Here is a 72,089-nt window from a genome sequence, read left to right as displayed (position 1 = left end):
TCATGATGAATGAGAGGGAACATAACTCACCAAGGTGTGAATTATATAGCTTTTTTGCTCCCAAGGACCTGTTGGGAGTAATAAAGGACTTCCTCCGATCTGAACCAGAATGATTGTCATCAAAATTTCTCCTCAAAATTACAATACAAATACCCTGTTCTGGTTAATTATACAAGTGCAATCTTGTGTTTTTTCAAGTAGTTACTCTATTATAATTGAAAACAGAATTTCTCCCATTTAGAGAATCTGAATGTTTCAAACTCTGATCAGTTTTTAATGCTTAGTGGTATATTTTTAACAATTGAGCAGGGTTCTAATGACTTGGCTTAAATGTCATGATCATTGTGTACAGTAATATTCTTGTGTACGAAAGAGGTGATGTTTCTCTGAAAAGCACAGGCAGACTGCCATGTTTATCTCCTTTACAACATACACGAAAACCTGCAGAAATCCAGTTTTAAGGATGGAATTCTCCACTTCCATCTAATGGTTTTCTATAGGATATTACGGCCATATGGCCCAAATTAAACTTTGACTACATTTTCATATTCATATTCATCGTCTTTTCTCTGTATCAAATACTTTCACAGTTTCTGTTTCATGCAAGTTTTTCATGTAGTTTTACATGCAGTAATAAACTAGTATGGTCCTCATTGAAAAGGAAAAATGGAACTCAACATATGTCCTGAATGAAGAGTTCTCATAACCAGAACTTCATTTTGGAGAATTTATTTGTGGAACTGATGAGAAAGGAGAATAAAGAGTGCTTACCTTGTGATGAAAAATGAATTCTTTCTGAAAGTGTTCAAATGTCATTAAACTCAATAGCAAAGCTCCATGAATTTCAGTCAGTGCTCTAGAACTATAGAGCTTTTGGTGAGACACTTTTAATTAGTTTTTGTGGAATTATAATTACTAGACCTGGTATAAGAGCATAAAACCAGAACAGTTCATATGACCCACAGTCCTAGGCAGTATTTTGAAATCTCAAATTTGGCAGTGGTTTTGAAAAGGCAGAGAGGTCCACATGCAGTAATTTTTGCTTTTTCCCTATATGCCCAGCCAGACAAAAAGATGAGGATAACTGCAATGGGATTCTTGATGTCACAGTAACTTTAAAGCCTGAAAAACTATAAAAACTATATGTGTATGCATATAAAACACAGAAATGAATACTATTGCTACTTATGTTTAGAGTTAAAAATATTTTCACATGTATAGTTTTGGTTTGCTAGTACATATCCAAGATTTATATTACTTAGCTAAATGAACAAGAATGATTTTCTGTATATTTCATGTTTTCAAGTGTAACAGCATTTTTATTGTAGTATCCAATTATTAGAAAGTAATGTCCCAGCATTAGAATACTTTGAAAACAGCCATCTTGAAGTGTTAAAAAAGGAAAACATTAGGATAACAGTATTCTGCCATTATTTTTACCAGTCCAATATGCAAAGGAAATTTCTGTAAAACTAAAATGATTGTGATGTTTCCTATATATCTTATGTTGTACAGGATAACTTGTGGTAAGAAAGAAATTAAAGATAATTATTTAACTTGAAACTTTATTACAGTGTACATTCCCAAAGTGGCGGAGGTTAAGCAGTATAATCAAATTTTACCTATTTTCCTTCTTTTGAATAGTGCACTGAGACTTGCAAGGTTAGTTATATAAATCTTAAACTAATCTATCTGATACTACTGTACCAGCCGTGAGCACCTGCAACAATTGCTGAATGACATTCATTTTGTTAAGTTTGCCCAACTCTGCCTACTATGAGGACTTGTTTTCATTTGTTCCTAATTTTATCAAGCTTTAATCATCTTCATTCAAATATTTCATGCTCATGGTATTTATCATTCTGCTATAATTTATTCATTTATTTATCTCCATTTACAGCAAAATAATGCCTATTTCTCAAAATATAGCAAGGAGAAACATGTCCTGGTCCAGTACACAAAATGCTTGGTGATATTTCATCTGAAAGCCTCTAATACAATTAGAGGTGAGAGTTGCCATATGGGTCCTGAACTTGGACTGTCTTGGACTACGGCAGGCATCTGTGGCAGCTTCAATTTTCTGGTTACCCACTTTTCCTTGGCTTTTAATAAATTCCCTCATCAAAGCTGAAAGTATTTGCACATCTTGCAGAATTCTTCAACACCAAATCTATCCCAGAGGTATTTCTGAATTAATTTTAATAGATTTTTGTGCTGGAGAACTCATTCTGCATTTCAGCACTCACCATCAAATGACAATGTTGCGTACAGCTTTTTTAATATTCTCCCCAGGTATACCCCTGTGGCTGCTACGGCTTCTCGCTCTACAACTGTTCCTGCTGGGGAAAAGGTGTTGCTGTAGCCGCAGGCTAATAGTAACTGCCAAGCCTGATTTGATGCCATTTAGTCTACATCTACACAGATTCAAAAGAACCTGTCTTTTTGTCTCCCCTTAACATCTTTGGGGCTAATCACTTTTGCTCATCACTACAAAATTGTAGTTTTTTGCCTGTTGGAGTAGAAATACAGAAATTCCCTGCTCAAATTCAGAAGTTCACAGCTAAACATTATGTCAGTGAAGACATTCAGATTTATAATTCATACTTAAGGAAAAGAAAAGCACAACAGTATACAGAGTTTCAAACTGTCTAATTAATCCCTAATTAATCTAATTATGAAATTGTGAATGTGGTGTTTGAAACACCACATAGTTTTTAAAGCTAAGCGAGAGGAAAGCTAATGTATGTTACTTTCAAAACTTTATGAAATATTTATTCATTCTGCAGTTTAGAATAATTTGACCACTGACTGCTGAAAGTAGGATCAGATCTTTCAGCACTAAGCCAAATCACAATAAACATGCCTGAGCCTTACATGTAATATTGTCCTATCTATTTTCTTTTTCCCTCAGTCTTCGCCTAAGCTCCATGCTTTTTATATGCTGAAACTAAGAAGCAGAAATAGATACTGTCTTTTTTGTCAGGATTATTTAATAGCTCAATGCAAATTACTGATTTTTTCAACCGCTGACTGTTGTACAGGCTGCCCTTAAGCCCTTTCCTATCAATATTTTTTCTGCCGTAGCAATGTTTACTGCACTCTCTTTTCTTCTGTTAAGAAAGCTGTTCTTTTTACCTCAGGACAACTAACATCAGCTATCACGAAGTGCAAAACAGTCAAGAGGAAAGACTTTAGTTTTCTGGGAGGTAAGATCACTAAAGGTCAAGGCTGTACTACCACCTGCGCTTCAGCCCAGAAAGTGCACTTTACCTTACGAACTTTTCTTCAGTGTGGGGATTTTTTGGTTGGTTTGTGTATTTTTCCTCATCTCTGTATATTTTGTTTGTTTGTTTGTGGTTTCTCAACTGTGAATTGCTGATGCACCTGATTATGCTTCAATTAAAATCATAGCTTCACCAGGAATGAAGTCCTGAAAAGTTGTAAAGCTGTGACTCAGGCCACCCGTGGCTTGGTAAGAAGGCTCAGCTGTCCACATCACTGGTGCTGCCAGTGTTAGAAAACTATGCCAAAGGATCAAAGTAACTTTTTGTGCGTATATCAATTTGCTTAATCCTATATTATTTTATATTTATATTCAATTTTTATTAAGTAAGTCTTTTCAAAAGACTGGCTTCATTTTGAAGGCCGTGTGAAAACATGTCTGTATATCCATTAAAGGAGTCACCCTAGGCCAAGTGGAGATTCAAATTAAATTGATATTGAAGATGTTGGTAAAATTTCCATTCCTCTCCTGCCTTATATGTAATGCAGAATATTGTATAGAATGTAATATGTTAAAGTTACTGTGTGTTTCTCTGATGCAATCAGGTTAAATGTAATTTTTACATTTAAGAAGTTTCATCCAAGATGACAAGATATCTGATTTGGGATATGGACCATGGTATCATGATCTCCAAGCTATTATTTCTGCACAGGTCAGCACAGAGTCATACAGAAAGATTTCTTTGACTCGGTAAGCAGGTTATTAGTCAGGATGCAGCAATCCTGTTTCTACTGTTAGTCCTAGCTCATAGACAACCAGTTTCAAAATCTTTGCAACATGCTCCATTTGCCATTTCAGCTCCAGAACTAGCTCACACAGAACAGGCTTAGGAGTTTCTGAACATACAGAATAGACAGGCTTTAAGTAATGTTATTTGACACCAAAGATAACAGGGTGTAAAATTAACTCCCAGATTTGAAAGAACCACATTCCCTGAAGTACTCAGAATGACCCAAAGATTTAATGCATGGCTTTTTTGTTGGTTTTTTTTTTCCCTTATATTTAAATTGCTCCCTTGATCAACTGATCCACTGCCTGGTATTTAGGTAAGAGAGAAAAAAACAAAGTTCTTTCTTCTTAAGCAATTTTTGTGTCGACATTGCCTTGAAAGGAATTTGAATTAAATAAAGGTAGAAAAATATACAGAAGTGGACAGTAGGTCACAGGTGTGAAAGTGTGGAGAAGTCACCTGTATGCACTTTGAAAGTAGCCACAGATGCAACACAGTCCTATAAAAACATTTTTTAATAAGCATTATATCCTTCCTTGTTATTCACTACTATGTGATGCTCTTTTTTAAAGAGTGAAATCTTTATTTAAATATTGCTAATAAAAATATGAACTAACTCTAAATATTCTCAGAAAGAGATTCTGTTTCAGAAATGCGAGGATCTCAACCAAAGAACTGAAAAAACAAGAAATGAGGAATAAGACGAATTAAAACTGCTGATGTGCCAAAATGGGCATTAAAAAAACAATCAATCTTTTTTACATTGGTGCTTTATACCTACTAAGTAAAAATGTTACAAAATATTAAAATGTACAGGTAGAAATAAGGGTAAGGTAATACAGGGAGTAAAGAAAGAATGCACGGATGGGCTACCACAGTTCAAGAGTTAGGGGAAAATCTAAATTCTAAAACAGTAGAATGATTCCAGTATTAGCTCTCTTCTACTCTCCAGGAGAACTGGGGAGGAAGATGTATAGAACAGTGCACAAAGCAATCTTGTAAACATGTGTAGATGGCTAGTGATAAAAAAAACAGGTTGAATTCATAGATAAAGCCTGAATAATTACTAATTTGTAGTTAATTTGTTTCACAAATACATTACATTCTTATCTAAAATTTCTTAGGAAGAAGCAATAAAAATATTTAGAAATTGCAAAAGGATATTTCACCTTTGTTGCCAAATATTTACTTTAAAAGTGCAGCTGATGGTAGCTGCTATAGAAGACACATGCAGGAAGAATAATTAAATTGTAATAACATCACATCATCATCTCATAGATGTCTGTGAGCTTATGAATGTTGCTAAATAAAACACCTTAAGTATGATTTAAGTTTCATATAGTAGAAAATAAAGATAGTACAAGCATTTAAAATAGCTGATGTATCAGACATGGTGACATAAAATCATCAGCAAGACTCTGAATTAATAAAAACTACACTGAAGTTATTGGCAGACGAGCATATATCTTGCTGCATACATTAAAGGAAAAATGAGAGCTAGCTTAGATTACAAAATAAACTAGGTGTGGAGGTGGGTTTGGAAGCACTCAGGGTAAAAATGAATATTTATAAATTGTTTTTTCTCACATATTTTTTCTCTTCATTACAATGAATACAAATGTACAAATGTAAGAATAAAATATAGAAGTCATATTGAAATGGATATTTTTCATTTTTCTAAAAATTCAGAACATTCACTTTGCCACTGACTTCCTAGAGGCAAGACAATCTTTCCATATATTTGAAACTTTTAAAATGCCTTTTGTACTTTGAATGGATTTGAGTCTCTGTTTTGTCACTTAGCTTTTTTAGAAGGGTGATAATACAAGCCACAGGATATTGATTTTTGTTTTCTAGTGGTGAATATCAGGTTTCAAGAATTCAGCAGGTTTATTTGATTTTTTTTTCTCGAAAGAAGAAGTATTTTCCTCTTTTCTTTGAGGTAAACAAAAATTATATAATTTTATAAACAGCATGAACTATAGAACATATTATAGTTATTCCTGCATGACATTAACATTATAATTTATAGACATTCAATACATTATCATGTATGTTATACTAAAACAGTCAACTACCCTTTGATATCTCAAGATTCTATTAGTATCTGGCCTGTTATTTAAGCCAAAATGGTCTGTCTGTCTGTCTTTCTATCTTTCATTAGAACGTTGATTAAGAATTTAAAACCCTTCCCCCCTCCCCCAAATAATGCCAAATATGATCCACACTCATCAACATAAAAGCTAGAAGTGTAAGCAGTACTAAGCAAGCAGTATGTACCATAAAACTACCCAAGGACTCTTTTACCATGGGTTCTATAAAAGGCTGGCACTTGTTTTACAAATGATAGCACACACTTCTGCATCTTACTCTTTCTACCAAGCCTGAAATGCTAACTTTGATTATTTTTCTTCTTTTAATTGACTGGAAATAATATGGATGCAAGGAGCAGCATTGCTGAACGTTACACTAATATTCACCGTTCAAAATACAAACATTATCAGAATGCATATTTGGGACCAGAATTAAGAATCCTCTGACAATGTTATAAAGCTGCAACTAAACCGAATTTTTCAATTAAATGATTGCAGAAAAGACAACTGAAATGAGAAGATAACATCTCATCAGGGAATGAAAGAGGTTATTCAGCCTGTCCAAGTTCATCCATTCTTAGTACTTCACTCCCCTGTGGAAGGCATCTCATTTTTCTCATATGACCCTTGTGTTTTTGCCTGAACAACTTTGCCTGACAGCCTGTTTCACACATTTATCTTTCTCTACATGAAAAAGTGGTCCTGACACCTATTTTGAATGTGATTTTCCTCTCTTAAATTATCACTGTGTATTTCTGTTTTTCTTTTCTATATTCTGAAAATAATAAGCCAAGTATTATCAAAGTTATTTAAATTTTACATCCTTTAAACTTTTCTTAGCTATTCAGTTTTCAACCTAATGTAGAGATTCCTAATTTTAGCTGATCCTTGATTATCTGTATTTTATTGCTGGACTTAATTATCAAGGTGATATCTTTCCCTAATCCTACAGTATGAGTTTCCTACTCATACTGTATAATATATTATATTATATTATAATATATATATATATAATAATATATAATATAATATAATATACTCATATAATTCTTGAAATATTTTAGCCTAACATTCTTATCTGATATAAGAAATGCATACAGAGCTGCTGAAACCTTTGATGGCAAGACATAAAGGTGCAATTTCACAGCTAATGTGAACTGACAGAATTTCATAAATTTCAGCAATGATGATTTATACTAGTTGCGGTCCTGTCCCAAAATCTGTGGAAATGCAGTAAGCCTTTTTCTCATGTATATGCTTGCACATAATTTGTATAGTTTGAAATATTTCTGAAAAAGTTGCATTGATTTCATAGATCTCTTCCTCTTTTGCTCCAATTTTGTAGCTGTTTTCCTAATATATTTCCCTTCTCCTGGATGTTTCAGCTTTATATTCCTGTGTCTTATTTAAGACCTTGTTTTGAATGGTCATTGAATGCTGTCTACCTATTTAAGCTAAAATTTTATTTACGCATGATTATGCCTTTCCAAATGGCTGATCAACATGTAAAATTATTTATTATAGGCTGGAAAATGCTGTAAACTATTTCCTTATTATAACAAAGAGAAAACAAAAAGTGAACAAAGCTCCTCCAAGACTTGATTTCCGACCAGTATTGCTTTCAAGACGGTATCCTCTGTATGAGACAGAGAGCAAAAGCATAAATTACCCTTTTGGTAAAATGTATCCGTGGATTTTTCCATTCAGATAATAAAAATTCCCAGATGTTTGAATGAATTGGCTATTGATCACTGCCTACTAGAACCATTTTTTAATAATCATAAAGTAATATCACTCATGCTTTGATTTCTTTTACATTTCCTGTAGAAGGAATGTTCTTTCTGCTGTGTACAACATAATATATGCTGTGATGTCTGTTTTATAAATTTTCTGAGAGCTGACACTTGACAAATCTACTTTACCATAACAGATCAGTTTGTAACTGCTTTGTGCGATATTATATATATGAATTACATATTCAAAGATGAGCTAGTAATTTTAAAGTGCAAATGTAGCACTTTGTAGTTTCACAGCTCACCCGCCTGATGAAAAGCCAGTGGAACTTCTGGAGTAGCTAAAGTGATGAAGAAGTTTGACATTCTTGCGCTGTTGGTACATATTTATACCAGAGAAGGGAGTTACAAAGCCTTGAGTCCACTGAATTAAATTCCAGGCCCTAGAACAGGGACAGGTGTTCAGTCTTTCCAGTTTTAAAATTCTCCTCAAGTCTCAGAAGAAGCACTTTTAAGTGTTAACTTGGGAAAACATTAGAAAACCTTTTGAAGCAGAGAAAATCCTCTTCCCTCTATTTTTCTGAGGATTGACTCTTGTTGAAAAAGAACTTCAAATTTACCCCAATGGACCTTAGAGAAAGACTAAAACCTGTTTTTTTTTAAACCCACCACTGTTTACTGTTTTTTATCCTCCGTTTCAATAATTCCCATGGATGCTCACATACATTCTTTAATATTTCAGAAACATTTTCAAGGGCAACTATCCAGTGCTAACAGATTCTGCATTGCAGCCACTTCTCTGACAGGTTGGCTGGTTAGGTTAAGGGTCCTCTTATTTACATTTGCTCTTGAGCTTTACTACCTCAGATATTCTGCTTCCACAGCTAGCTTCACTAAATCTAATGCATAGGACATTCCAGCAATGTGTTTTAACTCAAATTCTCATTTAGCTCATAAAAATCACATTTGTAAAACTGTCTTTGGTAGAATATGAACTGAACAAAAATGAAAAAAATCACAAACTACTATTAAAATCTTATATTAAAGGTAAGTCACAACAGAGTGCAATCTACTGTGACTAACTGTAATTCACCTAACTTTCTCATATCTTCCTTACTCACTTATTTCCTCATTTATTAAAATTAAATAGACTATAAGAAACCTTTACAGGAAAATGAAAAAAATGATTAAATTTTAAGGAAAAAATAAACAACTCCAAAAATTCATACGCAATTCTTTCTTAAATTTAAAATATTCATATTGCTGTAAGATAACCAATTCTTAGTAACCTATTAAAGGTTGGATCTGCCAAATACTAACAAAACTATGAAGCCTGTAGGTAGCAAAGGCAAGGTGACTGACCCACAGAAAAACGGACCCAGAATTAAGGAGGTCATTGCTATCTTTTCTTTCTCTCTACCATCAGTCTGAGTGAAGTCTTTCCTTGCAGGCTGAGGGGGAATTAAAAAAGAAAGCATTGGTGATCACTCCAAGAAGCAGGAATAACACAACTGAATAGGACCCATTCACTCCTCACACCACTGGCAAAGTAAGTATCTTACTATTGGACATAATTCAATAGAAATTTCTTGATATAATACTTGAAATGGAGGTTCCTGACAACACCTTACTAACATCAGCAGTAACCCGGTCAGAGTCACTGGTGAAGCTGACCTGTCAGCTGAAAAAGTGGAAAGAATTTTTGGGGCAGAAGATGCCACTTTTCTGCTCCCTATTCTCTGCCAACCACATAGATGTTTTCTGTCAATATCAGCATTCACCATTTCACTGGATCTGCTGGTAGAGGAACATAGTCTTTCAGCCAGCCCCGACTGCCCGTAAAGATCAACCCTGTGATTTCCGAGACTGGCAGAACTTTGCTCTGGCTCAGCAGATGTTTTCTCATTTTGACCTGTACCCTTTGCTTCAGTATTTTTTAGCACTCCTTTCCTAGATTCTTGAGTATACAAAAAAATCCACCTCATTTGCTCTTTCTCTGCAAATCACAAGATTTAGAACCATAGAAAGATTTGGGTTTTCTTTGATCCTTTCAGTTATCTTTTCTCAGCTCTTAGAAAGCTATTATCAAACATAAAAAATTACGTATTGTTTCAATCCTGGGAAGAAGAAAAATACAGTATGTAATTCACTTGTTCCTGCACCTCACAAGCAGCATTTTTGACCTCTTATCAGGTTCTCTTCAACTGAAATATATTTTACAAAAGAGCTTGCATTCGCTCCGCTACTACGATTACAGTATGATTGGCATGTGATAGCTTTTCCTGTGTGTTAGCATTCAGTTCAAGGTTTCACAGCTTCCTGGGCATGAAAGATTGAACTACTGCTGACTTTGGTCAATTCACACACCTGTAAGTGTTACAATCCACCTAATATGAATCATTAAGGAGAACTGAGAGCATCAGCAGATTCTGTTGCCCTCTAAGTTCAATAAGGCTCTTACAGAATGTGAAAGCTTGGTCTAGTGTTGTATATATTGAATCATAGTCTGAGACAGTATGAATTTATGGATCTTTCTCATTTATCTCATGTCAGCATCTGGCTCTTTTCCTGCCTCAAAGTTATCTTTGCCTTCTTCTTTCCTGATACATGAAACTATAACACAGACTGAAAATTAGTTTTTCCTATGATTAGTTATCATATCTTATGTCTAAATAAAATAGGGGGGAGAGAGAGAGAATTTAGGCTGTAGAAGACAGCTCTCTAGGAAAAAAATTGCAGATTGATCAGCTGTAAAAGAAAAAAAAAGCAAAGAACTCAACAACAGCACAGTTGTTAGGTGTTGAAACCACAGAATCACAAGAACCCAGAGTAATGAAGCACTTTTACACTAACCAGCTTTATTTTCAGTTTAAGCAATGGCCTTACTGATCCTGTGTTTCCTATGTACAGGGAAGTAAATCTTAACTGTGCTCATTCATCCCTAATTTTCATTTTCTGCTTCTCTTCTGCTTTCTGACTGTTGATCAGATTCTTTGCACTGCTCACATATACTTCTTTACAGATTCATTTGAAAAAGCTTTTGACTGCCTTCAGATGTGTAACATTTTCATCTTTGTGCCCTCACAAGGAGAAAAATACAACAAAAAAAGCAAGAAGTAAAGCACAGAATGCCTGCTATCAGGGATTTGTGTATTTCATGAACATCCCCTGAACTTGAAGCTTTAATTGTTGCTGTAACAATTAGGGAAGAAATATAAACTCATAACAATACATAAAATCTGCATTTATTAAAAATGCATCTCTTTTGGCATCTTTTTCAGATGAGTTAATTAAAATACTTTGTGGAAACCGGATCATTTAAACAGAGAATTGCTGTTAATATACGTGATAAATAAAAAAGTTTACAATTAGTGAAACTATATATAGACCTTCACTGGAACTGTTTAAGCTCTTTAAAACAATACTTGGTGGGTGTGGAAGGCTAACCTTCACTGATGTTTTGCATTTATCAGGGCCATGTTGCAAATGAAGTTTCATTGATAGTCTATGTATTGTCTTATGTAACAGATACTGGATTTTGAAGATTTAGACTACTCTAATATTGGTTCTGTACAGTGTGTATTGTAGTTCCTTTACCTGAAATATACTCTGCAAGCACATGTAGAATCGTGTGTGTGTATGTGTGTGTATTAACTTTTATAGCAGATTCAATAGTTAGCACATCAAAACCAGACTAAATTTTAATTGAGATTTTATTTTTCATAACTGTGCTATTTTGTTTCTGTTTAGGGGGGGAAAAAAGGAAGAATTTAAACTCTATACTTAAATTCCTTTATGGAAAGTTTAGGCAGATCTCACCCTGAAAGTAGAGGTAGCTGGTGAAGAGTGTTAAGATCTGGTCCAGAAATGGTCAAAATTAAAATGAAACACTCCTAAACTGTTTTTTAATTTAATTTGGGAAAAAATACACCTTCTCTCCTTCTTCATCTCCCCCTTCAGGTACTGTGGAGGGGATTGGTTGGTTGGCTGCTTGCTTGCTTTGGTTTGGTTTTGATTTGGTTGTTTATTTCTTGCTTTAGTACTAACCCACAGACAGTCACACAACTGAATAGCCAGGTTGCTGCCTATGGTGGGAATATTCTGTAGAAACCCAAAGCGTTCATCTGCTTGGCAGACCTCCTGGCAAGTTCATGCAGATTGGGGAAACAAGAAGCCCAAGCCTCCAACAGAATTAAGTTTCCAAATTTTTATTATGACTTTGCTTCTGAAAAATCTATCTTTCTGACAAAAATTGAAGAAGTAAAAACATTCCAAAGCTTCAATTCAAATGTGACATTTATAAATTCCAGACATCATTTGATATTTAGAATATTATGAACCTATGAATTCTGTCTGGATGATAACATCTTTTGCAACTAAAATCAAACTGCTGTAGTTTACAGTGGTTTTATGTCACTTGTTTGTTGTCTCCACTGCTGTACTCATATCTAAATAATGAAATGAATGTAAGCAGATGGGTTTGTCATTTATGTTTTATTTATATATTTTTGTTTCACTCAGATGAGAATTATGGCCATGACAGTTTTGAGTAACTCTGTTGAATAACAATTTTGAATAACTGTGTATCTGTGGTTTTCTGTGGGCTTCTTCAAACTCTCCATTCCAGAAACAGAACTAAATATTCCAATTAGAATTCATTTTTTGAATTTGCAGTGCTTCATATTTCCAGCTGTACCAGAAGTATCACAGAACATTCCCATATTACATTTTGGTACTGCTTGATATAAAACTGGTTTGACTGGGACCTACTAACTTTATAGTTATTGTACCTTTTAAAGAGTGTACCTTCTTTGGTATTACAGTAGATGGAATTAGAGATGCATGCAGGTTAATGGAGAAAAATACTGTCAAATGTTCATCATGTTATAATCTTGAAAGTCAGGAGAGCATCCACAACTTGATACTCTAACACTAACTGGAATTTAAAAAATGTCACTAAAAGTTTAATCATTTCCAGTCTGGAAAAGAGGCAACTAAAAAGGAGTATGCTAGAAGTCTACAAGATCACGAAAAGGTGGATAAGTAACAACTATTCACTATATTTTCCAAAACAAGAACTCAGGAGCATCAAATAAAATGAAAAGGTACCAGCCTAGAGATAAATACAGAATATTTTTGGATGCATCTTCGCACAAAATATAGTTCAGCTGCAGAACTCCCTTCAACACGACATTGTGGATGCTAAAAGTTTTACATATGCTTTATTAAACTACCTATTGAAATAATATTAGGTGTACTAATCGTTTGATGCATATACACGAGGCTACAGTGCTTTCTGTTAGGAAATACCTATATGTAAAAAAAAGGCTTCTTAGTTCAACTGTGTAGTTTCTGTTAAGGAGTGATCCCTTTCCAGTTACTCATCGTCTATAGGTGACATTTACCTGTGATTTGAAATAAAGAAATCCCAAGTCTTTCATCTAAATATTAAGGTGCTTATATAACAGAGAATCTGTCTTTGATAGATCCATCTAAGAATAGCCATTTCCTGCTGCTAAGCATTTACAAGTATTTGTGACAACTGAAGATACTGTAATATCAGGTAAGGTGTCTTTCCGTCAGACTATTCAAGAGTTATCACCTTTCTCCTTTTCTAAGCTTAATCCTTTACAGTTCTATGAATATGTTTTGAAAACTTTTTATTTGGCTTCTGTGCAAAAGGAAAAAAAAGAATCTGAAATCTCCAAAATTCAAATAGCACGAGAAAATATGTTTTCTTCCCAGGGCTCTGTTGGCTACTGCCATTCAGTAGAGACACGAGTTGCTGAAGTTCTTGTCAGCAGAAACATGGCTTTTTAGTAAAGCAGTATCAGCTTCTTCCTTTTAAATTAGAATGCGTTTGGTTCAGCCAACAGGGTTGCTATTATATAAGTAAAAGATTTTATGATTTATGGAGTATTACACTAATTTATGTCACTTGTAATTGCAGCAAAAAATTACAAAAATCTGTAATTTTTTCCTTTACAAAGGAATAGTCTTAATCTAAATATAGTCTTAAATGAATAGCCAAATTGAAATAAATAGTGTAACTCTCATTAAACAGTTTGCATTGGACAAAGACTGTAACAATCATTCTCAAACTCTGCATACATCATTTACTTCTAAAAATTCATCTCCACTGTGAGATATTGATTTAACTATATTCATTTGAAATGTCAATACAAATAACAGAGATTTTTGGATGAATATAGAGGATAGTTTGTCTAAATTCACAGTTTGTGAAGATAAATCCTAGCATCTCAGAAAGATAGCAGTCTTCATCTTAGTTTTCACTAACAAGTATACTTTCCTTTTGTTGTTGGACTCTGCAGTTTTCTCCTTGAAATTCCCCCTACTGTACAAGAATGTAAACAATAATAGGAGCTTATTAGAATGATATTCTCTTCCCTCACAACGGTTGCTCTCTACGTGAATTTAATTGACTGAATGACAGAGGCAAGGAACACTAGCATCAGTGAAGGTGGGACATTTCAGCTGGTATGACAGTCAAACAATGCAGCTAAAATTGTTTTAATCCTCTCATTTTAAAAGAGTCTCACCACCTTACTATTCTCTAGATAAAACGGCAACTTTGTAATTCACAGCACTTTTGAAAAGTCTTCTAGTGAAATACTATGGTATATTACTTAGCCAGAGGTGAAAGCACCCAGAGAATAAAACAAATTTATAGAAAATAGGTAGAAATGTGCTAATTATTCTGCAAACCAGAAAATCTAAATTTTCAAGAAAGGGTAGAATTTATCCATTAAAATAAATTTTCCTTTTCTTTTTATGGACACTGCCTTCTCTGGAATAGGAATGCCTATGTGTGTGAGGGGAGGTGGGATCCACAGAAATGCTTGACGGGTAGGACTACAGTGCTATCAGCGGAGGGCATGAGTTTCCTTTCAGCCTCCCGCATGCGTATTCCTTTGCTTGCTCTTGGACACTGGGACTCTGAACAAATGGCAGATGCAATTTGAAAACTCGTAAGGCTCTTCTAGTTTATGTGACTGAATCTCTGACCCAGACAGGCTGTGCTGCAACACTTTGTTTTTCCCACAGCTGTTTGCATATATGCGTGAGCTAGAAGTCTCGTATAATGGTATATGAGAGTACTTTAGGTCTTTAATTATTTGGCATTATTATCAGCTAGCACAGAAGCATGATGTCATGGGGTAAAGCCTACACAAAAGTAGCACTGAATTACATGAGACATTAGCTACATCCACCCAGCTCATGCTGACAAAACTAATCTCGTATGAGCTGGAAAAACATTTAAGCAATAGATGAACTTTGTTATGTAACTGTTACTAAGTCTTTTGTGACACATTCAGGGTGGGAAACCCCAATGACAACAATTTATTGGCCTTACATACAGAGAATGTCAAAGAGATTGGCCTGGGGCTACATGATTAGGCAAGCCATTGCCAGCTTTCGCTAACAGTCTAGTTCAGAAAGCAATAAACAATTTTTAAAATCACTTTCCATGGGGGAACACAAACACAAATGTCCGAGATGCTGTAGAAGGCTTGGCCAGAGGTGCAAGCGCCACGTGCGGGGGCCAGCCCACCAGCCAGGACTCAGACACAGTGGGTGGCAACGGTGACTGCCCTGTTTCCCTGGGCCCATGGCACTGGTCAAAACTGGACCGGGGGGCTAGGGCCACGGTCTGCGGGAGAGCGCAGTGTGCGAGTGGCACAGAATAGAAGGCTTAGAACAGAAATCTCTATCCACCTGCTCTATCCACCTTGCTTAGTAAATAAATTTTAAATTATATATCATTGAGTGGTGTGCTTCTGTTCTTGCGCCCACTCCCCCACCATCCTCACATACCATGCATATAATTACTCTTATCTTCTTTGAGATTTTAGAAGTTCAGATCTGCAAAGTGATAAGACAATACGAGATTGAAGAAAAGATCACAGTAAGAGACTGAGGGAGGCAGAGATTTTCTATAATTAGACTAGGTAAGAACAGCAACAAAATAAAACTAGTGAGTCAGTTTTGCTTAAGGAATTATCACTCAGCCAAGCACAGAAGGAAGTTATACATTCACCTCAGATTCTTACATCTTCCCTATCACTCCTTCGCAGTTCAGTTTTGTTAGAATGTATAACAAGTTTATTTTATCATTTTATCAAATTTGTTTTTAACAAGCTGGTGCAACTACAAGCTAATTTCTGAGCTGGACATCTTAAAAGTCTGAAAAAAAGATAATACAAATTCAAATTCAGATAAGTCAGCCCTTGAAAATCAAAGATATCCTTAGGCTGAGCTTAGCAAGATTACCTTCCATCTCTAATTAAATGCACTTTAGTATTACAAAGTGCTCTTTAGGAAATCGTAGCCAGCTGAATATGACCATGCATAACTAAAGAACATATAGAGAAGACACCATATAAGAAAGCTGAACGTAGTAATTATTACAGTCAGTTAACTGGTAAAAATTAAATGCTTTAATTATCTACCTAAATTTTCTTTATTCTATTAGCCATCAGATACTTCAAATTAGAAGACAGTTGGCAAAATGCACAGCATTCTGTGTCTCTTTTCATGGAAGTCAAGCATGCCATGACTCTAAGGCGAAAAGTTAACTTTCTGGGGAGTACTTAAAGCGGGTAATTCTGCTTAACAAATTATCTGATTTACTAACATAAAATTTTTTGGTCAAGGTTTTAGGATAAAAGCATACCTTAAAATAAGGAAAATATTTACTATTATTCTTTCTCTGTTTGATGCTACGGCTGATTTAATTCTCAATATAAAGTTGATTCGCACACTCTAAGTACTCGGTTCTTGAAAAATTTTACATCAATTACTTCTTAGGTATCCTTTCTATTTCTTATCTATTACTTACTTCCCATTATCTCCCCACCCCAGTAATACTAACCATTATCAGAAGATAAAAGGTAATGGGATAAACTGTAACTTTTAAAATTTGTTCTTTTCTAGTTTTGACAAAGAATAATCCAACATAGCTATTATTTATTTTTAATAGCTATAGTGCTAAAGGACCCGCCAAGAATTGGAACTCATTTTTTAAGCACTACAGAAAATTCATAGTCCTTAAAGAGCTTATACTCTTCTTATATTTTTAAGTGGTGTTTTTATACTTTTATCACTTACTGATTTCTCATACTCTCTGGAATACTTTCTGCTTCTGGTGTAATTGCAAAAGCTTGAATTAATATTTATTCCTTCTGCCTCATTGTACTTTTATATATAACTTACCAGCATTTGAACATTACTTTTTCTTTTGAAGTCTACATTCTTACATCTAACAGTGTTTTTCATCATGGTATCTAATCCTGGTATTTGCTCACTGTTTTTGTTATTTCAGATTTAGCTGTTATTATATTCTATTTAATACAGAGCATATCCATAATATCTATGTTATTGAATATTTATTATATCTAAATTATGTTTATAATACATCTGTAATATAAATTTGGGCATACATATAATATATTATTATATATAAATAATAATAATATATACATATTATTATTATATTGTATGGCATGCATAAATCATAAATTATTTTAAATAGTAATTTTGTTTCTATCTATATTTTAAAACTGACATTTATTTTAAAATCTAATAACATGCTTGCAAACAATCACTGTGACACTTGCAAATATTTTGTGCTTGTACCTGCTCCTTAATTCTTTTTAAGTAATTTTTTTCATTTTTATGTAGTTTGACTTGTTAAAATTAGGTATTCTTTAACTCTATAAAAATGTTTAATTCAAGTACATTGCCACCGCTAAAATAGTATTCAGTAATAGTACTTGAACTCTAAAGTGCCACTGAATGACCTCAGCTTATATTAACTTCAGTGGACAATAAATGTATATGACACTTACGCAAGACAGGATCCTAAACCATTTATAAGACAGTTGTGCTTCATATCTACATGCTCAATAACCTCTTCTTAATCATATAGACCAGGATTGATTAAGTAGCATCAGTTAAAACTGACCTTCTATGGTAGATACAGTTTCCATAATTATTGTTACATTTTTGCTGAGGTAGGTAGACATAATTAAAACTCTAATTCACTGCAACAGCTGACAGAAAATAGCCACTCATTTCATGGAAGAGTACCAGGCACAGGGTGAAGGAGAATAACAATGATTATGAGACAAAAATAATCTTATATAAAAGGAAACTGAAAAATTTATTTTTACCTTAGAAAGGAGAAGAGTGAGAAGACATGAGAAACTAAGAAAGTACATTACAGAAATGATAGCATGCAGAACATTCTATTCATATCTCCTAAGAGAGAAAGACAGAGAAAAACACTGAAGGAAATTAAAGCAATCCTCCCTAATAATATGTAATTACACCATAAACCTTGCCAATATAGTTAAGATATGAACATAAAAAGATTCAGAAAGGGACTGGACATGAAGAGTCAAAAAATATAATTTAATATATGGAAAAAGTTGTAGAAGAAACATGGAAAAATTATTCCAGTCTTATGCCAGCTCTTAGCTACCACAACTCAAGTTAGGATCTAAATAAGGTTAATTTACTCCAGATATTTACATCACTAGATATTTTAGAAATTCCTGTATACTTCCATGAATCTCTTAACAGTAGTCAATATCTGAATTAGGATATTGGACTACAAGGACTACTGGACTTCTAGGATGGCAATTCTCATGCAACTAGAATTCTAATTCAAATTTTTAATAAAATATGTTGCAAAGGTTGTTCTTACCAGAACAGAAAGGCATAAAATATCTGGAAAAAATATGTGCATATTTTAAAGCTATAAGTATTGTTTTTCATATAAGTGTATATATGGTTTATATAGCTATTTAAGATATTTAACATGGGAACATGGGTTAATGCAGGTTGGAAGGGACCACAGGCAGTCTCTAGTCCAAAGGCCTGCTCAAAGCAGGGCCAGCTATGAGGTAAGATGAGGTTGCTCAGGGCTTCATCCAGTTGGGACTTGAAAGGACACCACAGGATGGAGTCTGCTCAACCTCTCTGGGCAGCCTGCTCTACAGCTTGCCTGTCCTTATGGGGGAAAACTTTTTCTCTATGTCCCGTTGGACCCTCTCTTGTTTCCATTTATGCCTGTTGACTCTCATCCTCCCACCATGCACCTCTGTGGGGGCCTGGCTCCATCTTCTTGGTGTACTCCCATGTAAGTACTGGGGGCTGCTCTTAGGTCCCCCTCAAAGCCATCTTTTCTCCTGCCTGAACAAAAGCCCCTCTCCTTGAGTGTCCCAGCCCCAACCAGCTTGGCAGCCCTTGGCTATACTAACTATTATAAACACTTCAGTTTACCAACACCTGTCGCGTATTGGGGGTCCAAAACTAGATGCAGTGCTCCAGATGCAGCCTAAAAAGTGCTGAGGACAGGGGGATAATCACTCCCCTCGACCTCCTGGCCGTGCTCCTGTTAGCACAGCCCAGCAGGCTCTCAGCCTTCCTTGCTGCCAGGGCACACTGCTGGCTCATGCCCAGCTTGCCATCCACTAACACCCCCAGGGCCTCCTCAGCAGAGCTACTGCCCAGCCAGCCAGGCACCAGCCTGTGTCATTGCAGGGGGTTCTTTCCTCCCAGGACCAGGACTTGGCATTTATCCTGGTTGAGTTCCATAAGGTTCCTGGTGGGCCATTCTTCCAGCATATCCAGGTCCTTCTGGATGGCTGCCCTGCTCTCAAGAGTGCTGACTGGTGCCTCCAGTTTGGTGTCATCTGCAGACTTGATAAGAGCGCAGCTCTTAATAAGAATGCAATCTGTTGCCTCCTGGTAAAGAGACAGACCCTTGCAGTACTCTACTTGTTACTGACCTCCATGTAGATATAATACGACCCATTCTGATTTTATTATTTTTGCTCTCAAAGTAAAATGATTAAAATCACTGCCTTAAGTGTGGGGCTCTATCATCCAACCATTCTTTTTTTTACCAATCTAGTTATACATGTTATTTTATAAATTCTATTATTTCATAAATGCACAGAATAGTGATCTGAGGCTAGGGAAGATCTGTAAAATATGAAACAGATGTGAGATGGGTGTAGGAAGCCATGTATCATGAAAAACAAGAAGTAGAGAGTGACTAGAACCTGCCTTGATTTTCAGATGTATTGAAGACTCGCCAGCCATTTATAAAGATACTTAAGGTTTAAGAAGAACTGAGTGTCAAATTCAAAACTTCAGAACTCAGTTTTGCACAAATAACTATTTTAAACAAGGAGTATCTGCTTCAGTGTCATGCCCTAATGCATGACAATAACTCATGACTCATTGGAGTAGGTCAGGAAGAGACCAGGCTTACAACATAGTTACAGACTTACCAGAAAGCCTGAACTATAAATGCAAATGTAACCTGACCATAAGACACCATACTAGTATTTCTGAATTAGTTTAAGAGAGTTCCAGAAAAAGATACTCAATATTTATATTTGCCAAATCTTTTCTTCACCTCCTCAAATTATTTTTTCTAAGCAGTTCTATATTGGAGATACTTCTGGTACCCATTTTATAAAATGCTGCCCATTATGAAGAGAATGGCTAACAAATGGTAATTACCAAATTTAGCTTTACAAATCGCATATGCTTATGAAAGATCATATGAATATTTGAGCATTTCAGATCATTTTAATAAATAAAGATGTAGACACATTAAAGGCAGTGAATTCAATCTTTTTACTCCAAGAAAAAAAAATTAAGAAAATCAGAAGTTATATGAGCTTTAGAGGACATACTAATGCAGTGGAGTTTCATAGGGTATTTACTTAGGTTATGAAGCCCCTTCACGCTATGGAAAAGAAAGCGTGGAAAAGAAATCTGTGAGTTATTAATCCATTAGTTTTTAAATACAAAGACATCTGGCTTAGGAAGTCACTGAACTCCAAACTGTGGGAAACTAGGAAAGAATGTAGGAAAAATATCACTATAAAGTTTGTGCTATTCTTATATTCTTGTCTAAGAAGCCAGATGCTGGGCTAGAGAGACATTTAGTCTAAACCAGTATGACCATTCAAATGTTTCCATGTTATATTCCTATGATGTCCACTTCTTTGCCCCGGCAGTTGTAAGTCATCCATTTGCTGAATTATATTTTCTCTGGTGATTAAGATCATCAGATAAGAATTTATTTGATGGACTAGCTGTTCAAATAGTTCTTGGTCAAAACTTTTATTCTAGCATATATGTTGCACTTTGAGCTACTAGGAATTCAGACTGTCAGGGAGCTGCGTGAGTTAGGTGATCTTTAAGGGATGGGGAGCTGAGAGTGATCCCATGGCCGGCAGGGCCGAGGCCTTGCCAGCCAGGGCCTGTCCCACAGTACCCCAGCAAGGCGAGCAGGGCAGATCCAGAGATCATAGCCAGGTTTGACCAAGAGTCCAAATCATCAGGCAAGTCTGTGGTGATGAAGCAGGTACAAGGCCAACCTGGGAAGTGAGTCCACAGGTTAAGGTATGGATTAACAGTGTCCATGGCCTGGCACAGGCATGGCTGTGGCAGAGCTCAAGACTGGCACTGCTATGGCATTGTGAGGCCCCAGGCTGAGCTTAAAGGGGGTCTTAGACCTTGGACAAGGTTTGGGGAACACCCCAGGGGGGCTGAACAGGGCCAGTAAGGCCTGGCAGTGCCCTCAGGGCCTTGACATGGAGTAAAAAAGACGGAGTCAGACTTTTCTCAGGGGTGTCCAGTGAAAAGAAAGGAGGCAATAGGCACATGTTGAAATACAGGAAATTCCATTTAAATGTAAGAAGAAACTTCCGTATTATAAGGGTGATGAAACACTGGAACAGGTTGTCTGGAGAGGTTTTGAGATCTCCTTTATTTTAGAAATATTCAAAATTCGGCTGGACAAAGGTCCTTAAGCAACCTGCTCCAGTCGACCCTGCTTTGAGCAAGGAGGTAGGACTAGATGATCTCCAGAGGCCACTTCCAATCTCAACCACTCATGATTTTATGATATGAAGGGAATGTTAAATCTCACTGACAATTATGGAACCTAAAGAACATTATGTCACAGATGAAAACTAGTACAACTAATTTCTATCACCTCCTGTAATATAAACTTCCTAATATCTTTCATGACATCTATCTAACATCACATCTAAGATCTGACATAATGTGATTTACCTTCTTTTACTTTGAATGAATGTGCTTAGCCTTCTGCACAGCTAATTAGAGTTTATATACATAGATATATCTACACATGTAATTACCAAAATAATAAGCATCAAGACTTATAAAATATGTATTTTTTGCATATTTTTGAAATCATCAGCAGTTTAAAAATCATCAGCAGTTATTTACCAAGGTAGATCCTGATACCATAATTCTGCTGTTGAAATAAAACTCTGCATGTTGACTGAGTCTTCTTAACTCAGTGGAACACCACATGACTTCCGAATACTGCAGCACTAGTGCACTGATTGTATAATTTTCCATTCAGATAAACTACCTCAAGATTTTTTGTATACATATAACAGGAACACGCAGTGATTTAGTGAACTGTGATATCCTTATGTTAGAAAAGTATTATGGGATTATTTTAGCTTGCGGAAATTTTATCTTTAATTAATATTCATTCTGTTTGCCTGAAGATAACCTTGACCTTTTTATTCGCAATTATATTTTTTTCTGATTTGTTCTGCAGCTACTTTTTTTTCCTTTTATCAAAGACTTTTTTTTAAACCAGTCTTTAGGGATTTTGCTTGTATTTATGGTTATATGATAGTATGAAATTGTAAAGAGTAACTATCTTTGGGGATTAACATGCTTTTTCATCAGTGTGACTGGTTTTTGCAAGAAAATTGGCTAGAAAAACTTGGGAGCTGGTTATAAATATTCTGATTAAATGCCACTTAATCTTTGCACTTAACACAAGTCTGGTCAAACACTGCAAGCAACAGAGAGTTATTTATAAATGAACTTCAAAAACAGTTATTTCTTATCCTTTGATTCTTTTCTTTCTACTTGTTCCTGTTACCTTTGTGTACATATTCTAAGAATTAAGACACACGAACTCTGGATACAATTACGAAATGTACTTAATGATGAGTCAAATTCAGATTATGTTCATCTACACAGTTGAATATACATATACAAATATACCAATGCAATAACCATCCATATTACACAACCACAGCCCTAGTAAAAGGAAAAGGCGATCAGTGTAAGAAGATGATCTAAGGAATTGTCCCGGATGAGCAGAGAAATGCACCTTGCTCATAGGAAAGAAGCAGCACTATGTATTATTGAGGTAGGATAGTGACTTAAAGTGCAATCATAAATAAGACAATGATTTAACAAGATTCAATGCAATGTTCTCAGTTATTTACTGCGTGGAAGAAAGGGTCAGACGAAAGTGTCAGGGAGACCCTCCTGTTGAGTCACAAGGTTCAGAAAGGACCCCCTTGCTTTCCGACCTCCTTCAGAGAGGAGTCTGGGTACAGCTGGATCCAATCCTAGTCCCAGACTTGGTCAACAGTTCATGCCTAAAGGAGCATGTGCAAAGGAGACCCTCCCATTGAGTTACAAGGTTCAGAAAAGACCTCCTTGCTTTCCAAACTCCTTCAGAAAGGAGCCTGTGCATCTAAAGGATTATGTGCAGAACCGATCATAGATTTAACTCAGTAAAGTTTTGTGAAGTTTTGCAAAGTTTCAACATGCTTACCAAGGATCTGTCACCTTCCTTACCCGTGGGTAAGGAATCTCTCAACCTCGAGGAGTAACCGTGAGAGGCGTCCCTGATCAAGAGGAGGTCCTGCAGTGCAGCCCACTGCTGTGCAGGAGAGCTCAGTGGGCTCTGGGCTGCCCCCTATTTATGGGAGGGGGAGGTGATTGACTCATGGTCATATCTGCATGTTAGACAGGCCTTAGTTGGTGCATGCTCAATTAGCCCCTGTCTACATGTTTTTTACGGAGAGGTCAAGTTGAAGGGGAGAGAGTACATCGGGGCAGGCGGGGGGATAAAGGAGCACACCATCACAGGAATACATAGGTAAATTTGTTTTTAAAATATTTTTTATCAGTCACTTCTTACACTAAAATTTCATATTTCATATCTGGAGTATACGTGAGTGGATCTAGAAAAAGAATGGACATGGGTGAGTTAATCAAACTTGTCCCACACATATATATATATATATACACACATAGAAAGAGTCTTGCATTTTGATGAATAGTCTCTAAACAGATGAAGCCATACATACCTAAAACACTTTCACATACAAACACATACAAACACACGCATGTACTCAATATGAATACACAGGGCATGTTAGAATGAGACTGAAAGTCAACAGAACCTACTATTTCATACTGTTTGCTTTGTTTAAATTTCACAAAACTTTGCTTAAAGTTTGCACCTCTCATATGAGGAAAGGCTGAGAGAGATGGGACTGTTCAGCCTGCAGAAGAGAAGACTGAGGGGGGATTTTATCAATGTGTACAAATATCTGAAGGGAGGGTGTAAGGAGAAAAAGAACAATGAAGCAAAGTATTTGATAAATGATTTCATGTCATTTCTTCATCGAGCTCAATACTGGGGTGGCGAAAAGTAACTAAATCAAAAGGGGAAGGGAAGAGGACAAAAAAAAAAAAATCCTACAATGCTTCTGTAGGTATGTTTCTGCTCCCTCAAGGTATTATGACAGCATTCGAGTGCTCCCGAACACCTACGAAAAGAAACTACTGACTAGCTGATGTTGTAGCAATGATTGACAGCCATTTAACAATAATACCTAAATTTGCACTGGTGTTTAAACTTTGGAGGTCTTGAAGTTTTTTCAGAAACATATCTAGATCAGTAACAGCAACCTCACAATTTGTGAAGATCCGTTTCTGAGCTGAAAGAATGGCATTAGAAGCCCTTTAGCTAAACAGGAAAGAAAAAAACTTTGAAGTTGTAGTATTTTCATTATTTACAATCCCTGTATAAAAAAGAAAGGTCATAAAGTTTACTATAGCTCTGCACACTGGTCCTAGTATGCCTTCATTTTTCTAGCTGTGTTTGACAAGTGTTTATGTTTGCATTTTTCTTGTAATATTTTCAAGATGTTATACAAAAATTACCTACTTAATCTTCACAACACTTTTTGAAGTGTTTAAATCGGAGAAAGTAAGGTTGAGGATAAAATAACTTCTTGACTAGTGAATTAAAGATTTAATCATCACAAAATTTGGGTTTTTTCCAGCTTCTAATGTTATGCAAAGATCCCTTGAGCCCTATGCCAACCAATATTAAGAGCATCATGACCATTCCGTGTTTTGCTCAGTCTTTACTTCCCATAATCTTTGCAATGAACACTGCAGCTATATGCATTACATTTGCATACTATAGACCTCTCTTATGAAGAAAATCTCATATCTGAATCCCTTTATATGCTCACAACTATTTTGTTCACAGATGTTAAAATACAAAGACAGATATAACACTTGTATTATAGAGATTTAATATGTAAAGCATGCTTTAAGATATATTTATCGGTATATGAAAGATTACAAAGGGAGTTTAAATCATGTCCCATTCAGTTTCATAATCGCTTGAAACTCACAGACCTCTCCTCTACTTTCCCACCTCAGGCTTCCAGTGTTTCAAGCAATAAAAAACACCTTAATAATTCGGAATTAAATCCTGCAATTTTGTATGGAGAACAAACAACTTCAACTTCCCTAAGCTTTCCACAGGTGTTAGATTATTCCTAGATGTTCCCCTGATAAACACTCCAGTGTTCAAAGCATTTGCTTTTCCATTTCTATTACAGAAACAGAAACAAACAAACAAAAAAACCTCCTTCATCTCTGCCAAGCTTTAAGTTAGATACAGCATAGCTTGTAAATGGACATCAGAATTGTAGCATTGCTTAAGCTTATTAACAAAGTGTTATCTCTCCTGTTACTTAATTCTGCAATCAGTCTTAACTGTAGAGATGAAAACAGATAATGCAATAAATCTGAATGGTCAAGTATGTACAGCATTGGCATGAGTCTTATATGGCCAGAACCCTAAATTCTGTAACATCCTAAGCTGTCCTGCTCTTGAGCACTTGACTTCTTGCAGTCTTTGGAACTTCAACTGAACAAGGAAAATTTATTTTCCAGAAACCTGAGTACAGAATCAAAGATTTTCTAAATAAGACAAATATATAAATCAGACAGAAAAATTGCAAGAGTATCATTAGCATGATCCAATAACCAAACTACAAAAAAATCAGAAGAGATGCACTACTCACGTAGTGGATGTATGACTGCATTTCACAAGTTAATTTGACTCATATTGTGTATGTTTTCTACAAACAGGAAGCTAGAACACAAAGAGTTCTGCTGTTCAGATAATCATGCAGACATATTGCAGCCTATTTTGGGAAGCCATCATCAGCATATAATTATTTTGTTTCCAATGTCTTATTTATAGAAAAATATATAAAAATATTACCCTGGAAGGGGTATGTGACATATAAAGTTGATAAATGTGACCAAATTAAAATATCACACAGGCAAGTTACAAAGAAAATGAAACTGTTTTTCCAAATGCCTAAAGGGAGCAACAGATTTTTTTGATTCATATAAATCGAGGCTAGATCACTTTCTGGAAGGCATTTTTCTTCAAGACTACTGGGCTTGGTGATGAAATCCTGCGGCATATGCTGCCTTGGCAGTCAAATTAGATGATCTACCAGTTTCTAGTTATCTGTGCATCTGTCAGTTATATTTAAATGAGTACTTTCTTCATATCATCATTCTGTAATCGAATGTGGTTGAGGGTTGCCTTAGAACACCCCAAGAGCAAGACTAGGTTATATTTAAATGAATTCTTTCTTTATATGATACTTGTATAATTAAATTTGGTTGAGACTTGCCTTAGACTGCACCCACAGCAAAACTAGGATATATAACAGTGCATGTTAAGACCTTTATGGAAATGATAAAGATTTCAAAAACTCTGTCTTTCTAGCCTTCTGTTGAAGAATAAAAACAACAGAGCTAAGCATATACTGCTCCAGCTTCATGAGAGAAGCTGTGGTTATGATGATGGCAGATGTCAGAAGGGCAGCTATAACAGCATGAGTTACAGTCAATTTATTATCTTTATTATAGGAAATAGATTGTTGACTTTTAAATGGCTCAGAATAAAAACAGCATGTTACTTCTTCCATTAAATAAAGGAAGAAGTGGCTAAGCAAACAGAAGAGGAGAGGGGAAAATGGCAAGAGAATTGAATCCTCCCAAATACCACAATTTACAGACATAAATCAAGTAGACCTCTAAGACATTTCTGAATAACAGGAAATACTTAAAAGATGATAAAATTGCAGAAAAGTGCTTACTGTTGGGAGACAGGTCTCCTATTCAGAGCAAACTATACCTTTTTCTGTGAGCAGTCCCATTAAAGTCATGAACTACCCCAAGAGATGAGGATTTTGGTTTACTATGCTGAAATAAGGCCATATTTATTATTTTATTTTAACTGAAATATGTAGATTTTATTACTGATGCAAGTTCAATTGACCATGTGTATCAGGATGAAGTTCATAGTTTTGTTTCTCAGTCATCAGCTTCACATTTATATAATTAGCCAGTGAAAGAATGACTGTAAAAATGTATGTTTTGTTAGAGGTAATACCAATCTCTCTCTAAAATGTTCACATCCAGAAGGAAACAATTTGCTGAGAGACTCTTTTTTCCTTTATCTTTCAAATAATTTAAGAAAAAATAGTTTCCATCACATAGCCTTTGCTGTTTTAATGTATTAATCACAGCATAGATAAACCATATATATATAGGTCTCCTCCCTAGATTAGTAGTAAACTGATCCTTGTAAAAGACATTTGACACTTCAACTTCACTAATTCTTTGCTTACAGCCTAGACCCTGGAAGTATTATACTTTGACACTGATGTATTATATGGTCTTCATTGCTCAAAATACGGCACAATGTATCTCCTACTAAAATAATATTGCTCATGAACAGGGATTTTGCGTGATATTATTAAAATGTCTGAGATAAGTGAAAAATGGAAAGTAAAGCAGCAATCTAAGAGCAAAATTCATTAACACCTTTAGTGTTAGAACTCAATAGGATATACCATACAACAGTACTATGTAGTTATATAACCAAAGATCAGAATTAATTCAAGCTGCTCTTGTTGACAATAGACAGCATGAGAAAATACTTTACATCCTACTGTGTTTTTTAGAGTACTGTTATAGGAAGAACTGAGCTTCAGGATTTTTATTTTACAAAAAATCTCTTTCAGTGTCTCCATTTTCCTATATGAAGATACATCCATCCACAGGGTCTATGAATTTTGATATCTGAATGTTCTACCTTTTGATTTAAATGAATGCAAAAGGAGCATGATTTTAACATTTAGTTAAAACTAAGGATCTAGCTCTGTTAATTAGTTGTCTTCAACTTGCACCTAAAATGGATTCATCTCACCCAACTTAATCCATTTTAAAATCAGGTCTTTAGTCTAAGCTAGTGTTCTAGACTCACCTTGCAGTTAATGAAGACAAATAAGTATCTACTGAGGTCTGTATACCTGCACACCTAATAGAACTATTTAAGAGAGATGGGATAAATCTCCCTTTCTAGGTCCTCCATTGCTTATAAAGGGAGCCTAGATAAATACCTTAATCTGGTATTTATCTAGGAGGCCTGATATGAGGATCACCTGCATGATTTAACCATGCAGACCTGATATTTAGGTAGCTAAAGTTAGGTGGGATGAATCATCTGCTCATGTGGAAGACCCATATACTGTCACAAGCAAGACACCTTAGCTATACAAAAAAGACAGCAAACTATGTTTCAGTGCTAATCTACAGAAGATACAGATTTACAAACATAAGAAGACCGTAAGGAAATCCCTGCACACCTACATTCACACCTGTTCACCACTCATGCAATTCACACCTACACACCATTCACATCTGCTTGTTGCATGTCATGGAAGAGGCTGCCTAATCCTTTCCACCCAAAAATAATATGGCTTCCTTGAGGCTTAGGAAAAAAAAGAAAAAGAAATAGGATAAAATGAAAGATGTTTAATACAAGAAATTAAAGTTATCATATTTTTCAAACAGCAAAGTCAAACAGACTAGATCTGTCACACAGATTTCCATGAGGACCACAAGCCAACATGCCTCATACTCACACTGTGCAGAAGCCACAGAATAACCAAAATAGAAAGCTTGAGTCCGCCTTGCCATTCAACACACCCCAGAACATACATTAACCCAAGTTATGGGCTCCGCCCTGTCCTAGAATATTTACCCGCATGACAAGCCTTACTGCCTCTAGTAAGACTAATTTCCAAGACGACTGATGGATTTTATAGAAGAGGTAGTTTTAAACTAGTTTTATATTTTTTTTTCACACTTCATGGAAGCCTTTGTTTTACTTTGTTTTGTTTAATTTATGGATATTTATAAAGATGGAGACAATTCTTTAACAGAATTAATATAAATTCAGAATTAAGCAATAGTGCTGGACAGCAACATTTATAGACTTATTCAATATTTATGGATTGTGGGGGGGTGCTTGTAGCTTTAAACTTCCTCTTAAAGTTCATTTAATCTAATCCACTCAGTAGTCTCAAGAGATACAGTTCCTGACTTAGTGTCATGACAAGGCTTACTCAAGCCTTTGCAGTATCATTGTTTTTGACACACTGCTGAGATTAGAACCTTTTGTTATGGAGGCTGCCAAGTGGAAACATGAAACTGAAATGATTATTCAAATTATTTAAATAAAAGAATGAAGTTAATGGTCTTCCCTGAAAGAGATGGGATTTTTTTTTTCTTCAGCTAAATGGCTAACATCATAATGTAATGTCTTGTCAAATGTAAGCAAAAATACTATTGGCAATGTAATGTCTTGTCAAATGTAAGCAAAAATACTATTGGCAATGTACTCTTACCATTTTATTAGAAATCTTAACAGATAATTATATAGACAATTATACAATCAAACCTGTGCAGTATCACAAATAAATGTGATTTTTTGCAGCCTTTTGAAATAGGTAGCTCAGGGATAAGTTTTTTTGGTTCTATATTTGTGCAGACTCTAACACAATAAATTCTGGTTTATGACTAGAATACTTATGCATTACTAACATTGCAAAAAGATCATATCTGTTTGTGGAAGGCATATCGTTAGATCCCTGTGCACTATTTCAAAAAAGGAAAGATGTTGTGACTGGCAACGCAATGAATTATCAACATCAATATATAAAAGAAACTGAAATATCAGCAATATGGAGGTCAGTTAATATTGGATCAATAGCCAGCTTGTGACTATATTAATTTGTTCTAAATGCACAGACTGTAATTCATCAGTTTATCTTTACAGAGATGTGAAAATGATGTAACTTGCCGTCAGGGTTTCTTGTTATGCTTGTTTCACAGCATACATACTAACACTGTACTTTTGAGCCTAAAGTTTAAATGCTTTGTCTATTTTTTAAGGCATCCTTTTTGGAGTTCACAGTCTTTATACTCACATTTCCAGGAAGTGCAGGGTTTTTTGCATTTTTTAATGTATTTAACATTTTTTAGTTTCTTTCCAGTAAAATAACTTCTGCATCTGCAAAGCCTCGGCAAATCTGTTAAAGCAAGATATGCCATCACTTAATTCACCAGTTTCTGTCTGTGTTAAAGATACCTGTAAAACATAACTACCAAACATATAAACTGTGCTGATCCATCCTGCTTGGCTTGCATCGCTTGCTAAATAAAATCAGATTTTCAACAAAGACACTCTTTTCCTACTAACCCATCAGATGGGCAGAGGGTAGACAGGGAACTAAAATGCAGACCGTAACTTAACAGTGCACATGTGTATTTCACATACGTGCATAAGTATACAATATATATATATGTATCTGGGGGAATATTTAAATATTTAAATATTTATATGTATATACAAATACATATATATTAAAAAATATGCATTCTTCTCTACTCACAGAAATGTTTCATCTTGCATGTAAAAAGATACATAATCTGAGATCTTATTGTACCCAAATCTACATAGAAATTATTTGGGCAAAGAGGGAACAGATTTGGTCCACTGGATCTGAGGTAAGGCCCTCTCCAAAAGATTCACCATTACTGCCTTATTTCCTCCTGGGAAGTAGACTCTGGCCAGAAGTTTTACATTTGAATCCAGTCCTTAGGCACAAAACCATACATAATCCAGTTATTTGAAGTGACATGCATCACTTGAAGTGGCTATTCCACACCTCACCGAAGTGTTATTCTTTCTCTCTCAGAACTGATGCTGTCACCTCTATGATTTCTCCCAGGCATCAGCGCTGTATAATCAAATACTGTCCATGTCAACTTCTATAGCCACATTAAGATTCTGGTTCCCCTTGTAACATGATACTGCTTTTCAAGTGGCTTAGTACCATACCCATTTTAGCAGTATTTCCAACAAGTGAATAGTATGGCTGGAAACGAATGAGAATAGTCTAAAATACTCTTGTGTTTTCCCCTTGATTCTACACTAGTTTCTTTCTTCCGTGGTTCTCACCAAGCAGACTAACAGTATGTTAGGTGGCTGGTCTGCAATACTTCGGTTCATCAGCATGAACTTATGCAGCACCATGCCATTGCTGTACCACTATTTCAGAGAGTGTATTTCTTCTGGGAGCTAATTTGTGTCTTCCCAGACGTACTAAAAAGATCATGTATGTGCCTACCCCACAACTCCTGGTTTCATATCCATCTTGCCATTCTCAAACTAAGTCATTCTTATTAGGGAAGAACCAATGTAGAATGACTTAACAATTATTGAAGTCCTCTCGTTCAGGAAGGACTTGTAAGACTTAAATTTTTCATCAGTTCCCTGACAGCTCTTGATCCACCTGACAGAGCTAATCTACTTGGAATGACTGTGTGCCAAAAACCACTGAAGGTTTAATTCCACATGAACCAAAGATCTTCTCATTAATTGCATGAATTGAAACATGACACATGGAGAATTAAAAAAATACTATGAATCCTTCATCCCTAAGACATTAAAAAAACCTAAAAGTACCTGGACCTGTCTACGCTCTGAGGTTACCTGAACCATCAGCTTTTATCTGTCTGATTAATTTTGACTGCCTGAGCAAGCTCTCTGGAAGGGGGTAGAGAAAGGACTTCAGCTACTCTTTTGGCTCTGATACATCTTCCATGGAAAGTTGAAACAACTTATCTCATAATGACCCAGAAAATGCTGTCAGAAATTTCTGTTAAAGAACTGTCTTCCCTGTGAAACTGCAAGTGTCAGTAATAGCCAGAACTTCAATGTGAAAATATCTTACGGCAAGCTGGTGCCACCATCCTAGACTTAATCTTCTGAAGTTTTTCCCAACAGTACTTTCACAAGTATTTTAAGAAAACACAAAACTCATGGCAAAACCAGCCTGTAAAAGTAGTACTTCCAGGCCCCTTCTAATAAGGTGCAAAAGGTCCTCCATATACTGAAGAGGTCAACTGTTTTTTTAGAAATTCAGATATAATATATATGCTGACCTTATTCAAGCAATATGGGCTTTAAAATCCCTGTTGCCCTGGAAATTTTCATGAATCTATCATCCTGAAAGCACAACAAAGCACCTGCTCTGCATTATCTAGTCCGTGTATGTATCTACCCAGAACAGGATATTGTAACATAAAGCACAAAAGCCCACACCAACCTAAGAACTTATGGGTCATTTGCCATTTGTTTTTTAATCACGTGGACCACAAACTCATTGTCACATACACAGAAATTAATTCTGCTGTTAGCAGACACTTCCTGCTATATCATTACTGTCATTATAATGGGAAGAGGATTCAAGAAAAGTTATAGCCCTCATAATACTTTAGATTTCACAGGGTTGCACCCATCTTCAAGCTCACATGTTCCTCATGTGGGATCAGATGGAATGGATGAGTCCAAGTGTACCTGCAATTCCTGCTTCCTATTGTTCCCCACCCATCACAAAGAAATCATGTTCTATTATGTAAGATGGGAATTCCATACCCTCAAATATCCCTCAGATCACACTGGTAAGTGAAATTTTCAGTCTGTGCAGCACTGTCATGTTCCAGCATAAAATATCTTACACAATAATACCAATCTGCAGTCAAAATGTAAATGCCCCAGAATCTCATGGTAATTTTACTTGCCTACAGATCAATCTGTAACTAATTCTTAGACACCATGGGATGCTTCTCAGCTGTCTATCTTGTCTCCTAAATATTTTAGTTACTGCATAAAGTTTTTCTCTCTTTTTTCAATTTCTCCATTATCACTTTGAATGCAGTCAGAAGCTTAATACTCTCTTCCACTCAAAATCTGCCTGAAAACCAAAAGACTAGAGAAAATGAGCCACCTAAGAAATCCTGGTTTCTCACATAAGGTTCATGTTTCAGCACTGAGCTGAGGTTTTCTCTTACCCTTTGGGCTATAAACTAGAAGCATAAGCAAGCATAAGCACAAAGAAGAATCATGCCTGCCATGAAGAAATGCCGCTCCCAGAACTTAAACCAAGCAGATCAGATCATCAGCTTCCATGAACAAAATGCAGTTTTGCAAGCCATACATTAAAGCCAGAAGTTCAATTGTTGTCACAGCTAAGTACTGCACTGAATTTGGCTATAATTTTACCAGATGCCCTTGGAGATAGAACAGGCAGTAAATCACCTCCTACCTACCTGCCACCTTTTGGACACCAGACTCAGAATAAAGTTATGTTCTCATTTGAAGACCGTTTCCCACCCATAGTAATTGAAAGTTCATAGCATCTGAAAGGCTAGATTGCCAAATACAGTCAACAACATGCAGATGACCCACAACCAACCACTTAAGCTGCAGCGCAAAACTCAGCATTAACACAGCCCATCCTGCTCACCGCTGCTTAGAAACCTACTCACAGTCTCCCAACAGTAAGAATATTGACTTTGGTCTACTAGTCCAGATTACAGTTGGTGTATGCTATCTATGCTTTTGTTCATGGATTACCACTACCTCCATGGAGGCAATGTTTTTGTCAGCATTTTTGCCAGTGATTTCTCACAGCGTGGATTCTTTTGAAAATTGCAGTCACTGCAACTCTCCACTTGCTTGATCTGACATAGTTGTGTTTTGATAATCTGTGGTTAAATAAAAAGTCTTTCCCCATGCTCTAATGGAATAAATTTGCCTTAACAACTAAAGTCTGGTTTGCTTAGGAGAAGAGAAACAGTTAGGTGGTGAGGAGGACTATGATAAGGACAATGTTTTAGCTTTAGTTTTTCTTATTATTTGATGAAAGAGTGTCTGAGCTCATGAAAAAAATATTCATAAGTGTAAATGAGAACTGAAAAGGGAGCCACAATCATGTGATTCCCTAAAGATTTCCTATCTAAAAAGATAACAAGACAACTTAAACCATAGACTTAGTAAATTTGCTATCTCCCTTTAAAAGCCTTGTGACTTTACTACAGTCATCAACACGACAGTCATAAATTTTGTTTGGAAGCATAATCCCCTTCCTCTGACTACATACTTCTCCATTAAAAATAATGGAGAAAAAGATACAAAAATGAGAAATGAATTAATCACCATCAGATTGCTTGCAGCAGATGAATAGTGACATTGCAACACTCTTCATCCTTTTCTCATTCTTCCTCAAAAGTGAAAGCAGCAATAGCTTCACTAAAATTCTTTTGACAAATTGCTAGCCCTTCCCCACCTAGCAGAGAAACTACAAAGCCAATACAAGCCCATGCGACCCGAGGTTGAAGGGTCTTCTTTTAAATTAAAATGAACATTCAGAGCGACCTCATACTCAATGTGTTGGGTCCTATCTGCTCTAAGCAGAAACTCCCAGCTGGAATCATGTAGTACTCTCCTGGCCAGCAAACCAGCTGGCCATATGCCTGTATCTGTCTCTTCTATGCTAATTCCCAGTTCCCAGAAGTATGTGCTGCAGTTCAATTCACTTCACTTTGCAGCTGGCTGTACCATCTTCAGAAGTTATTTGGTGGGTATGGACATATTTCTTTTTTTTTTAAGAGCCTGGAGCATACGAGTGTCTCTTTTTTAAACAAGCATGTATCATTGAAGGTAGGCAAATAAGAGGACTTGATTACAAGCAAATCCAAGAAATAGTACTCGAGTTTTAAGAATGAGAACATAGCCTAATTAGGCTGACATAGCCGATCAGGCCACTGGCTGAGCAAGTTGCCTATTCTGCTATCGAGTAGTTGATTCAAAGAAGAAATAATAAGCATACAGGGACAACTGTTTCACTCAAAGATCCATTACAAAGCAGAATTATTTTCCTGTGTTGCTTAAAATTTTGGGGGAAGAAAAACTTATTTTCCTCTGAAAATGCATTGTTCTATCTTTGTTTGAGTGACCAGATGAACTATTGGGAAAGTATTTCCTTTCTTTTTTTTTCCCTTTTTTAAAACAGACTACCGTAGCCAACTTATGTAATTAGTTACTTATGGAAGTAAATTAGAGAATTCCTGCTAGTCCTAGACACAAAAATACAGATGAGTGAGGTGAAACTCACAGTTCTGTGCTCTCAGACCCAATGATGAACTTGACCTAGACGAGAAAAGAATTAGAGCTAGTAGGTTTGTAGCTACTTAATTAACCAGAATTTGGTCCTAAGGTTTGGTTGCCCAAGTTAATCCTTATCTTCTTATTAATTCCTATCTTTGCTGTGACTCAAATTCAATGAGCTGTTGCAGCACCCAGTATCACAAACCTGAGACTGGAAAACAAAGGCTAAAGTGTATTAGTCACATTACGAGCTAACAGAAATCCAAATAAACCACAACAGAAGAGGTACTTTGCAGTATGCATGCATATAAGTAGAAGTATGAAGATAGTATCTCTTCTGAGTGCAACACTAGAGAGACTATTAGTGTGCCTAAATCTTAAAAAAGTTTGCAAAAAATTGGAAAAGGTTCAGACAAGCCTCAAAAGACTGATTCAAGGCCTGGAGTCTGAGACTTAAAAAGCTCTATTTACTTAACTTTTCAAAGGGAAGGTTCTTTAATCTACTAAACAAAGGCATAACAATATCCAGTGACTGCAAGCTGGAATTAGATAAATTGCAGGCTGGAAATAAGGCATATTTTTAATAGGAAAGGTAATTATTTATTGGAAACCACTTACTAAGGGATGTGTTAGATTTTTCATCACTCAAAAGCCTTCAACTTAGGACCAAATATTTTTCTGAAAGACACATAATCACTAAAGCAGAAGTTCCTATCTGAAATTGTAGGCAAAATCCTGTTCTGTGTTAGGAAGAAAATCAGACTGGTTCATTATGATAGCATCTTCTTGCCTTAAAATCTATAAATTGTTAAAAAGGAAGAGAGAATTTTATTTCATTTTGGTGCCACCATTTCCATTTGTGGAAATGGGCTAAAATGTTACTGAAATAGAATCTCTTTTCCAAAGATCTGAATGACCACCCAAAAAGGCAAAGGAGATCTAAAGTTGGGTGAGGTGATCATATTACCTGTCACAAGACATACATGAGCCATTCATATTACCACCAGTGTCCATCAGTTGAAAGGTAAATCCTCTAAAATCAGTTACTTTTTCCCCTCACACTCTCCATGTAGTTCAGCTTCTCTGAAAGAAAACCTGAACATAAGAATTTTCAGCATTATTTTATTTATCAGTGGTGAGTCATTGGTACAGATCTCCTGAGAGTAAATAATTACTTCAAGCAAGAGACAAGAATCTGAGACATGTTTGCATACCAGCAACCTAAGGCTTCTGGGCAGATTTTGAGTATCACCCAGCAGCTCCTGACTCCAAACTAGAGCTGGCAACCAGCTGCCTTTCAGAGTCAAGCTTTTTTTGTTGTTGTTGTTGATAGAGATATTCAGTCCCTACTGAGGTCTGAATTTAGCGGAAGGCTAGAAGTGTGCTACTGCTAAGTGCGGCTAATTTAGAAAGAAAAAATCCTAAGTTTCCTACCCCCTACCTAAAAATCGATAGCAGTTAATTCAGTTTTCATGAAGTTCACACAATGGTAAGCTCTCCTCACCATTTGTAAACTGTGAAATGAATTCCAAAATACACTTTGTTCTTGTATTTGGCATTTTTAGCTTACTGAGGTTGACAGCCACCTGGCTCAAAATTATTAGTTAAAGCTCTTTCTGTAGAAGCTTTTAAAGCAGTTTCCAGCCTGATTTAATACAGAATTAGATTAATATACAGACTTGAACTCTAAAACTTACATATTTTATCTCTGCTAATAAGAAGGTCTATTTAGGACATAATTGACTATGCAAGAGATCCTGCAATGTACCCTTTCTAGAAGTACACTGAAGCCTTTGAAGCTTGATATTCCTCCTTGCCTGAACCTGCTGACAGTTAATCATCATTCTTTACTAGAAAAACCAAGGACCAGTGGAAGGTGGGACATTAAAAAAAAGACATTTCCACACAAGCCATTTTCAAGAGGATGGACTGGATCACACTTTCTGAGAAAAGGGCAGTCAGGTTTAATGTTTGCATTGGCTGCAAGTTGGAGCACACATTGCAAAGATCCCAAATCTATGCTACTCGATTATTGTTAGGATAAAGTGGTTGCATCAGCAAGATCTTTCTTATCATCAGCAAAAAAAGTATCTTAAAGGAGTAGCTTGTGTTCATTACAGCTTATTCTTAGACTTTATGTTTGCTAACAATAGAAGCTGATTTAAATCAACTACTTAATTCATACTCTCCCACTGTATAGGTGAGTCCAGCACAGGGCTAAATGTTAACAATTTCCAAAAAAAGGTCAGATCAGATCACAGACTTAAAAGATGTTTAGGCATCAAAGAAACATGCGTAAATGTAAACAACATAAGTAGCTGAATCCGTAATGTCTCAGGCTCAATAGAGAAGGCTGCCCCGTGTGTTCTATCCTCTGAAAATCCAGAGTTGTATGATGATATGCAATAACCATTGCCCAGGAAGAAAAGGAAGTGATAAATATTTTTCTCTTCTTTAAATTTTTTCCTTCCCAAGGCAAAGTGAGAGGTTCACATTTACCTAATTTTATAACCAGTATAAGCACTCCAGTTAGGAAAGTAATGGTTCTTCATGTTTTGCTCTAACATCTATGTGCAGCTCTAAAACAGGTGGACATAATGATTTGTATCAGCTATTTTAGATTAAAGCAGCTCAGGCTATACCTATTACCAGAAATGCTTTCTGACTCTTCCCTAGAAAAAGGCAACTTTCTTGACCTTACAGAGCTGTGCTGACAACAGATTTCCAATATTGCTTGGTTGCATTCCAGCTCTGTGAAAATCACAGAATTCTAACTTCTCTGAAATCAAGCAGAGATAAATTCTCCTTTTGCCTCCAGTATAGCAGATTGGGGGGGGGATAGGATGGTAAAATTTTCAATAGTTACCACTTCTGATAGAAATATAAAACGTGAAAAGCAGTTACTGCACAATTTCACTAAGCTCTGTTTTACAAACATGTGCTCCCCTCTTAATTGATACAGAGAACTTCATTATTTTAATATATTATTTTTAGTTTGCCATCCTCAGCATCGCCCTCCAAAATAAAGAATTAGAAGACAAAACAAAGCTTAGGCCTTCCTTTCTCATCATTTGCTATTTCACGATCCAGTGCACTAAAGGTAAACTTTACTGATGTTCAAATCCATCAGGTTTCAATTAGAACCCATGTAACATTTTAGTGCTTATCTTAAGAAAGATAGACTAGGCATTGTTAAGAGGCAAAGACCTAGAAAAAATTGACACCGATTTATTCCAGTGATTTCTTAGACCTCCGGCAAAACATTCCACTTGCTGAAAGATTAACTTCCTCAAAAATTCCATCTTACTACAAAATCCCATTATCTCCTGCTAGTCATAAACAAATTAAATAACAACCACTGACATTTTGACAGCGCTGAAGAATTTGTAGGCAATTTTAATGATGGAAAACCTACCTCATCACACTTCTCAGAGTTCCAAATTGATCTTTGGCAGTGAAGCTGATAATGCGATTGTTCTGTAATGTACAAACGCATAATTTTAAGGACAGAAATCATTTTACAGAGAAACTAATTAAACACAAATGAAGTTCCTGTACAAGATGTTAATACAACAAAGCAATATATATAGCCATAATTTAATAAAAGTAGTAAAGAGTACAGCTCATTTAAATACCCGATTAGAAGATGATTCCTTAAATTCTGATTTTCACAGTTTCAGATCAAAACATCTATAGTGGTATGATATAGCCTATTGCATCATTAATAGCATTTCTTTATGTTTTCCATTACCATCAGAAGTATAAGATACTAAGTAAGCCTTCCCTTCTTTCCTGCCATCTTTCTATTCCCTCCTAATTTTATGTTCAAATAGTCTTTTAAATTTGCTGTGCTCAGTAGCAGTCCTATTAAAACAGAATTAAGATGCACAGGTAGACTGCACAAAGAAATGGAGTATTTGATGGTGGTTGATAAACCTTAGCTTAATGTTTCATTTCAAACTGCCAGTGGACTAACCTATAATCACTTTATTTTCTCCCTGACAGAAATATAAATTCCACATTCTCCCTGAAAAAGTATGTATTCTTTCATGTATTTAAATATTTTCCATTAGTTCGGTGGTATTAAGCCAACTTAAAGAAGTTTATTGCCATAGCCAAGGGGGAAAATATATTCCCTCCAACCGCAAAATAATGAATTATGAGCCAAATTTTTCACATGTTTCAGCTATCAGGTCTTTACACTACAAGACTGTACACCTCCACACTGGAAAGCCTGAGCTGCACCGTTGTATTTCTAGTTGATGATTTTTTTATCTCACTGCTGTATTATTATCCCAGGGAAGAGGGAGAGAGTAGCTGTTGAAGCAACACAAGCTGCTTTAACAGGGGCTCTCTCATTCTTTGTCTGCGCTGCTGGGTACAGAAAACGTGACTGTTTCTGCCGCTGATAGAGAAATTTGTGAGTCTGAGGCAACAAATACAGCTCCTTCCAACTGCCGCGTTTGACATCCCACCTTTTAAACAACTCTATCTCTCCACAACAGCAGGAGAATCCAGCTCTCAAAGGTCTCCCTTCTTCTCACCTTTCCTTCCCAGGTCTTTCTGGTAGGCAGAGAAAAGCTAAAAGCTTTCCCCAAGTTTGGATTTACAAAGACAGTAATCTGAAACAACAGAAAACCTAATTCAAGTCTCTAGTGAAAATGTTATGGCTTAGTTGTCACATTTAGGCCTAAAATTGTCTAAAACCAATTTCAGCTCTAGCAATTGATACTGATACCATAAATGTTCAAATTAAACAAATACGCACACGGTCGGGGAGCACCAAGGGCCAGGCCTTGCCGCGAGGCCGATCCTGCCGCCCCGCTGGGGAGCAGCGCAGCCAGGGGCGGCCCCAGCCCCAGCCCCGGGCACCGCCGCAGGCTGGGCTCGGCAGGGGCCAAGCGGCGGTGCCTCGGCAGGCAGCAGCTCCGCACACGGCTGGGCCCCAGCCGTGGCCTCCGCGTGGGACGCCCGGGAGCCTACCCCACAGCCAGAGGGAAGGGGCCACCTTCAGCCACGCCGGTGCCCACGCCCGCGGGGCCCACCCCGGCGGCGCCCTGGGCCCGGGCAGCTCTTCACGGTCACTGAGGCCGGTTGTGGCAGGCGGCGCTTTGCAGCCTGACTTGAGCCAGGGGCTTCCACTGTGAAAGCAAGTACTGAGGCGTTTGCCGTCACCTCTACGGGTTTAGTCCTAATCTCCCCAGAACCTGGTCTGTGTCTATTACCACAACACAGGAATTTGCCATGGAAAGCCTAGTACTACCTGGAGTTTGGATACTAAATCTTCCAGTATATATTTTTTTAATTGTGTCAGGTGTTATATGTGATTTTACTTGCTATGCTTTGTTATCTTGGCATTTTGACTGTTGATGAGGCCTTTTTTTCTTATTATGCTATTTTTGTACTCTCTCTGTGGTCCAAAAGTGTTTTAAGGCATTGAATATGTGTAATGCTGGCTTTTTTGTTGTTTTGGGGTTTTTTGCCATGAAGGGCAAAGGGAATTTATTCTGAGAGGAATGATTTGTAATAATCTCAGTACTTAACTAATCACACCAGGCAAAAGTCTGATAAAGGCAGTGTGATTGCCCTCAAGTGCTCTGGCCACTGGCATCTAACAGATCAGAAAAAGAAATCTTTGAAGCAAGAAAAAGTAAGCATTACAGACCTGCGACAAGATGGAGCCATTTCCTGGCACTTTTCTTTGAACTGTTCCAAAATGCAGGAGTTACCTGAGGTTCTGCAGGACGAGCTCAGGCCAGCCCAGAGGACACGCGCTCTCTTCACCGGGCGTCTTCTGGTTACCTGTAATATTTTTAAGAAGTTTACTATTATTACAGCTTAATCTTTTTAAGAAGTTTACTATTATTACAGCTTAATCTTATGCTTATTACAAAATAACTTCCAAGACTCCATTTATCCTAATATGACAGAGATGTGACATATCTATTTTAGCAACAAATATTCAACAGTTAAGATTACTAGAACTTTAAAGGTAGTGCATGTACTTTAAAGTACACACATATCAGCCACTCACAATTCAAGTTAGTTCAGTTAACCAAAGCTTTTAGGGCTAAGTTTTCCCTGCTTGCAGTTCTGCAAAGCTAAAAACATACTAATACATTAGCGTAGTATTAGTAAAGAATTACTGCCTTTACACTGGCATAGAAAACATAACAAATAGAAGTAACTGTATATTTTTATGGGCTATTGAATATATCTGTAATTACAACACCAGGTCTTACCGCTGCTGTACCAAAATGTCACCTAGTTAATCCCGCTAAATATATTGAGATGGGCTTTGAAAAGACATGTGATTACTTAAGAAAGATAATTTGCTAAGAAATGCTGAGAATCCACCAGTGGATTCCAACTACTGAAAAAACAGTATGTAGATCACAGGTCACTACTCAATGGATTAACTTTCATATTTATCAAGAAATACTAACTACCACCAGCTAATGATGGTTCCTAATTCCAGTAAGGCAGAAGAAGAGAGATGCTGTGAAGCTTCTGAGGCAGGCTATGTAGAAGCCAAAACCAGAGCAAATCAAAATCATCATGACAGGATATCTCACAGCCGTGTGAAAGGTAGGAGATGGTGAAATGTGGCATCTTTAAAACAGCTGAACACTAAAAATTGAAGATGTGAAAGACAGAGGAAAAAATGTAGATATTTAAAGCAAGACTTAAATCTTTGTGGCAGATTAATTCTTGGCATAATATTACTACCTTCAGTCAAATTAAATATTCACTGATGTTGGCAAAAATGTTTTAAAACATTAAAACTGAATGTTTCTTTAAATTCTGGAAGTAAATGAACTACAGATAGACTGATTATTTTTTCCTGGTTGTGGATAGTTTTATTTATTTCATGGGTCTCCTCTTGCTAATTCTCTAACTTTCTAGATAATCATCTTATTCACATTTGCTTATATAGCTAACTGACTCCATGCATGTCATCAATAGGGAATTAGACTGGTAATTTAACAGCCAGTATTCTTGCTTAATCCTGTTGATGTATGCATGATAATTAACAATCTGTGAGCAGCTGCATTGTCTGATATCCAAATATACTGCGCCAAAAATGATCATTTGTATATTGTGGGCTTAGTGGACAAAATGAAAAAGGACTTTTTATCAATACTTATACTTTTCATGTATTTTATTAGTTAATAGGGTTCAATTAACATTGCCGAGTTGTGTGCTTCTTACGCCTGTCTCTGGGGTTTTGCAAAGTTGAGAAGAAAGCTTAATGAATGGTTGAATGGTTATATTGGTACCCTAGTAATTAGAGAACCGGTAATTAATGTGCATCTGTGGTAGACTCTTGGGTACTGTCAACGACCCTGCAGTGTGGTAGAAAAAGGAAATTGTGAGCGCTTGGCAAGGGAATACAGCTTTTCCTGTTTTCTTAAATTTTAGATCTACATCTGTGTTTAATTAGAAGAAGAAATGAATTACCATTAACACCATTAGGCAACAAGCTATGATTGGTTAAGGTCCACATGGAGTGTGAAACTGATAAGGAAAGCTCAGGAGATCAGAAGAGGGGTTTTTTTTCTTCTTCTTCTCTCCTTCCTATGATGGCTGAAAGACTTTTCAGAGAAGATACTAGACATTTAGAAAAGAGAAAGTTCACAGGCTGGAAAGCTGACTTGTGAAAAATATCCATACTTTTGTACAATTGAAATAGTATCATAACATTTACTGTTACTAATTCAGTCTTAAAATTAAGATATTGTATAATTTTAAATCCAGTCAGGTAGTATCTGTTTACAGTAGCTACAATTCAGTCTTACTTAATTTTGGAATAAATACAAAAAGCATCTTTTTCATGAAACATTTGGTTTGTAAAGGCCTCACACAAATTAATAACAGTGAAGAATGCCTTTTGAAAGATAGCCCTCAAAGATGTTATAGATGACTAGGTAAGCTGATGCACCAGTTTTTAGAGGCATTCAGATGAAATTGCTTTTAGCTCCTGAAGCAAAATAACATTTCATATTTCACATGATAATAAAACGTATCTCTGGGTAAATAAAAGTTGTCTGTACTTTTAAAACAAAACAGCCACAATTCAATTAGTATGCAAAAGTGAAGGACTGTATTTCAAGGGAAGAAGTAACTCTCCTGAGCTTACTATTTGAGCAGCTTCTAATGCTTCATTTTTTTGTAACAGTATCCTAGCTGGAAATTAACTCTGCTTGGCGATGACACTTTTTGTAAGATTCATCAAAACTTTGAGCACCAACTAATAATTTAATGACGAGGTCTTCTAAGACACATATTTTCCAGGGTAGACTCTAATTTAGGAATGCCTTTTAACATAGCCAAGCTTTGGGGAATTTGAAATATTCAGTTTGCTTGAAAAACATACAGATATGTCCATTGAGCAGTTAGTTTAGTTGGGCATATAATTGAAAAGTAGATCACAGCAAATACTATTTCATCTCAGAAATTCAAATTTTTAAGGCGCCTTCAGTTATAGTTATTACAGAAACATTTAGAAATATTTGTTGAGAATATTTACAAAAAGTTGTCATTAGGTGGATTTAAAACCAGCTTCATCTTGCAAGAATGATCCAGATGGAGAGAGACCCTAGGTCTGAGTATTCCTTATTTTTGTTTGTTTGTTTTTTAATTGGCTAAATACAAAATTGTCAGTTCAGATATATTTCAATAAATGTGAACCAAGCCATATCTGTAGGCTGGATAGTAACATTCCAAATTGCTAAACAGAAGCTAATTTTGTTCCAGAAGGAATGTTTCTTTTCCCAGGATAGTGCGGATCCCAGGCTAACATGTTCTGCCTCTCTGGCAAAGAGCAAGTGAAGAAAACCTCCTTGTGTCTGCCTGTGTCTGTAGAGATATTTCACACTCTAATTTTCCAGGGTATTAGAAGGCAGGGTATTTTTAACAACAAAATATTGGAATTATTAGAGAAATACCTGGAGTTGGAGGATGGCTATGGTTATCTTTTTAGTCAAAACATGGGGTACCTCCAGAACCATACGCTGAGAAGGAAAAAATTGTGCAAGCATGTAACAGGTCAAGGGCAGAGCGAGATCTGTCAGCAGTGAGTTACACAAACCATTGTGGATCTTTATTAAGTGGATTGATGTTTTCCATTTGTTTGCTGTAACCTTTTAGAAGTTATGCTATTTTGCTTTCCTTGCATCTTACAGTCAGCAATAAGAGAAAAAAGGTTGATTTCCCCGTTCATTTCTTTCCAAATACTGGCAGTAATCTATGTCAGCTGCTTTACATAGAGCTCCAGTATCTTCAACAGCAATGTGGAGGAACATTTTAAAGATATTTATCCTTATAGAAATAAACTTATAAACCAGCAGTGACTGGACAAAAGTAGATACCTGAGTCTGCCTACAGTAAATATCCCATTAATAGGAATGGGAACCATCCTTGCCTCCCAGTTCTGATGTCTGAGACTCAATATGGACTCTGGAAGATCGAGTAAAGAAAAGGGAGGAAAGCAAAGATCTGAATGGATTTAGAGGGAGATGGTGGCACATAATTGTTTATCTTTAAGAAATTTATTTTAAGTTACCATAGACAAAAAAAAAATACTGCACATATTAATGGCATTTGCAAAATGAAGAGATGAGCTAAACATGTTAAAAAAGGAGGAAAAAAAACTGTTTTTTGGCTTCTCAAACAAATGGCTAGATCCAGTAAGGGATTTGGGAGCCTTCAAAGGAACATTTACCAGGCACTAAAATTAGCATCTAGTGCCCACATTGCAATCACAAACCCTAAGTTAAATCTAAGGCTTTCTAGAAACCACTGAGAAATTTTGGCATGTCAGAAAGTTGATCCAAAAAATACGAGCAGGAAGACTCCTACTGTTCTGTCTAATGGGATGCTGCATATAAATCCTACCTAGTGCTGCACTTGAGGCACCTGAAGTACACAAGTGCCTCCACTCAGGCAGGATTTTGCATGCCGAAATCTTCTGAGCTCAGAGCTCATACCTGCCAGCTTATAGTTTTTATTTTATATTTTTGTATAATTCAATCACAGGAGATGGTGGTATTTCTGAGAGGCAGCTGAAATAAAACTATTGCTTCTTGTTTACCTAACAAAGATGACTGTGTACAATACACAAAACGGGGCTTTCCCAAAAGTGTTTCATAAACACCCAATTCACAAGTGCATTTCCTGAAGGACTCCTGCCCTGTATGGTAGACAGTCTCTGGGCAGTTAATTTAGACCCAGTCTGATCTAAATAACAGATGGGGAGAGACACATTAAGACACAAATATGAGACACTGGAATCAGAGTAAGTGGATCTGGCCATTGCTAGCTGCTCAGACAGTACCATGTGCTAAACATGCTGTCTAATCAGACAGAAGAGGTGCTAAATGAGTGTGGTCTACCAGCCCTAAGTGATAAGTGATCAAAGGCAAGTAATAATGCAGACTTAAAGGTCTAAAGTCACTGGAGTTGGGCTTTTTCCATTGATCTGCCTTAAGTTCTTACACAGTATCTACTAGAGGCTTCCAGAAAATGTTGCTCAGGGAAATCTTGGTCATTTGTATTTTTGCCAATCATATGGTATCTGCTTGGATGACCCAGTGCTTAAATGAATCCATGAATTCAAACACACCTTCTAAGCAAAAAAGTAGTAGCTTTTATTTACTGCTACTGTTCCTGTCCTTTTCTCTAGCATTCTTTAAAAGTATTTAATTAATCTGTGGTTTGAGATTAAGGCCTAAAGAGCAAACTATTTCAGTTTATCACAGCTTAATTTGGAATAGGAGTACTATTTCTTTAGGATGTACTCAGTTAGTTGACCTCATATTTCTAACAATTAGTAAAGGATAAGTGTTAGAGTGCTCTTACATGTGTTGGATAACACAGTAAACTTTACTCGTATTTTTTACAAACTAGTTAAATTCACTTGACATTAAATTATTGGGCTAGATTAAACTTCATATTAGTAAAACACTATCTATCAAATTCAATTTCACATTAATTTTGTACTAACTTTCACAATTTCATAAAGGTCTCATTTCACTTAGAAAAATTTTAAACTTATTACAGCTGGGAGGGAGGAGACATAAGAAAAGCGTTACTGAAACAAAGCCTGTATTAACCCATTCAGATGCGGTAGTCTTGAACTCCTGCTGTGAATAAAAGGAGTGTTTTATTTTAATGCAAAGCACAGTGAAATTCTGACTTGTGGAGCAAAAATTACTTTGAAAAATGTTCCATTGCATTGTAGTTGAAAGCATAAGGCAAGTGGAAGAAAGAGAAATTGGTATCTTACTCCTTGTTTAAAAGGAAACAAAGGGAACAACATCATATTTAGACTAGCCTATCATACAGACACATTGTGAAAAGATATTTTAATATTTATTGAGAGAGGCACCTGCTCAGAATGCTGAATTTCTAGCTTTGAATGAACAGCTACAGAAGTCAATTCTGCTCGGCCTTCAAACTCACCAAACGAGCTTGAAAATCATGCAAGTACCCTCTCAAATTCACCCAAGGCTTCTTTCCCATCCCACCCCTCCAAGCAAATTGATTCACAAGGAACAGAATAGAAAAAAGAAACAAGGCATTACCCATATTTTAAATACCTGAAGCAGAGAGAGCTCTTCTGGCTAAAAGACTGAGCTGAGGAAGTTAAATAAAAGCAGCCAGGAGTGCTCTTCATTCTAACCTGTTACTTGTAAAGAAGAGTCTTGCTGAATTACATAAAACAAATAAATTACACATCCATCTGGGGTGTGAGGGAATGCAGATGTGATACTGGATCCGTAGGTAAGAGCCACAGAGTGAGAGAAAGAACATTTTGCTTACTAAGAAAAATGGTGAAAATTGCAGAATAAAACTTTTAAATTGGATACTCAAAAAATTGATAATGCCTTCAGGGTGTGTCTCTGCTCATTTGGCTGCTCTGCGTGGCTTGAGCATGCTTATCCCTTCTCTCACCCACACTGCTGGCCTGGCCTTACTGGCATGCGTCCAACAAACATAGGTCCAAGCGTGTCGTGTACCCCACAGGGCTTTGCTCTCAGTAAGAGCAGCGCTCCCCTGAGTTCAGTCAGCATTTACTCTGTCTGCACCAAACACATCTCATTGGCTATAAAAATATTGGCCTAGTATGGGAACCAGCTGTGTGCTGAATTGCTGTTCACGAGCTTTAAAAGGAGCAGGCGGCCAGGCTAGGGTCATATGTAGTGTCAGCGTGGCACATATAGGAGCTTCTATATATGTGGGATACAGAGGAGCGTCACCTGATTGAGGAGCCTCCAGCTTCTGCGTTGCCTTGGAGGCGACGCAGGGAACGTAGGGGAAGTGCATGGGGAGAGGAGGCGCCCCTAGGCACCTCCCGGCAAGTCTGCAGCGGTTCTGTGCCAGTTCAGTGATGGCTGCTGCACAGCAGGATTTGCAGGGAGCACGTTCAGGGCCAATGCCGTATTATGGCTATAGTTAGGCAGGAAACAAGTCATTTGCTAACTGAAGCTTACAGGATTAATGACTTCTGTATATTATATCAACCAGAGAAAATAAATTTATATAAAAACACACTTGTATATAGAAATGGAAAAGCATTCAGTTCATAAAAAGAATGGAAACTAAGTGTGCAAATAATACTGAGCAGAAGCCTCACATAAGCTGTAGTTTTACATTCTTAAAACTCTTTGTCCACTAGCGCATTTGATGTTTTGAAAAGCTCATAAATACATAGACAGGCCTACAGACAAAATGAATGTATTTGAATAAGCCAAGTTCCTTACAGAATATCTGACACAACAAATGCTTATCAATATATACATTTTGTGATAGATTATTTTTAGTATCCTAGGTGATTTTTCTTCCTCATATGTTCCCTATATATATTCTGTGTGTAACTCTTTGTTGCACATTTTTTCATATAATTTTATTTTCTTCAGAAGGAAAAAAGTAAGAAATCGTCAATAGATTTACCAACAGATTTACTGTATATTGGCCTTTCTTATAAGAAAGATATAGTCTATTAAAAAATGAAAACATATTTGCAGAGTTACAGTTTACTGCCAAAGTAAATTTGTTCTCATTGCCTGCAAACTTATTTCATCTGTGCAGAGGTGTTCTGCACATTTGAAGTAATGTGTCATCTTTGAACACCTTTGAGTGTGGTGAAGAGTAAATTAATCAGAATTAACTGCTTCTCTAGAGTGAATCTTCAATACCAAAAGAAGAAAAGGAGTGATGGTGTGAAAAAAGTAACACTTTATTTTCTTCCTGAAATGCAAAAATATCTCCCTAAAGATACTACATATTGATTTCAAAATAACACAACCTTTGGTTAAATTAAATGAAAATAAATGTAGCTTCTCAAAGTATCTTTTTAAGAGTAAGGTAAAGCTCGTACATATGAAGAAAAAGCAAAACAGAAAGGAGAAAGAAGGAATGAGAAAGAAAGAGTGACATTGTAATTAATGAAATAGCCATTGTTAATGAAAAGTTATAATGGATTGCTTCAGTCTCTGAAATCATAGTTTTCAAACTAAACGTTTTCCCAACATACTCTCTGTCATCTCATACATTTTGTTAATTAGATGGTTGTTATGATGTGATTTTTTTCTCTGAATGTTATGATTTTCTGCATAGGTAACATTTAACTGTATGTACAACTATGAATGACATCATACTTTTAACTCGTAAGATATAGACAAAATTCAGACACTTTTGTAATTGCTGCAATTCCAATTGTAATCATTGTAGTACTTTGGGCATTAATGTCCCTGATTACAAACAATTTTGCCACAAAATATCATCGGTCTTAGAAGGGCAGCATGGGATAAGCTTTATGAGCAGTAGCTTCCCCTAAATGAAGACAAAAAGCAATAGATATTTTAAGATAAATGCAGAAGTTTAACGTGTGGACCCTCCAAGTCTTATCAATCAAATTGACGCGTGGCCTCCAGGAAACTGGTTCCTCGTCCTTCAGTTTTGGAAGCGGAAAGATTAAGCTATTTTTGTTCTGACATTTGTAAGAAAGTTTCATCTTTGTGGAAGAGACATGCTCCTATCAGCTTCTACAATGACGATCAGAGTATAAGAATGAAAAGAGGCATTTTGATGCCAAAGATAGAATATTAGCGAACTCAATTTTGACAGTAAATCAAAGCAGATGCAAGCATATAAACCATTATGAAACAAAGTCTTGCCTACCAGGATTTCAATAGTATATAATTCTAATTTTCCTCGTGCTTTTAAAAGCCTGGTTTACAAAGTAATTTTTTTATTTCAATACTAAACTCAAACTCAGAATGGTACCAGCATAAATGACGAGAATTTAGCCTGTGCTTATGGAGAACTTATTGTTATGGAATGTGGAAAGTAGTGGAAGTATTCCTGGGGTTAAGATGGTAAGCAGCATAGATATGAGTATAAAGAATGAGTGGAACTATATAGTACATGCAGAATGACTTTTGAAGAAATACAATAACCTTTTTATAAAAGAGAAATCAATCTTCTAATCCTTTGTTACTTATATGAAATAAGATTTCTTTTAATCACTTGTAGGTGCTGTGTTTTCATTATGTCAGTCAACATAGTCAATCAGAGCTCTTTCTTCCTTTTCTACCAAACAGAAGGAAATCAGTTGCCAGAGTGAGAGAAAATAAACTTCCTTAAGCAACCGGTCAAACAAGTGATACTTCCTTGTTTATTGCTTTTGTTTGTTACAGCTTCTACAGTTAATATAGGAACATGCAGCGTGCAGTGAGGATGAAGAGGAACATGAGAGGGCCATGATTCTGTATAGTGTAATTAATCCTCTGTCGTGTAACAGAACTATTTACCATTTAAGTCTTCTACTGCACTGCTTTTATTCTGCTTCTCTTCCCTTTGAATGCAGTCAATTTAAGCTAACATTTTCAGATGGCAATTAAAAGCACTCCCTACACACAAGATTTGCACATGGCCACCATTGCCCTTAGAGCCAAAACTGGGAAGGATCACAAGGAATTTCTGGATCTGTTCCCCTAGATCATGCTATGTTTCCTGACAACAATTGCTAGATATACTCACTTGAACAGCTTGTGCTGCATAAAACATTATATGCTACCAATCTCTTCTCTTGCACGAATACTTTAACTTGATAAGAATAAAGAAATATGTCAATAAGTTGATCAAAGCCTAGATATTTTCGTACTTAGGCAAATACAAGGGATATATGCCAATTTTTTGTAAGCTACAAAGTAGTAATAAAGCAAATTTGGAGATAAACAAACTCTGAGTGAGGAAGGACTTTTGCAAAACTCTTGAAAACTTTGCAACCTTCTTTGGACTTATGATTTTTGTGGCCTTTCCCTCCTCAACACCAGTGGGTGGAATTTTTGGGAATGTTCTGAAAACTTAAACTATTTGAAAGGTATAGGTCATTTTTTTTAATTAAAAGAGAAAATGCTCATTTAATGAGATTATTTTTAAAATGGTCACCTCTTTTCTTATACATGTCGAGACATAGTGGAAAGCTAGTCATTGATGGTTGAAATGCTCAAGCATCTTATCTCCAACAGTGAACAACAATGAATATTTTAGAAGAAGTATGAAATCTCTAAAATAGATAATTTGCATAATATGCCAACCAGGAAAATTACTCCAGATTCCAGACCATTCCTATTTGGATGTTATCTTCATAAAATATTATAGACATTAAAAAATTTTCTTAGTGGTTTTAGTATTCTCTGATTTGCCCAATGGAAAGAAGAAAAAAGTTCTTGATTGAAGGTATTGGATCTCCAATACTTTTCAACTTGTATAACTGCTTGTCTGGTGACATATAGTCTGCACATGCATAAATGATAGTAAAAGCTACATATTTGTTTTAGTAGTGTCTTACTTCAAAAGTGCAATACTTCAGGCAAACTGTCATTTTGTACAATGGTTTGTTTCAGAACAAGTATAGAAAATGGATTTAAGATGCTACAAAGCTCTATGAGCCATGCCAAAAATGAATAAAATGGTTCCTAAAATCTCCCATATTACCAGTGCTCATGGACAATACATTCCTCCCCATAAGGACATGGATTGTCCCCTGTGAACTATGCAGACTGTCTCTAGAGTTCTAGAAGATATATTGTTTCATAGTGTTAAAATACTAAGAGAAGAGATAAAAAAGTCTCTAAAACCTTATTATTTGAGTCTGTGCTGTCCTGACCAGTATTATAACATGTGCTTCATAGTCTGGTAGGGGCGTATTCTTCTATCTAGTTCAGGGCACTGGAAAATACTTGTTTGCTTTTTTTTTTATTTAATATTTGATGTTGCACAGCTGCCACAGAACAAGCGAAAATTACCTTTTATTCAAGATTTGATGTTTAAAAGATGCCCCAGGGATGGAATTTTCCTTAAGATTTCATATTCTACATGCTCTAAAGATCTAGAGTTTTTTTGTTCTACAGATGATAGTTTGATATCTTAAAAACTGTTCCTTGTTTATGTATTATTTTATACCTTCTAAAAAGCATTTTTATTAGGTGTCTGGATTTTTTTATTATTATTTTTCTCACAGACTTCATGCATCATTTTTATTTTGTTCTTTTCTACCTGGGAAGCTGCTCCAATAGTCAATATTGTGTAAATCAGATCACATAATCTAGTGCAAAAGTAGTACCTACTGTTGAACAAAGTGACGGCATTGTAGTCTTAGGTTCTACATGCCAAAATTCTTCTTGTCTACTGTATTATTTAGGAAATATTATTTGGATCCCATCCAGTTTTTACGTTTACAGATTTTTATTCTGTGTGAATTCCAGTTGTACATATGGGCTTTGCAGCCGCTTGATCTATCTAAAGAAAAGTATAGTGTGACACAAAGCAACAATAAGCAATTCCATTCAGTTCCATTCTTGGAGTCATTCTTATATTTTGGCAAGTGTTGGGTATATTGTGTCTCTTATTTTGTCTTTTGAAAAGACATATTTATTTTCTATCTGTGTAGAGCAAGTATCACAAAATTTCCATCCTCGCTTAGTATTGTATGTCATTGCATTAGTAGAGTAGTGAAGGCAACAGACCAAGCAAGTTTTCTGAGGAGTCCGGTTAAGACTGTAGGTTTTCAAAAACCAAATAAAGAAAACATGATTTCTGTGTTACAGCTTTCATTAAACAACTTACATGTAAACAAAATTGCGAAAAGGAATGAATTAAAATCTCCACAAAACTTTTTGTCACTACAGTCTGTAACTGGACAGAAATACAGTGACAACTCCTAGAATTATTGTCCACAGAATGATTTTACATCGTCTGTGGTTAGGCACACTCATATAACATGCCTAGTGCTGTACAGCCAAGGGGACACAAGTCTGTGTTTCTTTCCTATCTGGCTAATTAAGCTATAATTAGCATATAATCTGTCTGAAGAAGAAACCTTTTCTGTCTAGGGCATGGAGTTATTGGCTTACTATCTAAGTATTTTCATAAAGAAGCCAGATTCTCCCTGAGCATTCTTTATGGAGAACAAAAAGAGACTTTGGCCACAGAAGCACCTACTTTTGTTTTAGTATGCAATCAGTGGTACATCCCTCTAGAATACTGTTCATTCACCAGTTACACCTGTTTGTTGGAGAGGAGCTCATACTTTGGCTGGAAGTAGCATGTGATGTTAGAATACGTAATTACACTGATGGGTAAAGTAGGTTTTGTGTGATTACCCTTTCCTAAGAAGTTTGCTGTAAGTGCTATTAGAATTCCAACAACAATAGATGATAATTTGTTAAATGAAACGTACACTCCTAGCAGAGGAATTCTAATTAGATATTTTACTTAATGCCAACAGATGTTGTACAATCATGAATAATATACCTACTAGAATTAAGGAAACTCAGTAAAAATTAAAGAATATTTGAAATGCCCCCAAAATAGTCTGATCTAATGTAAACAGGGGTCCTTTATGGTAATTCTGTTGCTAGTAGCACCAAGTCCATACAGGATTTTATTGTTTAAAAAAAAAGGATAAGTGATTATTTAGTGTAACTTAAAACAATCTGATGTTTAGAAGCTGTTCAGGGTGCAAAAAGGCAAGTATATCATAGAGCACAAAGAACAGCTAGGGTGGAAAAAATTTAATATCTACTTAATCTTAATCTTTGAATAAATTTCCTGATATATTCCTTTCTTTTCTCCCCTCAGCATTATTTATTTTGTACCTCCACAAAATGCCAACTTGAAGGAAGTTGTGCAATTTTACTGATGCACCTGCTTCCTGACCTTTTAATGCCAGCTGAATTTAGCACAGAAATACTCTGAGGAGTTTTAAATAGTGAAAGTCCTTCAGATAAAATGAAGCTCCTGGAAACCACATATAAAATATTTTACTTACTTGGTCCAGATCCTCACATTGTGTAAATAAAGAAAATTGAGAATGAATGTTTATAGCTTTCAGCTGTTGTCAGAAAGATGAAATAATTAGACTGATAGCTATAACCTTGTAACTGTTGTTTGTGCAAATAGTAACTGTCATATTGTACATCTTGGACTAATTACATGAATATTTATGCTACAAGGTAGAGTTCCTAGTAATGTAATTACACCTGTAGTTAACTTGAAACACTGGGAACTCCTTGAATGGTTTTCAAGATTAGCAACCAGTACCATAACAGTCTACAGAGCAATTTAGTCCTGCTTTGTCATTTAAAATGTTATATTGAAGCACCTGTATACATTTGACTTATGAAATGCTATTATCACACTATGCTAAGCAGAAATGATTAAAACACTGTTACAAACAGAATATAGGTAATGGCAATAGATTTGATATCCTTCCCAGCTATTACAGGCTCCCTGAGTCCCGCTGTGAAGGTCTGAAATGGAAAATGACTCCATTTCAGGAATTTCAGCAGTTAAAGCAGAAACGTAGAGTATGGGGTTTGCTGATTTTTGTTGATTTAATAGCATACATGACATTAGTGGAGATAAAATTGGAAAAGCTTCAGGAAATTTACTGCACTATAGATAGCAAGTACCCCAGCCCCAAAACTTATGCAATATTTAATATCTATCTGTCTGTCTATCTATCAATAGTTTCCCAACATTAACTTAATAGATTATGTTGACCTATAGCAGTTAACTAAGAATTACTTATTCACAGAGTGAATTTTGATATATTAAGACCATGCGACAGTATTTTGTTGGTCTGCACTCTCTGGAATTATTAATACCTAGCATCATAACTTGCTTGTCACCCATGCTGGGATGTGCTAAGCAGGTGTGAATGCTGTAGTTTGTTGACATTTAATGCTGTGCTTGTGTAAATGATAGTGAAAGTGATGGAGGAAAGTAGAGTCCAATTTTTTTGTTCATTTGACAGAAATATCTAGACTTCCTTATACAGAAAAATTCATTTTTTACCATCAGCTTTAGCAAAGATAGACCTAAACTGCTTTCTTGGGCCAGGAAAATCTGCCTAAATACTTTCTTGACTGGTTCCTTCTGAAGCAATCTATTTTTTCTTGGCTTTAAGCTCTTCTTTACTGCATGAATAGAATCTTCTTTGTTTTTCCCCTTCTCCTCTACCTCTTTGCCGGTAAATATGGTGACTACCACTTCAGAGGGGTGCTTAGGCCTCAGCTGAGTACAGATCATCTCGTCTGTCTCACTGGCAGTATCGATAAAAGAAGAGGATCTGCAGGGAGTGAAAATACATCCTGGTGGCTGGAATAAAAGGCTTGTTGTCATGAACCAGAAATCATGGTGATCTGAGTATGGTTTGTGGTTTGGTGGAATGGGCTTAATCAGCCCATTGATTTTTGGAAGGATATATTTCTTGCAAATGAGGATGAATCATGCATTTCTTGTGTGAGTATATTGCAGAAATCTATCAAGAGTAAAAATTAAGCCTTTATACCACAACATAACATTTTAAACTCTGCAGGGATCATGTTACTGAAAAAAAAAGAGTTCATGAACAGTTACTTTACTTTTTTAATGTAAGCTGTAGTAATCTTTTTCATTATTTTCTGTTATAAAATCCAGTGTCCTTATGACTGAGTCCCATTCTCCTGACCCAAAAGAGAAAATTATTACTATTCCATGAATGTTACTGCTTAATATAAGAGTATATAAAAGTTTCCACTGTTGGACTCATAAGTCCCATAAAACAATAGATATGACCTCAGCATTGAGTGTGTGCCTTGGCTTCAGTTTAAAGGATGCCACATTTAAACCACAAAACCACATTTAAACAAAAAAATTGCAATCTAGTTTATATAGTGACATCCCAAGAACAGTTACTTTCTGTGTCAAGATGGTGCTGATGTTTATGAGAGGTAAAACCTTGACAGTTAAGGTTAAAGAAGCTTTTTGAAAACTTTTTAAGGCATTTCCCGCCCTCAGTGATGATCTTAAATCATTATCTAAAAATGTCAAATTATTAAAGCCCAATAATAAAAATGAATAAATATGATTTTGGTCCATCAAAATATTTTTACTTTGACATTTTATGTTTCTTTCTTTCCTCCTACTAAGGTTTCTAAGAATGTAGGATAAATTTATTTTGAAAAAAAGCCATAGTTGCTTTTAAAATATCAGAATACTTATTTTCACATCCATATTTTTTTTTTAATGAGGACTTAAATCTTGAATTCATGCATTTCCAAATAAAGAAGAAAAATTCTTCAGTAGCCCTCCAGATAGTGAATTTGTTATTCTTATATGTCCTTATATTACTTTATTCATAAAATACTTCTTTCATATGTCCTTTAACAACTATAGATAATATTTTTTTCCTCTGATCATTATTCATTAAGAACTATATTCAGTTATGGATGCACTTGAATCTCTTTTCTCTTTCCATCACTTTTTACAACATTAAATAAGACTTGCAGTGGCAATAGAGTATGCAATGTAGTACGTGAACAATACTTCTCTAATCCAGATAGAATTTTCAGGAACATTTAAGACTTTACTGAAAGCAGAATTTTGCTTCCTAAATCACTGGAAACCTTGAAAATTGTACTCACTTAGCACTCTTAAAGTGGCATTGCTACATATGTGTCACATTTTAATTTGATAAATTTATTTCTCCCTCCTTAGAATATTTATTTCCTATTCCATTCTGATATAATATTGTTGTGCGACCTCAGTTTTGTGCACTTCTTGCACATTAAATTCCTGCATGCAGAAACAAAGTTTTCAACATACCTTGAATTAGAGCTAGTCAAAAAAATAATGGTTTGCTGATACTGGGTAGTTTATAACATGTATCAGTTTCAGCTAACTTCTGAAGAAATGTTGCTGCTCTTTCCTGCTGGGTGGCCTGAGATAACAGGATCTGCAGCTACAGATTTTGTTCTCATTTTCTCTGACTTTTTGGCAAACATTATTTCTAAGTTGTCAGACTGGGGGCAGGAGAAAGGAGTTCTGTTTAATTCTATTTTGTTATCCAAAATGTAACTCATTCATTTCAGTTCCCAGGTTTCCCGAGAAATAAAATTCTGGCTTTTGATCATCTCAGGTTCAGAACCCTTGCTGGAGGTAGTTTTTACCACCACTACTACTACTTCTACTACTTCTACTACTTCTAGTATTAAACTTAAATATCTATCCCTGATCTTTTTTTGATAGTAAACATGAAGAAGCAAAAGTAATATTGCAAAATTATTTTGCTCAGACAACAGATGATAAAAAATCCAGACTGGCCAATAGCTCATTTTAGCTCAATTTTAATATTCTTTTTTTTTAATGACAGAATTTCCATATTCTTTAGATAATCATGTTCGGCCCGGTTGTGCATCTTTACCTATTTGGAAAGATAAGGGAAATCAAAGAATAAAAAAAGAATTAAATACTGGAAAACCGATGACCTTCCTCCTGTTTTTCTTTTTTAATTTCACTTTAAGACTGAATTTTCTTTGCCTTTTAAAATGTGGACGTGATGTCAGTCCCTGTCTGTCTGCAACAAACCATGCTTCAGTGTTTATCTCCTAGACCAGATTTTTTCCTATTGACTTTTACAGATTAGTAATATGTCCCTTGCCACTGTTCTAATAAAAATTCTAAATATTTTGAGTACAAAGTGGCTCATTGACTGCAGCCAAATAATACACAAAAACATAAAATAAGTGTGATTTATATATGCTAATCTAGCATAATTTTGATTAATTCTTTATTCAGTCTGATTTTCAGGGATTCTAAGAGCCCACATCTCCCAATGACTTTAAGTGAAGTTTTCAGTACTTAGTATTTCAGCAAAATAAGCCCATGCTTCCTACTTTGTTATTTTTTTCGGACACATTATACCCCTTAGGGACTAGTTCTGCTACTTTCCCAGTTTCCTTGACACCTAATGTCAGAAATTGATTCTGGCTGCAAACAGATGGTGTTTTTCTTTTATGCAATATTCTTAAGTAAATGAAGACCCAGAGAGAACATGCTGCAGTTAACTCTTACTTCAGATGTCACTTGTCTCAACAGCCTATACTAATTCTACGTAATTTTTCCCTCCAGAGAAAATTATATTCTGTTGCTATAACCTTTAGGTAAAACGGATTTGGCTGTACCTTTAGCTTCACTGTGGTGTGCAGATTATTTCTCATTGTTAATGTCTGAAGGAAATTAATGTCACAAATTTGGCCCAAACAGTATTCTGTTGGCTTGTCAGTATCTATACAGGTATGTGTTTTTCCTTTCTGCCAAAGGAATAGTAATCCACCTAGAATAAAAAGTGTTGTATTAATTCAAAAGAACCAGCAAAACATTGATTTTTGCTTCCACCTCTAAAATGAACGATTGGAGCATATACAGTTTCAAGATCAGTTTGCCAGTTTTCTCCATTTTATGTGTGAAGCAGAAATGATACACAAGCTATAGACTACATAAGGGATCAGGAGTGAATAACTATATTACAGGTGGTTTTGAGATAATTCTGCAGTATTTCATCATAAAAAGATGAAAGCGCACATTTGGTGAGCTTGTGGAATATCTGCTGAAAGGTCGTGAAAAATAACCTCTTCTTAATTTAAAGACTACTTTATATACTTAAACACAGCTGTAGTCTGTGCTGCTAGACAATGGCTTACAAGTTTCAGGTTAATGGTAAGGTTACAAGGTGGTAATGTACACTAACTAAAATCAGTTAGGTGGAATTTGTATTGCTTATTTGATGCATCTGTGCAGTTAAAGGTTCTTCATGCATCTGGAGTAAGTGGACAGCATGACTGTTTTGTAATGAAAGAGAGTTATTATTAGCCCAATCAAATATCCCCAGAAAAAAACAGATAATCTTTTGGACACAGAAGCCATTTTCTGGATCTAGTTCAGAAGCAACAAGTTTCAAAGCTGATTACAGGCTGGAAATATTTTTTCTTAATGATATGTAATTATATAGATTAAATAGGACAAGTTTGGGTTTTGTGTCCCCTATAAATAGCCGAGTTATATAAAAGGTGATTTTTTAGAACATGTGAAAAGTTTAGGGTAAAAAAACTCATGATTACAAGTGCCTGAATTGTTAGTCTGAGTTGCAGTGAATTTGAAGTCCAAGATTATGCTGGGAAAAGCTGATTTATTCAGTGAAAAGGGAATCTTAATTTATTATTTGGTATGCCTTTAAGAACTTTATCTATGTGATATTTACACCAAAGCAAGATGTTGATTAGATTGCATGACCTAGGTAAGAAATTAAAACTATTCAAAGTGCTTCTGTAAAATTTAACTATCTAGAGAACTTTTCTCCTGATGGCTGCCCATTTGTTAGGGAAATGCATGAAAAAAAAAATTTTTGCAGAAAGTACCTTTTTTGGAAAACCATCAATGACTATGGGAAAAAATTAGCTGGAGGTAAAAGTGTGAATATACTAATGCTCTTCTTTTTAATTAACCACATTTTTTAAAAAGTCTGACAAGTTTTTTGCTCACTTTTTGCTAATATTGCAAGTATTTCTTAGGTGTCTTAGTGGACAGCCTTTGAAGCCTGCAGGATTGTGTGGCAGCACAAAACTAGCACACTTGAAGTGTGCTTGGAGACATCAAGGCTTCCATAATCCATGGCTAAATCCCTTTCAAAGAAAGAATTTGAAATTTTTAGTTTTCATTCCTAGATGGAATGAAAGCAAAATCTTCCACAAAATGGAATTCATTTTATGTATGCAGTAATATTTGTCAGTAATTACACATTAGATTCACAAGGAAAACTTAAAGGAATATGGATACAGAAATATCTCTATTCCTTTGCTTAATCTTCTACAGATGTGTGACTATACTTTCACAGAGATTTCCCTGAAATGTATTACTGTCTGATTTCTCATCATGATTTTCTCTGCTACCTATACAAAGCTAGAAATCATTAGCTAGGCTTCTTTTTTTAACTTCAGCTTAAGGTCAGCAGTTAATTTTTTTTTTAAATGTTTTCATTCAGTTTGCACTCTTCTCTGGCACAGATTAAACCATAGGAAGTTCTTTTTGTTGGTCATACACTAATTTATAATTATTTAAGGAAAACAGACTAATCAAATTTCTTTATTCTCTGGACCCAGACAAGATTAAAAAGGGAGTTATAGGCACATTCTCTTAAATCTGAGTGCTAAGCTCTCATTTTATGCTTGAAAGACTGCAGCATTTAATTTTAAGAGATTTTTTTCCATATATTTTACAATATGGGAAAGGAGATTTTTTTTGCCTTTTGAAAGGAAAAGCTATCAAGATGCATCTGGAGTCCTTATCTGCTTTTACAAGCATAGCTATCACAGCCAAGAAATTATATATTTCTTTTCTTCCACCTTTCTGGTTCAGAACTTTTAGTTATTGTTGTTGACTGATAAACTTCTAAAACTAGCGCTTTGCTTTCCTGCTGCTCTTGTAAATCAAGTTCAAAGTACAGGAGTTTATCTCTTATTGCAATTTAGATAGTTATGGAATCACTAGAGAATATTAATGGCTGGAATTATATGCTGTTTTGATACTATAATTTTGAAGGATTTACATAAGTCTTTGTTCTCTTTGTTTCTTCCAAATTCATACTCACTAGGAACTGAATTTGGGAAACTATTGTGCCTTCCTAGGTACACAAAATTTGTTTCCAATATAGTAGATACACAAGCAGAACAACCTTTAATGCAAGGATTTGTCCTTAGTTTGTATCAGGGCAGACATCTGCCCTGCTTATGATCTAGAACTGTACTGGCTGCGAGGAATTTCAGTACAACCGGATCCATGTACTTATAGATTCACGTCCTGGGCTCGCCCCTACTTGAATAACAACCTACCTGACTACTCCTCCTACTTGAATAACAACCTGCAAGACTGACTTCCCATGTTTAAGAGTTTAAACCCAATAAGTGTGAATGGTATACAGGTCATGCATAGCCCCTGTGAGCCAATCAGTTTTACTTTGTACCTTTTCCTGCAATGTTGAATAAAACAGACACATTGTTCAACAGATTTGAAAACAAATTTCATGAAAGAATAAAAAAAATAGCAGAACCTTTTAGGATTTTCTGAAATAGATTCAAATTCTCTAAAATAATGAGAGCTTTTTCCATTGACTTTAACAAATCCCTTTTTCATTCAGTTCAGGGTGTAAGTACTTTCATGTCAGACTACTAAAGGGCTCCTTAATTGAACAGTTAAAAAGAAAAACAAGAACTGAAGACTGAAAGCCAAGGTTTTTAAGGATTCTAAGTGTGAAAAGAGGTACCATTTTTTAACAATAAGGATGATCAACCTTTGGTGCAAATAATTGAAGTGGATTCTCTTTCTGCCAGCGTAGCCTGGAAGACAGATTTTAACTACACATAAGAGAGCTTTTGAGACTGTCTACTTTCAGAGGTTAATGAGGAGAAGGAATTTATTATACTGTTGTCAGTCCTACGGTAGCTGTCAGTATAACCTCTCTTGTTTGGCAAAGAAAGTATCCTACTGGAGAAAGCTTTTATGCAGTATATCTTAATAAAGTTCCAAAGATTATTTAAATCCATTTAATATCAGCACTCAGGGCAGAGTGGGAGGTGGGAGGGTTCTTCTGGTGAGTTAATGAGAGGAGTTAGTGCCGTATCAGTTCACATCCTAGCTCATTCCACATTTATTTCCCCATATAGACAAGCCCTTCGTCAAATACAACTCTTTTTTTTTTCCTTGTATATAGGGACAACTGTTAGATCATTACAGCCTGTGATGAATAGAAAATGAGACAAATAGTCACTTCTAACCTTGGGCTCCTGAACATATGTGATTCTTGGCAAAGAACTAAAGTCAGAGAATCAGTATTTTTCAGTAGCATCAATATTTTCCCACTTCTTACTAAATTCCAACACTATGCCTTGTTAATACTGTTCCTGGAAATACAGATTTAGCAGTGCACTTTGGGTGGCATTGTATCATAAGGAAAATGCTGGTTTTTTTGTCATTCTTCTGACTTTTATTAACAGATGATTCTTTGGGTAGTGAAAACATTGTGGCCTTGATCCATGTGACAAGTTGGCGTGAGTTATACTGTCTACTGATACTGAGGAGCAAGGCTTCTTTGTTGTAGCCCATCAAATACAGATGATTCTGCTACTCTGACAGATCTAAGCTCTGTTTTTGTGTGCTATAGCTAAATCTTTTAACTAATTTACTTTTGTCTGATGCAATTAGGGATTCTGTAGTTTCTAAACAAACGCTCAGGAACATCTGATTGACTGGGAACATTCATATACAATTATAAGTTATCCCTTAAAAACATACCAATATTATCTTGTAGCTGCAAAATATCCTAGTACCAAACTAGCAATTCATTTAACCCTCATAATTGATCTGATCGCTTCTTTCATAAAATTCAGCTGCCTAAAGCCCTTCCTTTGTACAAAATCTTGGGTTCCCAGTCTTTTTTTTTCTGGAAAATCTAATTAACAGTATTCTTTTAAATAAGGAGATTACTTTCTGTGAGCAATTAACTGAAATTCAGTCCGCTTTAAACTTTTCAATATAGCAATGAATATTTATAAACTTAATAGAACTTCACCCTAGTAGGCAATCCCTTTAATCTTATTTGAAGCAGCATGGGGCCCAAGTCTCACTGGATTAACATCATATTTTCTTTTGGCACACACACAAAATATATATGTATAATTTCATTGAAATGAAATATCTGACCAACTGATATCCAAACTTGTGACAGTTCAAAGTCTGCTTCAGTAAAACTAGAGTGTATATAGCCATATTATCTGTGGCTCCATGCTATGATCCAGCAATGATCTCTCAAGCTCATGTGTACTTTTCTGTACCATTAGCACCTGCTGGCTCGCAAATATCAATCATAGAATAAAAGGTACAGTAACTTTGGTCTTAATATGTAATCCAAATAGGTTAAATATCTTTAAAGAGAAAAAATAAAAAAGAATTAAAGAGGAAAAGCAGACATTTAGAAGCAGAGAAACAAGCTGGAATAGAACCAAAGAAATATTTTCAGTATTGAATTTCCTATCTAATTTTCCTGTATCTCCTCAGTGTGAAAAGTCATTTTTATGAAATTGCTTTTTAAGTAGGATCTGGTTTACATTCTCAAAACAAATGGAAACTGCGAACAATTTTCTAGTAATTTCTATATTATTGCCACGTTATGAGAAATGCATGAGAGAAAATACAAGAGCTATTTTTTGCCTTCTTTTTTTTTTTTTTTTTTTTTGCTTTTTCTCTCATTAACTATGCCATATCACTCGTGCTTGAAGAACTGTTTGGACTAATTTTACTGTCTTTTTTTGATGTGTTTACTGGATGAACTCTTTTTGGTACGCTTCTCCTTTGTGTTTCTTACTGTGCCTGAGCCTGTTCCTCCACAGTTTCTTTTCATAAGTCCTTTTATTCTGCAGTCTTTGCTTCTGTGCTTTCGCTGGGGGTAAAGACACCCTGCGAAAAATGTGTCCTTTTTAATGATCTCTCTTTGTTTTGCCGCATCACAGGTGATGTGACGGTAGTTGCCTATCGAATAGATAGGTGGACGTTTGGTTGTCAGTGGTAGAGTCAGCGTGTGGGACACAGAAGGCCCACCTCGTGTCTGTAGGAAGCTGAACAGAGAGGTTCAAGAAAACGTGCGGGGACAGAAAAACTGATGTAAACTCCGTATAGCTTCTGCGATGTTGCATATGACCTCCTTTCTTCTAGCATCTCTACAAATTGTGTGTAAAGACTGTTTCTTTTCTCTTTTTCCTTCCTCTTTCACCCTTTTCCCCTGCTGCATGTCACACAGAAGGAGAAAAGAAACACTGTATGGCAACAAATCACATGTTACATGAGATACCACTTGTGGCATTTGGGTTATAAATGAATCTCTCCGACACACAAGCCTTGGTTGCTATTGTTAGGAATGTGTCAGGAAGGTATTGGTTCCAGTTTGGTGAGGAAGGTGGTAGCAAAGCAAAAAAAAGACATGGGCCTATCTAATTAGATTATAAATGTAAACAGATTTGTGATTTCCTATAGGATGTAATGTAGGATTTGCCTCATTATTTGCATGGTGACGCCAAGCAACATTTCTCCCAGCACTTACTTTTTAGCTAATTCATAGTTAAAATCTAAAACATTATTTTTCAAGTATTTAAGGTAAAATGTTATAATCTATTAGACTTTACTCTCAGATGCAGCAGTAAAACCCTTGTTAATTAACTTCCTTATACTAGCATAACAGGGATTTCTCTAACTTAGAGGGGATTTTCTTTACTGTCAATATGAAGAGTTATTGCTTCTCAGATTTTGCGAACTAAGTTTTGTGAGGAACTTTCCATTATAACAGACTTTTATTCTCATATGTCATTTTTATTGGAAAAGTTCATGCATTTTAAAGTGAAAAATCTTTTTTGAAAATATTCACTCTCCAAACGCGGGAGTTGTTATATGTTTATTTTATGAACATTTTAAAATGTATTTTTGTTCCATTCCTGTTCCTGGGGAAAACTAATAGGGCTCACACAGAGTCCCTGCACAGGCTTTTGGCACAAATGTCATTGAGCCTCAGGAACTTTAAATTAAACATTTCATGTTTAAGAAGTTGGGTTTTGCTAATAAAATAAAAGTTCATAGGAAAAATACTAAATAATGCTACCAACCACTGTTCCTGTCAGATGGCAACCACTGTTCCTGTCAGATGGTTTTGCGGACTAAGTGTTGAACTCGAATGCTCACGGTATATTACCTCATCCTGCTGCCAGAATTTTGCCGAAAGTTCAACTGACATTAACTCCATAATATATGTCACCCAAACCTGAACTGAATTTCCTAAGAAAAAGGAATTTCATTTTTCTCAGAATTGTCTCCAGGCCACATTTCAAAGACTTGCTATAAATAGTGAAGGTATAAAACTCTTCATAATTTAAAAAGTGCTAGGCAGACTTTCTAAGGTGTGCTGTTTCCACAAGCCAGTGTATACTTGCTTTGCAGTCCTCTGGGTTTAGGACAATTCCCTTCACAGCTCTATTGCAGAGGGGAAATAGAGTTCTCCTTCCCAGGCTCAATCTTCTTAATATCCATTGGGTTCGGAGTTTCACTCTTGATGAGCAAGTGACATGAACTGGTAACTGGAGTGATCTCAAATGCTCTCTCAAAGATTTTGAGGAGTAGCTTCCTCTCGGAAAGTTTCACTGCTTGCCATTTTGTAGGTAAATCGTAGTGTTGATTGCTTAGGAAGAAGTAATTTTTGGCTTGAGTGAGAATGTACACATACATTCTTCTTGCAGATAAAAAGTAGTGAGAAAAAAGTAGACATAGTCTGGTGAAATTGCTTGTAACTTACAGTGATCGCAATCAAACTTTCTGATTCTAGCCTAAAAATTATAGCTTTCCTAATAAAGTAAATCTCCTGTTATATCAAATTCCTGATATCTTCCCTGATAAAACAAATTTCTATGTCTGGATATTTGTACTCTGAGGTTTTCTTTCCTTTATTCCATACCTTCACTTGTACTAGTTAGTACTTAAAAACTATCTTATCTATTTAGCTTAACTAAATTGATAATACAATAACTTCCACTAAATAACATGTTTTCTACATGTCCACATGCTTTATATGTCCTATTCAAGTCTTTTGTATTGCTTTCAAGGGCAAAGAGGATAAATGTATCCCCTAATGTAATACTTCTGTTACTGAATTGTTTTAAATTGATTGCATAGACAAAGTCCCTGAGATGTGCATTTTTTTTACCTTTAATCCAGGTCTGTTGTTATCTTCAGTAGTCTTCTTTGTCCAATTCCAGTCATAATTTTGACAAGACTATTACTTCCACTGATGTTTGATTTTGATAGCAAACCAGTGTGTCATTTTATTACAAAAAGTCTGCACATTTGATTTCCCTTCATTTCACTTGTGATCTTCACTAACTTATTTCATATGCCACAGTGTTTTCAAAACTGCCCAAAGGGATGACGGTCCTTATTGTCAATTGTCTTTTAAAAGAAAAAAGAATTCAGTATAGGATCACTCTCTTAGTTGAATGCATTTCCTTTTTATTTTCTTCCCTGTGTAGCAGAGCAAATGAATTTATCATTTCTAGGATGATTCTGAGAATCTTGTAATTGCAGCACTTAGATTCTAGAGACATAATTTATCATCATTCTGTTTACAGTTTCCACAGTATTTCAGGCAAACTCTCTTTTGTCTTATTTTATTTGTCAAAGTTATTTTAATTTTCATTTTTTCTCTATGAAAAAGATGGATAGAATTTCAGCTTTTCCTATACATTATGGAATAGAAAAATTATTGCATTTTTTTTATTGATAACTCATTATATTACCTATTGCATTAAGAATGCATTTAATATTTTCATAATACCTGAAGGATCTGAAATTCTTCCTTATATTAGAAATATTACTTTTTTTAAGATGTTCTATTAGAAAACTATTATAAAGCTCTTGCTTAAAAAAATATAAGATTTGGTTTTCCTCTTTATTTGCTATACTAGAAATATTAATTACCCCTCTACATGTCCCAGGGAAAAGTTCAGAAACAACAATGTATCAAGGATTCAGAAAATCTGAATCCAATTTATGCATGGTCAAAAATTCCAAAATTGGCAGGTCACTTAATTTCCCTTTAAAATGGAAATAAAACCTCTCTCTTGTCTGACTGTAAAATCTAGGATAAAAGAAGTGTCTCTCTTGTTCTCTGTATACAGCATCTAGTATAATTTGGCATTATCATATAAAATAAGAGATAATCTTTACAGTCTTTACAGGAAGTTTAATATTACTTCTCTTCTCAAAGCAAAACCAGATACTGTTATTCCAGAATAAAACTTTCATGTGTCTTTTGATTTCTGTTTTTGTTAGGCATTTGTATAATGCATAATGCATTGATATTTAAATATTGACTTCTTTTTCTTTTTAAGGGACACCTAAAGGCATAGTTAGGCATTTTAATGGTCTGGTTTTGAGTCCTGTCAAGGAACTTATGCCGGAAAACACTAGTTCTTGGTTCCTGTCACAAGAATTCAAAGAAATATAGCTCTATAAATAACATAAGAAAGTAAATGCTATTATGAAGATCTTCAACACAGCAAGAAGAGCGGAAACATCTGGTATGCTACCTCATTACCAGCCCTCTAATACTGTATCTTCTTCCACAGCTAAAAGGGAAGATCTAAACATATAGATCCACCTCTAAAAGAGGATATAGATGAAAGCTATACATGATTTAATAGTTCATAACTAAATTTTCAGTCAGTATTTCTGTCAGTGTATCTATGAGCAGGAATGGGCTACCTCAGGTGTCTAATATGGATTTTACGCATCCTTAGCAGTTCTTCAGATTTCCTTTTACTTTCCTTACTTTGAACTTTGTATTTTAGGAGTCCATTGCATGTGCTTATATTATTATACAATTTTACTTCATATAGATGACTTCTTTCAATTTTCTACAGAACTAGATATTTTAACTTGAGATTATTTTCCTATAGGTGAGTGAAATAGAAATGAGTTATAGCACAGCATTGTTTTTCTCCTGTTGAAAGTCAAATGACAAAATAAACCCCCTGAATTTTATGTGGCATCATTGCACACCAATTTCAAATTGATATTTGCAAATTTTTTATCTGTATTGTGTTTGCTAATGCCATTTAAGTGCTGGCAGATACAATTCTGCCTGAGGAGCGTATTCAGGGGTTCGGGTTAGATTTCTATCACTCCTGGGCATAGATCCAAAAAGTGGCACATGCTTTGCTTTCTTTGGTGCACTTATTACCATTTGTGATTCTATAGTCAGGGATTTTTTGTGCATTTCGTAGTTCCTCTGACCCTTGAGTAGGTGAATCACAGAATCACAGAACAGTTGAGGTTGGAAGGGACCTCTGGAGATCATCCAGTGCAACCCCCCCTGCTCAGAGCAAGGTCAACTAAAGTAGGCTGTTCGGGACCGTGTCCAGTCGGATTTTGAATATCCGCAAGGATGGAGACTGCACAACCAGAGATATGCAGTGGTTTCCATGTGAAAAGGAAACTCTTGCGTTAGGAAGTCTAATAGACTAGCAGGCACATTAAAAGTATGGAGTGAATAAAGCAAGTATTCACCAGTTTTTGTAATGTACTAGGGGAACATTAGCTGAAATTACCCTGCAAGAGTTTTAAAACAGGGATTCTTTACAAAGTACATAATGATGGTCCAGATACACTACTGATTGTTAGAAGACGAGAAAAACTAGGTAGAAAATCTCTCTATACTTGTTTCTTTCACTTGTTATTCCCATATTCCCTTATTTCTATACTCCTTATTTCTGTTATTCTCTTCCTAAGTACCTTTTGCTGGCCATTGACAGAGATGGAAGAATGAGGAAAGGGAGACTCTCTGTTCATTGTGAGTTCTTTTATAAATAAGCAATTCCAAGAAATAAAAGTACTGCAGTGTTACAGATAAAAGCTTGATCCATTGAAGGAAAATGGTCGATTTCTGGTTGCACATGACATACAGACTGACTTTTATGCCTTCATAAGTTTTCTGAGAGTTTCCATTGAGTTATTGACTGTGGTCTGATATTCCTAGAGGATTAGAAGTATGTAATGGGATTAGTACTTTTATATTGAAAATAAATAGGATATTTCCATCTAAGTCATTTAGTGTCTTTTAAAAATTGTGCCCATCATTTTGACATTCAGTTTTGCATAATGTAATGTTTTTGTTTGGTCTATTTGATATTTTCAGTAATAGTGAGGATGAAGACAAAAAATGGTTAAACTCAAGAAAAGCAATGAGGAAGTTTTATCTGAACTTGTCAAGCTTACAATATTCATCCTGAAATGTCATGGATACAGGTTTTCTTTTGAGAGATATAGTTGGAGGGAGGAGAAAACTCCCACAGATCTGTCAAATATATCTTTTAAAATATATTTTATTCTGACCAGTGTAGGGGTATAGAGAAGCAGAAAGAAGTTACAACATCTAAGTATGAATTAGGTATAAAGCAAACATCAAAAGTAGTTTTGTCAAAGATCAGATGGAGAATTAGGTGACGATGCAGATCAGTTCTTGGATCCAGATCTGGCTGTACATTCTACTGGCTCAATGACAAAACAAATCTGAAGATACTGCTATGTTCCTTAATTATGTTCCTCTATGAATAATTCACTTCACATGGGAAGAACTGTTCATATTCACCAGGCAGATGAATAAAAGTCTGTAAGAGCTGGCCTAAGCAAGAAAGATGTTAGAGAAAGTCATGCCAGGGACAACATGGACGCACATGAATTCACTGTGTATGTACTTTGCATATGCCCCCTTTTATAGCCATTTGTGACCTCACAGTTGTATAAGAGAAAATATACTTCTAGTGAGGAAATAGTTCTTCCTTGCATACATTTTTGACCATACTGTACTGTAATTTATTTTGTTAAAGGTAATTCAATTGCCAGTATGATTACTTCAATAAAATTTTCATGTCAGTGATTTTTTCCCAGTAGAATATAGAAAGGAGTTCTAAGTCTTTCTTCATTTTCCATTTAGCTACAAGCCTCTATTCTAACAGGGAAATGCTAATTTTGGCCCTTACAGATTGGCATTTATGCATATGCATGTGTGTATGTGTGTGTGTGGGGGGGGGTATGTATATGTCTATATGTTTGTATATGTATATATTTCAGCAGGATATTGAAAGATTATTTATATTCTTTGTTTCATTGGCCTTTTTACAATCAGGTTTTCTGACTCATTGAGTAATTTTTCTTTTTCTGAGTAAGACCTTTATAATTTTTGTCTGACGTCAGCCAGTATTGTTGCAAATCCACTTAGATCTTTCAATTGCAAAACTGCAGCCTGTAATTTAGAAAATATTTTAAAAATAATTTATTTTGTCCACTGTTAGTTGCTCTCATATCATTCAGCCTATTAAATGTTTCTTTCAAGCATCTTACAAATACAATATTACACTTTGATGAAATGCTGAATATTCCCTATGCTGTCTTTCTTATTGGAGAATTATTTACTTAACTTCCAGCTAAAGGATCTCTAATAGCCTCTGGTTACAGCTCTTTTTCACCTCAGGCTATTTCATATTTATATGATGCTGAGAATATGCCTCTCTTTTATATCCTGTATAATACATTTTAAGTACTATGTGTCCTTCCTACTTCAAGAGCTAAAATAACCTGGGCAGTTTGCCTTGAAGCATGTTGGTCTGCCTTCAAGTTGATAATGTGCACATTTACAGTGCAAGTTCCTGAGACATTTAAAGTGGTTACTGTTATCCAGTGTCCTTGTCCTTTATGATTAAATTTTGAAAGTCACATTGTTTCATCTTTTCTGATGAAAAGTGTTATCAGCAAAATGAGATTGGTACACAATTTAAACATCTCTTTGTAGTACCCCTACAGGCATGTGACGGATGTCGTTATGCTGATCCAAAATGTGCATTCTGTGCATTTTTTCCTGATGCTTCCACAGACTGTTTTTAGTAGACTGAAATCTGTATCTATACATCCTGCTGGGTTTCCAGTTGCCAGGTAAAGTGTGAGCTGTTTGAATTAATAACTCCAGTACTTTTTAATTAAGCCATTTAATCCTTCTCTGTCAACAAGTCATTTCCATATACATGATTCTTTTCTTGTATATGTTTCATTTATCACTTTATTCAGCAGTCTGGGACAGGGGTGGTTCCTCCTTTTCCTTCTGTTTATGATTTTTCCTGGACTGTAGAATATTCTCTTATGCCAAGTTATTTCTTCCATTTCTGTTTCAGTTCCACTCAGTAAAATCAACTATTTCATTTTGCTGCGTATGTGTATAAAATGGAGTTAATGTTAAAGTAGTATCTTCTTTGCTGAAAAAAATGGAATCCAATTATCTATTTTCTTCAGCAGGAATGTCAGATTTGTTGAAGTGGAAGTGATCTTGTTACCCTCTAACGATTAGTGAATTATTTTTAAAGTGGCATATAGATAAGCAGTAAACTGTGATGACCTTGCTCATGACTGGCAGTACTTTATCTCATGGAGAGTCACCTCGACTTCACTCAGACTTCGCATGGTATAAGCTAACTAGGTTTAAAGGCTTCGCAATTTGGCAATCATACTGGATTTGGCATTCTGTACTGAAACCAAAACAGCAACTGTTTTCTTTGCCAATCCACAAACCACAACACAAAAGCAAAACCCATGTAACATAAATTAGACCACCATTTATAATCATGTTATCTTTAATATTTTACCACCTCTCAGCTGATACATAGAGACTGAGTATGTACATGATTCTCATCTGCTGTAATTCAAAGTAAATCTTCAAACATGACTTAAGTGAACCCATTTTATATTACATTTCAACAGATTACTAATTCATTCTTTATCAGTGTAAATGCAATAACTAATAGGTGCAGTGGTACCTTATTAAAACAAGATGAATTCAAATAATAGATTGCTGAAGCTGATTGTGCCATATCCATAATTGCGGAGGGTTTGGCATCCTTTTATGTTTATAATATCATAGCACTAGGTCCCTACACTGGATCAGATGCTTTTGGGATATGTGTGTAGGAAACAATCTCTAGGTAGATGATTGACACTGTGAATGCTATCGGATAGCATAGGGCAGGACGATTCATTTCTTGTTATTGTACTGTAATAAATCAATACCAGAATACATCAAATACCCAGCCATAGCTTCAAGTCTTACCGAGCCTTGGTGATTTGCATATGTCACTATTCATATACTTGCTTTCTCCGATTTCCCTCTAAAATTTGTGTCTTCCTCTACACCTTTTCCTCTTCTTGGTCATTGATGTTTCTAATATTCTCAGAAAAAAAGACTGACTAGATCTCAGATGACTTTCTCTCTTTTCCCATCCATATAGCCTCCTTCTCTGTCAAACTGTTTTGTGACTTTTAGAAAGATTGGATTCTCTCCAACAGAGCTCCTGTTCTCTGCAGCCTGTTACAACCAAGCAGTCAATAATCTTCTCACCAAATTCTTGTATTCCTTATAAATCTTTCTAGCTTTATCCCTAATGTACATGAAAAACAGTTCACACCATCTTCGTTAATGCAATTGTTAACATTCTGCAAGGATCAAGCTTTCCCTCTGTCCTTCCTTCTCTACGTTAATTTTGGTACAGATGATTAATAGTACTAATATCAATCTCAGGTAAGTTTTCAATTCAAGGTAAAGCAAAGGAACACCTGAACCTTCTGGCAACATCTGCTAGAAGTTTAGCCAGCCCACCATGTGTATCTACCTAGCAGCAACTAGCCTTCTCTGACAAAAAAAATAAAAAACAAAAACAAAAACAAAAAAAATATATAAAAAAGGCCTCAAACTCTTGTAAGT

This window comes from Dromaius novaehollandiae, chromosome 4, assembly GCF_036370855.1.
Source record: "Dromaius novaehollandiae isolate bDroNov1 chromosome 4, bDroNov1.hap1, whole genome shotgun sequence".
Lineage (NCBI taxonomy): Eukaryota > Metazoa > Chordata > Aves > Casuariiformes > Dromaiidae > Dromaius > Dromaius novaehollandiae.
This window is presented reverse-complemented; position numbering follows the sequence as displayed.